General features: G+C 42.9%; 1 long non-coding RNA gene across 1 annotated transcript; it reads right to left on the bottom strand.

Moving 5' to 3' along the window:
• Nucleotides 1–2,020: 2,020 nt before the first annotated feature.
• On the bottom strand, nt 2,021–58,605 carry LOC139182721 (uncharacterized). The gene is made up of 6 exons (XR_011566254.1): nt 58,493–58,605; nt 38,895–39,010; nt 31,696–31,808; nt 26,317–26,397; nt 22,360–22,582; nt 2,021–4,419 (listed from the first exon to the last, which is right to left on the bottom strand). It is a non-coding gene; the product is annotated as an uncharacterized lncRNA (long non-coding RNA).
• Nucleotides 58,606–72,089: the final 13,484 nt, after the last annotated feature.

A 72,089-nucleotide genomic window follows, 5' to 3' on the forward strand; every position in this document is an offset into this window, starting at 1 on the left:
TCCCATGACTGCAGGAACTGATTTCCTCACAGCTATTTAATTACCACTGTGTCATCTTAGGAGAAGGCAATGGCAACCCACTCCAGTATTCTTGCCTGGAAAATCCCATGGACGGAGGAGCCTGGTGGGCTGTAGTCCATGGGGTCGCTAGGAGTCGGACACGACTGAGTGACTTCACTTTCACTTTTCACTTTCATGCATTGGAGAAGGAAATGGCAACCCACTCCAGTGTTCTTGCCTGGAGAATCCCAGGGACGGGGGAGCCTGGTGGGCTGCTGTCTCTGGGGTTGAACAGAGTCAGACATGACTGAAGCGACTTAGCAGCAGCAGCAGCAGCAGCAGTGTCACCTTAGTTTCCCCAAGACAGTTATGCTGGAGGAGGCCAAAGCCACAACAATTTGGATGAACCACAGACTGAAATGAGTGTATAGTAGGTAGGCAAACATTAGCAGGAAAACCATCACATGGTATCAAATGTACAGTAATTACTAGTCTTATAATTGTTAGTCTTCTTATTCCTCTTCCCCTGATCTTTGAAACCTCTTTCAACCTGAACCCCTTCTGATATGACCTCCAGAACTTTGTCCTGAGCTCAAAACACCATGATACTTTCTGTCACATATCATGTAACCAGTTCAATCTGGCAACAACAGTTACCCAAAGACCTTTACTGATAGAATTTTTCTCTGGATTCTAGATTCTTGACTGGTCTTTAGTTTAGCTTCTGGTAATATTAATACCTTTGTTGTCAAAACTCTTTGATGGGGACTAACACTGTCAGACTTTATTTTTTGGGGCTCCAAAATCACTGCAGATGGTGACTGCAGCCATGAAATTAAAAGATGCTTACTCCTTGGAAGGAAAGTTATGACAAACCTAGATAGCATATTCAAAAGCAGAGACATTACTTTGCCAACAAAGGTTCGTCTAGTCAAGGCTATGGTTTTTCCTGTGGTCATGTATGGATGTGAGAGTTGGACTGTGAAGAAGGCTGAGCGCTGAAGAATTGATGCTTTTGAACTGTGGTGTTGGAGAAGACTCCTGAGAGTCCCTTGGACTGCAAGGAGATCCAACCAGTCCATTAGAAAGGAGATCAGCCCTGGGTGTTCTTTGAAAGGAATGATGCTAAAGCTGAAGCTCCAGTACTTTGGCCACCTCATGCAAAGAGCTGACTAATTGGAAAAGACTCTGATGCTGGGAGGGATTGGGGGCAGGAGGAGAAGGGGACGACAGAGGATGAGATGGCTGGATGGCATCACTGACTCGATGGACGTGAGTCTGAGTGAACCCCGGGAGTTGGTGATGGACAGGGAGGCCTGGCATGCTGCGATTCACGGGGTCGCAAAGAGTCGGACACGACTGAACAACTGAATTGAACTGAACTGAACACTGTCCCATCAGGGGAAACCAGGCAAAACTGTGTTAAGCAGCATCTCCCATCTTGGATGAAAATTTTTACGTAGCCCAGGTAAGAGATTCTTCTGGAAAACTATGTAAAATTCAATCTTAAACTTTAATTATTAAAAAAAAATGTGCCTCAATTGTGCAGTAGTATTTCTTAATGCAAGACAGATGCAAGATAGAAATCATCTGAGAATGTAAACCTTCTTCCCTTTACCACTAACAGGTATTATTCTATACCTAGGAATTGTTATACACATACATCAGATCAGATCAGATCAGATCAGTCGCTCAGTCGTATCCGACTCTTTGCGACCCCATGAATCGCAGCACGCCAGGCCTCCCTGTCCATCACCAACTCCCGGGGTTCACTCAGACTCACGTCCATCGAGTCAGTGATGCCATCCAGCCATCTCATCCTCTGTCGTCCCCTTCTCCTCCTGCCCCCAATCCCTCCCAGCATCAGAGTCTTTTCCAATGAGTCAACTCTTCGAATCAGGTGGCCAAAGTACTGGAGCTTCAGCTTTAGCATCATTCCTTCCAAAGAACACCCAGGGCTGATCTCCTTTCTAATGGACTGGTTGGATCTCCTTGCAGTCCAAGGGACTCTCAAGAGTCTTCTCCAACACCACAGTTCAAAAGCATCAATTCTTCGGTGCTCAGCCTTCTTCACAGTCCAACTCTCACATCCATACATGACCACAGGAAAAACCATAGCCTTGACTAGATGGACCTTTGTTGGCAAAGTAATGTCTCTGCTTTTGAATATGCTATCTAGGTTGGCCATAACTTTGCTTCCACGGAGGAAGCATCTTTTAATTTCATGGCTGCAGTCACCATCTGCACTGATTTTGGAGCCCCCAAAAATAAAGTCTGACACTGTTTCCACTGTTTCCCCATCTATTTCCCATGAAGTGGTGGGACCAGATGCCATGATCTTATTTTTCTGAATGTTGAGCTTTAAGCCAACTTTTTCACTCTCCACTTTCACTTTCATCAAGAGGCTTTTTAGTTCCTCTTCACTTTCTGCTATAAGGGTGGTGTCATCTGCATATCTGAGGTTATTGGTATTTCTCCCGGAAATCTTGATTCCAGCTTGTGCTTCTTCCAGCCCAGCGTTGCTCATGATGTACTCCACATATAAGTTAAATAAACAGGGTGACAATATACAGCCTTGACGTACTCCTTTTCCTATTTGGAACCAGTCTGTTGTTCCATGTCCAGTTCTAACTGTTGCTTCCTGACCTGCATACAAATTTCTCAAGAGGCAGATCAGGTGTTCTGGTATTCCCATCTCTTTCAGAATTTTCCACAGTTTATTGTGATCCACACAGTCAAAGGCTTTGGCATAGTCAATAAAGCAGAAATAGATGTTTTTCTGGAACTCTCTTGCTTTTTCCATGATCCAGCGGATGTTGGCAATTTGATCTCTGGTTCCTCTACCTTTTCTAATAGATTTAATTTTTAAGAGAGGGGCAAGAACTATAAGTGATCACTTTTTGATTCTTTGACTTGAAAAGAGATTTGGTCAGCGTATCCCTTTTTCTTCCTTTATTCCTTCTTTGTTTTATCTACAGAATAGTTTATTCTTATTGTAGCTGGCTTCCTGTATTAGAGAATCTTTATCTCTGACAACTGACTGACTATACTAATGGCCACTCCATGATGTCAAGGTGGCCTACTAAGTGAGAGGAAGTTTAACTGCAAATATGCACTTTCAGAACACCCTTGAGACTCCATAGGAAGCTGGGGCATTGGAAAAAGACTGGTGACATGCTCATCAACCCATTTTTTCTCTGCGGAGACCCAGCTAAACAACACTGCCAGTGTCTTTGCATCTGGGTGGGGCCATTGTGACTATTATCTCTTTATTTTCATTTTTGGCTGTGCTGGGTCTTCGTTGCTGCATGCGGCTTTCTCTAGTTATCGTGAGTGAGGGCTACTCTTTATTGTGGTGCACAGGCTTCTATTGCTGTGGCTTCTCTTGTTGCAGAGCGTGGGCTGTAGGCACATGGGCTTTTTTTTAGAGGTTGCTGCACGTGGGCTCAGTAGTTTCAGCTCAGTCTCTAGAGCCCAGGCTCAGCAGGTGTGGCACATGGGCTTATTTGCTCTGAGGTATGTGGATCTTCCCAGATGAGATCAAACCCATGTTCCCTGCATTGGCAGGTGGATTCTTATCTACTGTTCCACCAGGAAGTCTGTGGTGGGGCCATGTGATTAGTTCTCACTAATGGAATGTGAATAAATGTGGAAGAATTAGTGAAGAACCTGAGCTGGCTCAAGGAGTCATTTTTGGATAGGTGACCAACTCATCCTGGTTTGCCTGAGGCTTTTCTGGTTTTAGTACAGAGCATTCGTGTCCTGTGAAGCCCTCAAGTTCTGAGAAAACTAGAATGATTAGCCATCCTACTCTTGGAAGATAATCATTAACTACTGGTCTTAGCAGGAGGAAAAACAAGACTTTTAAAATCAAGATAATTTGGGGTTGTTTGTTCTCAGATTAGCTTACCATGACTAATACAAGAAATGTTTATGCTTCTTATCCTTTAGAACATCATTTCTGTGGTCTTTTCTCCTGCCTTCACTTTCTTTACAAAATATCAGTAAAGCTTGGAACTGATTTTAATTATTTCTGTTTTCTGGACCATATTCACTCACATGAAAAATTGTGCAGTGCTTAAATCACTTGATATATTAGCTATCTATCGCTTCAAAACAAATTACTCCAAAACTTGGCCGGCTTAAAACAACCCATATATCATCTCATGGTTTTTGCAAGTCAGGAATCTGGGCATGCCTTACCTGGGTCCTCTAGCTCAGGGTCTCTCATAAAGTTGCAAACAAGGTGTCTCCAGGGTTGCTGTCCTTTCCAGGTCCAACTGGAGCAGGGTGCCCTTCCCAGCTCACCCACATGGTTGATGGTAGAATTTGATTCCTTTTATAGGATGTTGGACTGCAGACCTCAGTTTGTCCATGGTTGTTGACTGGAGGCCACACTTATTTCCTTGATCTATAAACCTGCTCAAAGAAAAAATGGGCTGGTCAGCAAGGAGGCAATTGCCCTGCGGAGGGGATGCAGAAGGATAATATGATGAAAGAACAGCAAGAAGCCATATTGGCTTGAGTACATGTACAAAGTGGCTGCAGGTGTTAGGGAATGGGGTCAGAAACAGAGGTAGAATCCAGATTCAGAACTTGCAGTGCAAAGACTTCCTTGACTTTAATTCATTTGAGGGTTTTGAACAGGGTCATTTGATTTACTTGAAGAAGATCAACCTGGCTCATGGCAGTTATTAATTGGAGTTTAAGAAAATCTTTTCTGTTTTCACATTGGTCTCTTGAACTTAGTTTATATGCACTGCTTGAGAAGATGAACCTCTCTAGTGTTCTGAAAAAGCAATAAGTTTATGAACCCATGTCAGACCCCAGACTGTGGTAGATCCCATGAGTTAGTGGATGTCACCTGTGTGTGCTCTTTTGGGGCCCACCTGCACAGACTCATGATCTGCCTCATCATTTGAATTTCTTCCTAGGAGACATCTAACCACTTCTTGAGCTTCCCTGCCATAGGTTCACTGCCCAGTCTGGAGCTCTGCATGATTCCTCAGTACCTTCATCAGTTACTCTCAGTACATTTCACTACAAAACATTGCCAATAAAGTAGTAGCTTGTACATAAGTGGACTCTGCCAGTCAGAGAGTATGATATGTCCTCTACTTGTCTCTTGAAGGCAGAGCTATGGACCCATATGTATATATTTAAATGTTTTTGTCTAGCTTTTTATGATTGGTAAGTTTATACTTACTTGGCTGAGCCATGGTGCCCAGCCATGTAGTCAAACATTATTCTAGATGTTTCTATGAGGGTGTTTTTGGATGAGATTAACATTTAAATTGGTGGACTTTGAGTAATGTAGATTGTCCTCCATAATGTGAGTGGGCTGCACCCAATCAGGTGAAGCCCTGAATGAACAAAAGACTACTCTTCCAAGCAAAAAGAGAATTCTGCCAGCAGATGGCCTTGGGACTGGATCTGAGGACTGGCTCTTCCTGGGTCCCTAACCTGTTGGCCCATCCTGTAGATTTTCACCTTGCCTGTCACCATAATTGTATGAGTCAATTTCTAAAAATAGATCTGTTTCCACACACACACATATTTTATTGATTCTGTTTTTCTGGAGAACTCTAATACGCTTCCTTAACAGATGCCAGCTACCTTATGTAAGAGGCTTGCAGAGCATTTCCCAAGCATGAGCAGAGAATAGGTGCTATATTTTTCAGATGCTTATTTGTAGACAGGCACTGTGCCAGCCCTGAGAAGGGCATGAAACTGAATATGACCCATCCTGTTCCCTGAGACTGACACCCTCACAGGGAGTTCTTATCCTATGGTAGAAGGTGCACCTGCTTTAATGGGTCAGTGTTGGGATGAAGCACATGGACTTTGCCACCAGGACCATCTGGGTGTGAGTCCCTGCTCTGCCACTAACAGATCATAAACGTTTCACTCCTCTGAGCCTCTGTTTCTTCCTTTGTTATGTGGAGTTAATAGTCCATAGCATAATGATGAGGCTGCTGAAATAGTAAAAGAGCTAATGTATGTAAAGTATTTGGCAAACAGTATATACTCAACAGATACTCATGTAATTATGAAAACCTTATTGTGTACTTGTGAATAGCTTCAGCAAATTACTTAACCCCTGAAATACTCATTTTGCTCACCTGTAAAATGGCCATAATGATAATGTTATTTTTGCTCTATTAAATTTTATATTAGTAGAGTATATATTGTTCTCCTCTGCTACATATTTTGATGCTCTCTGTCCATTAAAAATGGTGTCTGACAGCACACACAAAAATAAAGATTTTTTAAGGTTAATTTTATCTCCATGATTGCTTATGCAATATTCACTTACTCATTCATTAATTTAAGTATATGAATATTGAGTGTTACTTATGCCAGGAACCATGTTAGGGACTCTGGGTGCATAACTTATAATGTTCTCTGCAGCTTCTAGTGTACTGTCACCCGCTTTTGGCTTTGGCTGAAAACAGAGCACCTTAGAATATACTCAGAGATAAAGGATAACATCCTCGTCCCCACAGAGCTCACTGATTTGTTAAAAATTATCAGAGAGAATCCTGTTTGAACTCAAAGTGGTGGCATTTAGGGCACCTAATGGCACTGTCCTCTCTGCAGACACTCCTGAGGCTGTGTCTTAGTGCAGCGGGAGCCCCTCCCATTCTCAGTAGTTAAGAGCTTCTTTGCCGCCCCAAGGCTGTCCTTTAGGGCGAGATAAGCACTGCAATGAAAGTAATGGAGTTAGCTAATTTACGGCAGTCTTCTTGGCTAAAATAAGCTATTTAATTTCCTGCTCTTGGAAGTGGATCTTCTTAGGGGAGATAATGACTCAAACAGCCTATCAGGGTATAGTCAGAGTTATCTGAATGCCCCAAATGAGGCTGTAGCAAATTTTCAACCAGACACTGGCTTCCAAGACCTTGAGAAATTCTGTCTTGGTAGAAGTTGGCTTTTATCCTGCCTGAGACATTTTAAAACAATTTGGCTGTAGGATAAAACCCTTATTTAATTCATGAGCATGTAAAACATCTCTAGCTCAAAAGTATCCGTTAAGTCCACCCTTCCCAAATATAATTACAAATGGAAATAGAAACTATAAAAAGTTCTAAGTGGAAAATTTCAGGCCAGGGGATCTAATTTCTCTAGACATGGCGGTTAACACCTCCAGATTGTCCACTGGCAGCATTAACTTCTCTAAGGATCTGATGTTCTTTTATGCTGAAGTGCACAAGCCATGGAGTTTGTACTTGTTTGGGGAGCAGCCCAAGCCCATACCTGGGTACGAGAGGGTCAAACATTGATCCTGAGTGCTCACTGTCTCCTCTGTACCCCACCCTCTAAGGCAAACAGTTTTTTTTGCCTGCCCTATCCGTGAGCTTTGTTAGAGCCAGGAGAGGTAAAAAAGGAGAGATGTTGGTGATTTGTGCCTGACATGGCCAAAACATATTTGCCAAAGGGAAGAAGGAATAGACACTGAAGGAAAGGGAAAAGGAAGAGTAGGGAGATGGAAGTTGCAGTTTCTTAACCTAATCTCAGAGATGACATCCTATTGCTTTTGCGGTTTGCTATTCTTTAGAAGTGAGCACCAAGTCCAGCCCATACTCAAGGGGAGAGGATTACACAAGGGTATGAATACCTGGAGAGAGGGATCACTATGACCCATCTCAGGAAACTGTTCACCATGCTTGATGCCTCCAGTGAGGTTTGGGTTTTGTAGATTTTCCTGAGTAGTTGATAAGGAACTGATTCTCCCTGGGATGTGAATGGAAAGAAGCCTGGCTTTGGGTCCTCTGAACAGTTTTGAATTATTACTATCCTCTCTCAAGGGCTTCCCACATGGTGCTAGTGGTAAAGAATCCACCTGCCAATGCGGGAAATGAGAGTTTGATCCCTGGATCAGAAAGATCCCCTAGAGTAGGAAATGGCAATTTACTCCAGTGTTCTTGCCTGGAAAAGTTCCAAAGACAGAGGAGCCTGGGAGGCTACAGTTTGTGGGGTTGTGAAGAGTTGGACATTACTGGTCCCATCACTTCATGGCAAATAGAAGGGGGAAAAGTGGAAACAGTGACAGATTTAATTCTCCTGGGCTCCAAAACTGACTGTGAATGGTGACTATAGTCATGAAATTAAAAGACTTTTGCTCCTTGGAAGGAAAGCTATGCCAAACCTAGACAGCATATTAAAAAGCAGAGACACCACTTTGCCAACAAAGATCCATTTAGGTCAAAGTTATGGTTTTTCCAGTTCAGTTCAGTTCAGTTGCTTAGTCGTGTCCGACTCTTTGTGACCCCATGAACTGCAGCATGCCAGGCCTACCTATCCATCACCAACTCTTGGAGTCCACCCAAACCCATGTCCATTGAGTCAGTGATGCCATCCAACCATCTCATCCTCTGTCGTCCCTTTCTCCTTCTGCCCTCAATCTTTCCCAGCATCAGGGTCGTTTCAAATGAGTCAGCTCTTCACATCAGGTGGCCAATGTATTGGAGTTTCAGCTTCAAAATCAGTCCTTCCAATGAACACTCAGGACTGATCTCCTTTAGGATGGACTGGCTGGATCTCTTTGCAGTCCAAGGGACTCTCAAGAGTCTTCTCCAATACCACAGTTCAAAAGCAACAATTCTTCTAAGCTCAGCTTTCTTTTATAGTCCAATTCTCAATTCCATACATGATCACTGGAAAAACCATAGCCTTGACTAGACGGACCTTTGTTGACAAAATAATGTCTCTGCTTTTTAATATGCTGTCTGCTGCTGCTGCTAAGTCGCTTCAGTCGTGTCTGACTCTGTGCGACCCCATAGATGGCAGCCTGCCAGGCTCCCCAGTCCCTGGGATTCTCCAGGCAAGAACACTGGAGTGGGTTGCCATTTCCTTCTCCAATGCATGAAAGTGAAAAGTGAAGGTGAAGTTGCTCAGTCGTGTCCGACTCTTAGCGACCTGATGGACTTCAGCCCACCAGGCTCCTCCGTCCATGGGATTTTCCAGGCAGGAGTACTGGAGTGGGGTGCCATTGCCTTCTCCGAATATGCTGTCTAGGTTGGTCAAAACTTTCCTTCCAAAGGGTAAGCATCTTTTAATTTCATGGGTGAAATCACCATCTGAAGTGATTTTGGAACCCCCCAAAGTAAAGTCAGTCACTGTTTCCACTGTTTCCCCATCTATTTGCCATGAAGTGATGGGACCGATCCCATGATCTTAGTTTTCTGAATGTTGAGTTTTAAGCCAACTTTTTCACTCTCCTCTTTCACTTTCATCAAGAGGCTCTTTAGTTCTTCTTCTCTTTCTGCCAGAAGGGTGGTGTCATCTGCATATCTGAGGTTATTGGTGTTTCTCCTGGCAATCTTGATTCCAGCTTGTGCTTCCTCCAGCCCAGCATTTCTCATGATGTACTCTGCATAGAAGTTAAATAAGCAGGGTGACAATATAGAGCCTTGACGTACTCCTTTTCCTATAGGAACCAGTCTATTGTTCCATGTCCAATTCTAACTGTTGCTTCCTGCATACAGGTTTCTCAAGAGGCAAGTCAGGTGGTCTGGTATTCCCATCTCTTTCAGAATTTTCCACAGTTTATCATGATCCACACAGTCAAAGGCTTTGGCATAGTCAATAAAGCAGAAATAGATGTTTTTCTGGAACTCTCTTGCTTTTTCCATGATCCAGCGGATGTTGGCAATTTGATCTGTGGTTCCTCTGCCTTTTCTAAAACCAGCTTGAACATCTGGAAGTTCACGGTTCATGTATTGCTGAAGCCTGGCTTGGAGAACTAGCATTACTTTGCTAGTATGTGAGATGAGTGCAATTATGCGGTAGTTTGAGCATTCTTTGGTATTGCCTTTCTTTGGGATTGGAATGAAAACTGACCTTTTCCATTCTTGTGGCCACTGCTGAGTTTTCCAAATGTGCTGGCACATTGAGTGCAGCACTTTCACAGCATCATCTTTCAGGATTTGGAATAGCTCAACTGGAATTCCATCACCTCCACTAGCTTTGTTCGTGGTTTTTCCAATAGTCATGTACAGATGTGAGTGCTGGACCATAAAAAAGGCTGAGCAACAAAGAATTGATGCTTTTGAATTGTGGTGCCAGAGAAGACTCTTGAGAGTCTCTTGGGCAGCAAGGAGATCAAACCAGTCAATGCTAAAGGAAATCAACCTGAATATTTTATTGGAAGTAAATATTCAGCTGAGGCTGAAGCTCCAGTACTTTAGCTACCTGATGCAAAAAGCCAACTCATTGGAAAAAACCTTGATGCTGGGAAAGACTGAAGGCAGGAGGAGAAAGGGCGATAGAGGATGGGATGGTTGGATGGCATCACTGACTCAATGGACATGAGTTTGAGCAAACTCCGGCAGATAGTGAAGGACAGGGAAGCCTGGTGTGCTGCAGTCCATGGGGTTGCAAAGAGTGGGACAGGACTTAGTGACTGAACAACTCTCTTAACTTCTGTTTTTGGAATGCAAGCTATATCATTGTCATCACTTTCTATAATTTTCACAACTTGAAGGAAGGAAGAGAGCCAACATTATGAAGGCAGACTGTAGTATACAGTATGTGGTATACTACAACATGTGAGCATACTGTAGCATGTAGATATATACTACGGCATGTAGGTATTTTATATGGGCTTCCCTGGTGGCTCAGTGGTAAAGAATCTGCCTGTAACGCAGGAGACATGAGTTTGATCCCTGCGTTGGGAAGATCTTCTGGAAGAGGGCATGGCAACCCACCCCAGTATTCTTGCCTGAAAAATCCCATAGGCAGAGGAGGCTGGTGGGCTACATTCTATGCAATGGCAAAAGAGTTGGATAGGACTGAAGCAATTAAGCATGGCATGACATCATCAGCCCCATTTTCCAAATGAGGAAACTAAGACTCTGAAGTAAAGCAATCTTGCTTAGTGTCACTCAGTTAATAAGAGACAGAGCTAGGATTCTAACCCTAGACTGTCTTCCTCAAAGCCCATGTCCCTGCCACTTCGCTAAGCAGCAACAGCTTTGATTTCAGGAAAATCTTCCTTAGATAGAGCAGTAGATAAAAGTTGCCTACCAGATTCTGCAAATTTTCTGAACTAAGTAAAAACTCAAACATTTCTGCTATTCCTTGACAATGGGTTCTCTGCTCCGACATAGGGCTGAACTATAAACAAATAGAAAATGCAGGAAACAAATTACTTGCCGTTTGGCAGTGCAGCTGACTGGTTGAGCAATTCAACTTTGGAATTCGACAGACCTGAGGCGTTCAAATGCAGGTTCTGCCTCTTTTCACCTGTGCCATCACGGCAAGTTGCCTAATCTCTCTAACATTATTTCCCTAACTGTCAAATGGAATACTGTGAAGATGAGATGGTCTCAATGTACATAAGACTCAGGGCCCAGCACAGAGAAAGGCTTGAATACCTTCTGAATATTTCTCCCCTGGCTCCTTCAGTATTCCAAATCCCATTCAGTTAATGCGTGCTTGTTATTGTCAATCTCTTCTGGGCAAAATCAAATCCTGGGCACACAGTATATTTGCCAATGGAAGTTAATTCTTGGTGCGTATAAAGACTGCTATTGTAAATTTTGTGCAAAGTGGAGCTCATCCAGGTGCCTCACAGAAATTGTCACTCAATGCTCTGTTTCTCCAGGAAACCTAGAAGAGAAGCAGTGCCTTCTGCTGGTGGGGGCTTCTACAGAGGTCCACACAGATGGAATCGCAGACAAGTGTTTGATCCAAATTAAATAGTCCAATAGTTCACTACTCTTCTCGGGCTAGGGGGTGAAGGAGAGGCCAAGAGTCATGTCCCTCACATGGAAACATGAAGCTAGAGGTCAGGAGGCTACTCTCTCAGCCCAATATCAGGTGTTTGCCCTCTATGCACTTGGCTATGATATAATGCACAATTTCCTCATTCTTAACCTGTCTCTTGTCTTACCCTGCTCTTCAGCCGAGGTACATGATGGCTCCAGGCAAAAGGGAGAAATGCTTACAGACCTTGATGTGACCAGAAAGTGAAAGTGAAAGCCGCTCAGTCGTGTCCAACTCTTTGCGACCTCATGGACTCTAGCCTGCCAGGCTCCTCTGTCCATGGAATTCTCCAGGCTGGGAATATTGGAGTAGGTACCCATTCCCTTCTCCAGGGGATCTTGCCAACCCAGGGATCAAACCCAGGTTTCTCACCTTGCAGGAGGATTCTTTACTGTCTGAGCTACCAGGGAAGCCCAAGAATGCTGGAGTAGATAGTCTTGATGTGACAAGAACGCAGAGTCAGATCTCTAGTTAGAATGTCTCCCCATTGTTCTACTGGCTTAAATAAGATCCTTGCTTCATCCTGCCTGTGTTATCTTGTCTTCTGGTTCACTACATGGAGACAAAGTGTAACTCTTTGTCTTAGAATATTCACATTGTACCATCTCCCCAGCTGACTTGTAGAATGAATGTGATTTCAAACCTCTCTGTTCTTTTGATGCTGGACATAGGAAAGAAACCCCAAGAGTTGACAGTCAGTATGTGACAGATGCTTACTGCTGACAGGGAGAAGACAGACACAGCCACGATAAGGTGGAGATCACTGTGGCTGGCAAATGCCTCCCATTTCTCTTAATAATGCTCTCCCTACTCCTGTCATAGGATATGGATTGTTAAGTGTCGGGAAGGAGCTGAAGATGGGAATGGATCATGATATATGATATGGGATGATATGTGATGAAAAGAAAAAAAGAGTTTCCTCTTTTTTTAATTAAAATTTAAAAAATTTAATTTAAATTAATTTTTTCAGCCACACCATGCAGCTTGCAGGATCTCAGTTCCTGGATCAGGAATTGAACCCAGGTCACTGCAGTGGAGGTCTTCACTGGGAGCTCAGCTCTCAGAATCCCCCTGCAATGCAGGAGATCCCAGTTCAATTCCTGGGTCAGCAAGATTTCCTGGAGGAGGGACGGCTACCCACTCCAGTATTCTTGGGCTTCCCTGGTGGCTCATCTGGTAAAGAATCTGCCTGCAAAGCAGGAGACCTGGGTTCAATCCCTGGGTAGGGAAGATCCCCTGGAGGAGGGCATGGCAATCCACTCCAGTATTCCTGCCTGGAGAATCCCCATGAACAGAGGAGCCTGGTGGGCTACAGTCTATGGGGTCACAAAGAGTCTGATGCAACTGAGTGACTAAGCACAGCTCAGCACTGCAGTGAAAGCGCCGAGTTCTGACCACTGGACCACCAGGGAATTCCTCCAATTAAAAATATTTTAAAATCCTGTTAAGAATGTCTGGGAGCTTAGGCTTTACATACCTTGCCTCAGTTACCCTGAACTCTAGCCAGAAATAAGGCCTCAATAACATTTCCTATGATTTGGTGTGTTTCCTCTGATTTGGTAACTCTTAGTCTTATTTTAAGTTACCTAAGGGACCCCAAAGTGCCATGCCTGCTTCATAATGCTAACCTCATACCCACCTTTGACAGCTGGCTTCCCGTCATCTGTGTGGGCTTCCATGCATGCAGCTCACCCACCACTGTGAGACTTGATGCCTCTCCCATTATTCATGCTGCATTTTTCGTGAGAGCCTTCCTTTGGCTAAAGAAGTATGACTCAGTTCTTCCCCCCAAACTGCTCTGTTAGTCTGTAATCTGGTTACTGTCAGGCTATTTCACTACTTCCCTGACTGTTCTTTGTCATCCTTTTTGGTTTTTATTGCTCTATCTGGATCTTAACATTTTTGTTCCTTAGTAGCTATACTTTTTCTTTTCATTCATTTTCTCCCTAGGCCAAAAAGCTAACTCACCCCCAGAGTTTAAACTGCTATCATGTGATGAAGCTTACAAGTCTGTGTCTCCAGGCAGAACTTTCTCTGGAGTGCCATAGCCAATGTCCATCAAAAATTTTCCTTGAATGTCCCAAACCTCCTGAAACTCAACCTGTCTAAAGCTAAATTAATTCCCTACTCTAGCCCACCAAACTCCTCTCTTGATTTTTCTATTTACTAGGAGACATCATCACTCCTGCAGATTCCAAAGTCAAACCCCCTAACCCCAAGTTCATCCTTGATTCTCGCTCCTTCTCATCCCACATCCAATACGTCCTAAAGGTTTTACCTCCTAAATGTCTCTTTCACGTGTCCCTTCCCACCTTGCCTTTCAATTACAGCCCTAGCCTCATTTTTTTTGACCTGGACTATTATTTTTACTAGTTTTCTAGTCTCTTCACCTCCATCTGATGCCTTCTAGTCCCATTCCTTAGCTCAAAATACTCTCTATAAAATGAAAACCTGATCAGGACACTTTTCTTTTCACACAGCTGTTGCAATAAAATCTAACTTCTTTTCATGGTATAGGAGCCCACTGTGCTCTGGCTCCTGCCTCCCTGCCCCTCACTCCCCTCCCATGGGGTCCTTCACCCTGTGCACTGGCATATCTCATACATCATGTGATTTAATACATAACAACCTTAGCAATTGCTGTTCCTTTTGCATAAATGCCCTCTACTTCTTATATACATTGGGCAAATGCCTGTTCATTACTAAAAACTCAGCTTGGATGTTACCCCAGTAAATCCTTCACTAAAACCTCCCCCAAAGTCACTACTGACCCCTCAATACCATGCCACATCCGATACGCACTTTTACGCAGACCTACATGACGCCTATTTGTTTATGTGCTTAGCTCCCTCCCCAGACTGTGAGATGCTGCATCCTTAGCAATCATCACAGAGTCTTATAAGAGGTATACACTTTTAATAAAAGCTTGTTTTCATCAACTTAATGTGCATATTTCCTTATGTTTTCCCTATTGGATCTTTCACATATAAAATAACGTAGTTTGAAAATTTTCTTTTTTCTAACCTTTATGAAGGCTTTCTCATATGAAAAGAGAAAAGAATATTTATACCAATGACTCATTACATCATTTGAAATAACAAATATCTGAATAGATCTTTAGAAAGGTGAATTTCCAACAAAAGGAAAGCATGGTAAAATTTGCTGTCACATTTCAGGTTACATGGAATCCAGTTATCAGTGATATATTTGCCTAGAGTTTTCAGTCTGTGGCTTCGATGATGCCCTGGAGGGAAGCCCAGAGCCTCGAGTCCTGCCTGGCACACCTCAGACTCTTGGCAAATCTTTCTTAAATGAATGAACCTCTCTGGCCCTTTGCTTCCTCTACAGTGAAGGGAAGGATGAGACTAGACTGCATCTGAGCTTTCTTTCTGCTCTCATGTTTTATGATTCTGATTTAATTACAAACACAGAGTAACTCAGAAGGAATGATACAACTGCCTGTCATCAGAGAGATGGCTCTATCCATGAATGGACATTCTCTAATGGGGCTTCTATCTTTAAAAACTCTGTGTCATTATTACTTTTGCTTATAAAGGTAAATGCATGCTCATTAGATACCCTTAGTAGTTTGGTATATAATATTTCAGATGACTTCTTATGCATGTACAGGCATTTCTCATTTTATTGCACTTTGCTTTACTGTGCTTCAAAGATACTGTGTGTTTTACAAATGGAAGACTTCTGGAAACCTCATGTTGTCAGATGATGGTGTTTTTTAACAATGAAATATTTTTAAAAATTAAGGGAGACTTAATTTTAAAATAAAATTAAATATTTTAAAATTAATTAAAAATTAATATACATTGTTTTCTTACATTTTATATGCTCACACAAAAATTTGTGTGACTTGCTTTATTGCAATATTCACTTTATTGTGGTGGTCTGTAACTGAATTTGCAATATCTCTGAGGTATGCCTGTACATAAGTAATATCAGACTTTTTTGGGGGCCATTGATCACTTTTTAAAAAAAAAAAACTAATCAAAACATCATGAACATCTTTCAGAGACAATTTTCGTTATGGAAAAAGAAATTGTTTGGTGATTGATGTCAGTGGCTTCTGTTAAAAATATAAACAATACTCTCTCTTTCTATCATATTCTTGACCAGAAAGCTGAGGGAGGGAGAGTCCCTAACCTGTTTAAAATACAAATTCCATTTCACATGTCATATAATTCCTGGAAATCCCTTGGAAGTTGTGCTCACTTTTATGCCTTTGAAGCCCTTGAACGCCTTCTTTAGCACCTTTTGACTGCTGTCATTGAACAGAAACACTGGGCTTTTGGCACCTATGGGAAATGCCATGAGGGGTGCCAGGAAGCCCACATTCCTAAGACTTGCAAGTTTCATCTTCGCTGGTAGTTCTGTCGTCCTTTCTCCCTGCCCTGCTGCTTTGAGGCTATAGCTCTTCCAGGGGCAGCCTAACTAAGTAGCCTGAATCCCTCCTCCTCTCTTCACCCCTCCCCCTCCCCTGCCACCCCTGCGACGTCTCACTTTGGGTGCTGCTTAATATGCAGCCAGCATCCACTCAATATAATGCGCCTTTACCTGCCAATGTGCTTTGAGGGATATTGTTAGCATTAAATTTGCCATTTACATTTTCATGTCTGACATAATTGAGGAATGAATGCTCTTATGAAAATTAAACTTGTGGTTCTCCCGGGCTGCTGTAACCCTGTTAAAATGTAATGTGATTTTTGATGCTTCTTCTTGAGGTTTTTATTAAATAGAATATCAGGATGACTAATTCCCCAGGCCTAAATGCAGGCTGGGAAGCAGCATTATTGATAGGGCCGTGTCCAAATGGTCCTCTGTGCTCAGCCTCTAATGGCCTAATAATGCATTATACTTGAATCAGAAATACTTTGAGTTGCAGTGCTTATTGCCATTATTGAAAACACCTGGATGCTCCATTCATCAAGGTTACATCCAAAGGGGCCCATTTGTTTATTAGGCTGTCAGTAAACATCTCTATTTGGTCTGGGTTCAGCCACATTTGGCCACTCTGGAGAGAGAATTCAGGTCCAGCTTGGGGATCTCTTGCTGTTTCTCCTGATTAGTTTTCTTGTTAAGAGAAAAGCAAGCTAATGAAAAGTTGGGAGTGGCTTTATAAAGAACACGTTTTACCTCACATAATCTGCCGTGACAGTAGCAGAGATGGGGATGCCGGCTTCTGCGGGGGCCCCTGGCGGCTCCGTCTTTCAGCAGCTGCCAGATGGCCACCCTGCCTCCCCGGTCCTCTCACCCGGTGCCGACACCCACCAGCTCCGATTCTGCAGCCCTGCAGAAGGAAGGCCACATCTCCCGTGTCTGCCGTCTCCCACAGAAAAAAAACAAATTCCTCTCTTTTTGGGTATCCAGAGAGTGACATTTCCCTTTCACAGACGTCTCCTGACTTACACCCGCCATCAGGAGGACTTGGCAGCAATATTGGGATTAAACCGGAAATGCTTCAGGATGCCTTTTTAAAAGGCATGTTTCAAAAAAAAAAAATTATAAAATACAAGAAGCATTCCCTCTGCATGAAAAAGAAATACATTTATGACCTTTCTGTTCAGGACAATGACTTTTTGTGAAGTAAAAGGACACCTCTGTAACCCCATCCAGGTCCAGATCTAAAACTCTGCCAGCACCCAGGAGTCCTCCCCCAGTGTTCCACCCAGATTTCCTCTACTGCTGCGGTAGCCACCTTGCAGCCTTATCTTCCAACTCATGAGTCCACCATGATATTCGAGTCTGTAGACCACCCAGGACCAGCCACCAGATCCATCCAACTTTTCCTTTCAAAGACATCTGTGAACAGGCTCCTGGCCTTTGCTTTCCAGTCCTGACTAGAATGTCTCAGGGAAGGGACAGACAATGCAAATTGCATAGTGAGGGTAGAAAAAATCCACCCAGTAAGAAAAGCCAGAGATTGAAATGGAAAAACTTTTCCCCATGGTTGTCCTGCTCTGCTGGGGGGCTGGTCTTGGTATCCATTCAAGCACTGGGTTGGCTTGTGATTCTGATCAAAATGCAAACATTTACACACCCCTAAAATTACATCTTCTGTCTCTTCCTGTTCCTGAAGCAGGAAGGGGTGGATTTGCATCAGTTAAAAATTACATACTCAATGAGTATTTCATTATTGCCACCCCCAAAATGGAAAAACGTCTATCAAAGATGGTCATGTGCTTGTTTTAAAAAAGCATGTGTCCCTCAGCTTTTACTGCCTCTTTGGGGACTGCTCTATGATCTTTTCAAGCTTCTCTCACTACAGCGGTCTGACAAGGCCTGAGCTGTAAGCCCTGAAGGCTATGGGGCAGGATGGGGCAGGCAGGGCTCAGCTTTCCTGGTCTGTGGGCCCACCTGAAGGAAAGGTCATTCTCCTCAGAGGGACTGTCTGGTGGCTAATATCGCAGGCGTGTGAACTGACACTAGTGACCTCTGTTAGCAGTGTTTGTTTCTGAAGTCTCTGGGGCCAAGAGGAGAGTTGGATAGGAAAATCTGTTCTCTCCTGCAAGTAGGAATTACCTGAGCAATGATTCTTTTCCCTGAAGCACTGAGAAGATTTCCTGTGTTCACAGTTCTACTGCTGAGGGAGGCATCTGGCTGGGATGAGGCAAAGGCTTTTATACCTGCTGCTTTCAACCCCCTTCTTGCTTTTGTAAAAAAAACAAACAGAAATCTCAATTAAATAGAGTTGGGAGACTAACAGGGGAGCTCTGACACCCTGCCTCATAGCTGCATGCATGCACGCATGCTAAGTTGCTTCAGTCGTGTCTGACTCTGTGCAATCCCATGGACGGCAGCACACCAGGCCCCCCTGTCCACAGGATTCTCCAGGCAAGAACACTGGAGTGGGTTGCCATTTCCTTCTCCAACCCAACAGAAAGAAGAAACATTCCTCTTTCCAGGCAAGAACTCAGACAATGAAAAGCCATGGACTCTCTGCGTAATGTAGCCCTCCCAACCTTTGTTTCCCCCTCTATAAAAGAGTTCTCCTTTCCTTGCTGGGTAGGGATTTGGATGGTTGTAAACCCCAAACTGCAATTCTCTGCTGATCTTGAATAAACCCATCTTTGGTGGAGAAATATCTGGGCTATAAAGTGCTTAATAAATGCAGGCTCTTAATCAGCATCTTGACTGTGTGGATCAAAACAAACTGGAAAATTCTTAAAGATATGGGAATACCAGACCACCATACCTGCCTTCTGAGCAATCTGTAATGCAGGTCAAGAAGCAACAGTTAGAACCGGACATGGAAAAACAGACTGGTTCCAAATTGGGAAAGGAGTATGTCAAGGCTGTATATTGTCACCCTGCTTATTTAACTTATATGCAGAGCACGTTGTGCAAAACACTGGGCTGGATGAAGCACAAGTCAGAATCAAGATTGCAGGGAGAAATATCAATAACCTCAGATATACCCATGACACCACCCTTATGGCAGTAAGTTAAGAGGAACTAAAGAGCCTCTTGATGAAAGTGAAAGAGGAGAGTGAAACAGTTGGCTTAAAGCTCAGCATTCAGAAAACTAAGACCATGGGATCCGGTCCCATCACTTCATGGCAAATAGATGGGGAAATAATGGAAACAGTGACAGACTTTATTTTCTAGGGCTCCAAAATCACTGCAGATGGTGACTGCAGCCATGCAATTAAAAGACACTTGCTTCTTGGAAGAAAAGCTATAACCAGCATAGACAGCATATTAAAAAGCAGAGACATTACTTTGCCAACAAGTTCCATCTAGTCAAACCTATGGTTTTTCCAGTAGTCATGTATGGATGTGAGAGTTGGACCATAAGGAAAGCTGAGCACTGAAGAATTGATGTTTTTGAACTGTGATGTTGGAGAAGACTCTTGAGAGTCCCTTGGAGTGCAAGAAGATCAAACCAGTCAATCCTAAAGGCCATCAGTCCTGAATATTCATTGGAAGGACTGATACTGAAGCTGAAGCTCCAATACTTTGGCCACCTGATGTGAATAACTGACTCATTGGAAAAGACCCTGATGCTGGGGAAGATTGAAGGCAGGAGGAGAAGGGGATGACAGAGGATGAGATGGTTGGATGGCATCACTGACTTGATAGACATGAGATTGAATAAGCTCTGGGAGTTGGTGATGGGCAGGGAAGCCTGGTGTGCTGCAGTCCATGGGGTCACAAAGAGTTGACATGACTGAGTGGCTGAACTGAATGAGCATCTTACTTAATTTGATCATTGACCAGAAGCAGGGACCTTACCCTTGTTCTCTGCTGTTACTCTTAGACTTTACAGAGCATCTGGTGCTCAGGAAATATATATTGAATGAATGAAAGGTTTTTTTTTTTGGGTGGTGGGGATATGTTTGCTTTTTGGGAGAGAATGAGAAGGTTTATTGTAATACCTTTTCTCTGAACAGATTGAACTGCCACTGACTACCTCACCCCTTCTTATTCAGCCAAGATAATTGTTTGAAGAATCCAGGGATCTGCCGTGTTCTTCTGTATCTTCCTGTTCTCAGACCTACCCTAGGAACTATGATGTTCTAAGTCGGAGGATGAGAAGGGTGCAGAGGGAACTGCGACTTTGATGACAGGTGAATGCAGTTTGAGACCCAGCTCTGCTCCTCACTAGCTAAGACCATAGCAATGTGACTTGACAAGCAGAGCCTCAATTTTACATCTTTTCTAAAAAAATTATAATTTTATTTATTTTTGGCTGTGTTGGGTCTTTGTTGTTGCATGGACTTTTCTCCAGTTGCGTGGACTTTTTTCCAGTTATGGAGAGTGGGGGCTACTCTCTAATTGCGATGCGTGGGCTTCTCTTGCTGTGAAGCACGGGTTCTAGGTGCTTGGGCTTCAGTAGTTGCAGCACATGGGCTCAGTAGTTGTGGCTCCAGGGCTCTAGAGCATGGGCTCAACAGTTGTGGTGCAGGGGCTTAGTTGCTCTGTGGCATGTGAGATCTTCCTGGATCGGGAATGACCTGTGTCTTCTGCATTGACAGGTGGATTCTTTATCACTGAGCCATCAGGGAAGTGCCTCGATTTTCCATCTTAAAATGAAATCAAGCTTTCCTTGGTCTTATAAAGCTTCAAAATCCAGTCTGTGTGGGTATTCAATAAATGACATTGCCTTCCCTGCACAGATGGTTAAATCAAAGCCTAGAATACTAAAGTGAAAGTCACTCAGTCTATGGACTCTTTGCAACCCCATAGACTATACAGTCCATGGCATTCTCCAGGCCAGAATACTGGAGTGGGTAGCCTTTCCCTTCTCCAGGGGATCTTCCCAGCCCAGGGATCAAACCCAGGTCTCCTACATTGCAGCCAGATTCTTTATCTACTGAGCCACAAGAGAGGCCCAAGAATACTGGAGTGGGTAGCCTATCCCTTCTCCAGGGGATCTTCCCGGCCCAGGAATTGAATTACACTCTGAAAATCATTAGAATAAGGGCTGAAATGCCAGGGACATGTGCACTCAGTCAAAAGGAGAATAACAAAGTAAAAATAGGGTATCTTAAATCTTCAGGATGCAAACTTCTAAACCCACATCCAAGAGAACAGAATTCAGCAAATGCTTTGTAAAAGAAAACACAGGTTTATGATATGGAGAGCTGACAGAATTGATTGGAAATAAATTCATCTTCAAACACATCCACTTATTTAGGAAGTATGAGGGCCATCCTATGAAATGGATTGACAGTAAGATATTCTAATTATTCATTCTGTTTCTAGCATTTGACAGTGAGCATGGGGATTCCAGTGCAGAGGAAACCATTTCTGCTTAATGACCCTGGCTGCAGTGAAGATGAAATAGATGTGGCTTCCTCCCTCCATCCCTTATCCTGGCCTCATCAGAATCACAGCTTCTTAAGGTCAGAGATGCCAAAGGTAGCTTTTCTTCAAGAAACTTGAAAGCCCACAGGACATGTGTCTTCTCTGACCTTAATTGGTTGCCATGTGTGAGGAATACCTAGTGTGATGGGATTAGCCCACCCAGGTGATATCACCTGGGCCACATACTAGAGTCATCTGGGGAGACTGCCTGAGTTCCACCTCTTCTCAGAGCCTCCTCTGAGGGAGGCTGTGTCTCTATTTTTCTTTTTTGACCTCGCTGGATAGCATGCATGTGGGATCTCAGACTAGGGATCCAATCCATGTCCCCTGAAGTGGAAACGACAAGTCTTAACCACTGGACCACCAGGGAAGTCTCAGATTTTTGCAGTTTGATTTGTCATTTACCCAAGATTTGCATGGAGAAGAAATAGGGAGACCACAAGCCATAGGATGAGGACCACCATCCCTAGTTTTTTTAAATCATGGTAAAATTCATGTAATATAAAATAACCATTTAAAAATATACAATTGAGTGGCTTGTAGCATATTCACAATGTTGCGAAACTGTCACCAATAGATAGTTCCAAAACTTTTTCATGACCTTAAAGAGAAACCCCATATCCATTAAGCAGTCACTCTCTACTCAACCATCTGCCCAGTCCCTGGCAGTCAGCAATCTTTCTGTCCCTGGATCTACCTCTTCTGTTCTATTTCATATACATGGAATCATTAATATGTGACTTTTTGAGTCTTGCATCTTTCCCTCACCATAATATTTCCCAGGTTTATCCATGTTGCAGCATGTGTCTGGATCGCGCTCCTTTTTGTGGCTGAGTGGTATTCCATGGTATGGCCATATCACATTTTGTTCATTCGTTCATCAGCTGTGCATTGGATTGCTTCCTTTTGATCATTTTGAGTAGTGCTGCTATGAACTTTTCAGTGAAAGTTTTTGTTTGAATATCTGTTTTCAATTTTTTCGGATGTATACCTAGGAGTGAAATTGCAGAGTAACTTTATGTTAAACTGAGAAACTGCCAAACTGTTTTTCATAGTAGCTTCACCCTTTTTCACTCCTACCAGCACAGTGTAACGTTTCCAATTTCTCCACATTCGTCCCAACACTTTTTATTGTCCGGTATGTTTGATTATGGCCACTGTAGCAGATGCGAAGTGGGATCTAATTGTGGTTTTTGTTTGCATTTCCCTAAGACTAATGACACTGAGCACATCTCTCAGTTCTTAACAGTCAACCTCATGGGTTTTCTTCCTTCCAGGAACTGGTTTGGGACCCACAGGGAAGGGAGGGAAACAGACATTAAACATTCTGTTTGAAAAGGAATTTAAATACATTTTAAAAAGAACACTGTAAGCCACAATAAAGATGGCAAAGTAGATATCTGAAAAGAGATACACGTTCAAAAAGAAAACAACTCACAGTATTGGCTTAGAAGGACTATAAGAAAGATGAAATTGAGGATCAATTTGAGTTGAGACTTGTGACTTTTAAAATGTCCAACCCAAATTCCATTGGCCCAGGACTTGTTGACCCCCTGCAGAATCTCCTGGAAACCTCTGGGAATCCTTTAGAGGTGAGGAGCCACTTTACAGGCTCAAAATCAGACACTGCTTTGGCAGGTGAGGCAAGGCTTTCAAGTTACTAATGTTGAACCAAATACAAGAAGTTGCCTGGGGATTTCATGAGACTTAATCTTGCTGTATTTTCAAGTCACTTCCCAGGACAGTATTAAAAATGCTGTTAAAGTGGATGTGCAAGGCTTATCTATCAAGTCAAGCAGACATTCCTAGGAGGGTGGGATCTATGTTGTCCAAGGTAGCATTTCAAATCCCGTGACTGGTGTGCTATCTAGAAGGAGGTGGTAAAACTTGCTAAATACTCAGAGGCAAAAGTTCCTCACAGATAAGGCATGGCGGTGGGACACGTTGAAAGGGGAGAACATCGGAGTCCCTGTGATTAGAGGCAACAGGCATCCCCTGAAACTTTCTATCCTCTCTTCCTCCCTTTTCCTCTCCTGTTTCTTTCCATTGCCACTTTCAGAAATGTTATGAAGAATAGATTTTTGGTGCCAAGTAAGTGTTAAAAGTGAGGCAAATCTAACTGATTGTTTATAGCTTTTAAATGAGATCTTGGAAAGCAGTAGGGCAGAGTCCAAGAGCAGGGGCTTTTTTGGTAGAACATAGTTCAGAAACATTTGGAAAAGATCCTGAGAACAAGGTTATCAAAATATCATTTTTACTTTTTTGAGGAGTAATACATTCATATGGTTCAAACTTCAACAATGAAAACACTGAAATCTTCCCTCCCTGTCAGTCTCTTCAGTTCCCGCTCTTCTGACCAGTCACCACTATTGTTCATGTCCGGTATAGCTCTCCAATACTGTTTAAAAATGCACACACAAGCCTGCTACTTCCTATTTCACAAGTGGTTGATTATTACTCCATGTTCTGCACTTTGCTTTTTTTTTTTTTTTTTTAAAGCTTTTTATCTTGTACTGGGGTATAGCTGAGTAACAGTGTTGTGATTCAAGTGAATAGTGAAGGGACTTAGCCATACATATATATGTCTCATTTTCTCCCAAACTCCCTTCCCATCCAGACTGCTACACAGCATTGAGCTATACACGTGCTATACAGTAGGTCCTTGTTGGTTACCCATTTTAAATATAGCATCCCATGCTATACATGTCCATCCCAAACTCCCTAACCACTGCTTTCACCCATCCTTCCCCTCGGCAGCCGTAAGTTCCTTCCTGTGCACTTTGCTTTTTAACTAAACAATATAATCTCTTTAGTGTTTAGACGCAGTTTCTGTCTTACCTACCCTTGTTGTTAAAATATCACCTCTACTTGGACACTTTTTTGCTCTTTCCAGCTGACTTCTTGTCAGATCTGATTAGATTGTCACAACTTTTATCTAATAACACAGCTGTTTGCTGTGCTTGCATCATTGTTATTATTATTATCTGCAATCTGCCATCTATTGGCAGGAATCTTTTCAAGCTACTTGTCTATATCCCAAGGGCTGCTGCTGCTGCTGCTGCTGCTTAAGTCGCTTCAGTCGTGTCCGACTCTGTGCGACCCCATAGACGGCAGCTGGGATTCTCCAGGCAAGAACACTGGAGTGGGTTGCCATTTCCTTCTCCAATATTCCAAGGGCTAGTTTAGTTAAATCTGAATCCCAAAGTCATATGCTGATGTGACTGTACCCGTGAACGGAGCGGGGCATGAGACATGGGAAGCAAGTGAAGGAGAGTGAAGCTGTCTGTCCTGGGAGCTCATCTGTCATCAGGAATTCTCAGGCTACATGACTGTGCCTGGCTGACCTCTGGACCCCTGAGGAGTCAGCGTTAGCTTGCTTGTTAAATGTTACTAACACAACGTCTTCCTAATTTTTTTTGATGAAAAATAAACATAAATGAAATCTTTAATATTTTCTCCCGATATCACCCTCACAGATCATCTTTAGCACACCCTGGCATGCCTCCTCTACTTTGGAGACCACTGCTTGAGACAAAAAAGTCTGATTTCTTTGGCTGTAACCATATGTGTGCACGTGTGTGTGTACATACATACTTACAACCTAAAAATTACAGTATTGGTACATATTCATTAAAGAAAAAAGCAGAAAACATAAAATCAGCCCTGAACCCATAATCTAGTGATAACCACACTTTATTTTTTGGTTTATATTTTCCTAGACTTCATCTTAAAGATGTGTGTATGGTTTTTTCCTTACAAAAATGGGGTCATACAGAACACACTGCTTGTTCCTAATCTTACATACACCCTTCTCTGTTTGCTCAGGATGAACCCCTTCGAGTGAAATTGCTAAGCAAAGGGCAGGCACTTTGTGAAGATGTGTGATGCATATTTCCAGTTGCTCTACAGAGAAGCTGTACCACTGTACACCAGCAAAAAATGGGAGGGCCTTTCCTTGTGAATCCTCACTAATACTGCCACCTTAAAAAAACCTCAAAACAGATCCAAACACTGTAAATATAGTGGTCCAGCGTATTTCATTTAATTGAAGTGCTATAGCACCTCAGCAATCTTTTCATGGGTTTATGGCCGTTTCATGCTTATCCTTTTGTGGATTGCCTTTTCATGTTATTTGCTTATTTTTCCATTGGAATGTTCTTCTTTCTTTGGTTAATTTAAAGAGATCAATTTGATTATCAATTAACTTGAATTAATCTGTTATTTTTGTTCCCTGGTTAATTTAGGCTGTGTGGCACAGATTATGTCCTTTCCTCTCATTTTGATTGCTTGGACCTGTCCAAGAGGGTGGAGAACAGAGCTGACCTGTGCTTCTTTGGCCAGGCTGGTTGTATCTGGCTTGTTCTCAGGTTCCTGAGATAAATCATGATATACCAAAATGAAAGTTGCATAGGGGTGGTGGGAATCAGGAATTGGAAAATGTATAATGTTAAGAAATTTTTGATAGAAAACCAGTTCCTCAATAGAAAACTCCTTTCACCAAAACCTTAATGTTCAAGATTATAAAAAGTAGGCTAATTTATTAAATGTTATTACTTCCTTGTAATAGACACTGTAATTACAGCTGTAATTTTCTGCCATATGTCAACACAGCTTTGGAGTCACATAGACTTCAGTTGGTGTGACTCGGGACAGATAGGTCTGGGTTGGAGTCTACATTCCAGTGGCTGGAGCCACTTCCCAGCTGTGTGACCTGAAATGAGTTACCTGCTCTCTCCATTACTCCGTTTCTTCCTCTGGAAAGTGGGGGTTGACCATCATAGCTAACTCACAGGAGTACTGCAGCAACTGAAAGAGAAAATGAACACTAAATATTTTATAAAAGGCCGTGCACATAGTGAACACTCAATTACCATTTCTATTATCTATTATTATTACTATATTTTATTATTATTATTCTTATCAGCCTGAGATTTGTTGCAAAAACTACATCCTGAGCTCCAGACAATTAATTCATAAACCCTCTTTGGGAATACAGTCCATTTGTTGGTTTAAGTCCTCAGTGAAAACAGGTGACTACAAACTCTGGTAAAATGGCCAATAAAATACTGCCAACACTAGGTGGGGCCAGTGCCTAGCGGATCTGTGCTTGGACTAAGTGCCAGGGGCTGAATCTGTACTGCAAAGGTGCAGCTGTTACTGGGAAAACACGGATGAAGAGAGCAGCAGTGGTCTTAGCCTGCTGTCTGCTTTGACATGCCTGCACACATCCCTTGCACACTCCCCTAGCCCATACCCCTTCAACCCCCCCCAGACACCCTATAGCCCCATGCCTGCACACCTCAAAGTCTTTTATATGACTCCCTCTCCCCAAACTCTCCTCCCACTCATGGCCCCACATGCCCCTTTATGCCCTTGGCACACTTCTGACAACATTCTCACCCCACTCCTCCCAAGCCCTTCTTGAGAGGAGGCGCTCGTGTCCTGCTGCCCTGTCACTGCAGTGTCATCCTGGGCAGTCCTGAAAACAGGCCCTCTAAACCCAGACCTCTTGATTTTTCAGGTTTTTAAATTGTAGCTGTGGATTTCTCCTGTTTTCCCATGTGGCTCAGCTCCCCAGAAAGTGGGTGACCCAAGGGCATACCCTGGGCTTCTGAACGTGTTAGTCGTTCAGTCATGTCTGACTCTTTGTGACCCCGTAGACTATAGCCTGCCAGGCTCCCCTGTCCATGGGATTTCCCAGGCAAGAATACTGGAGTGGATTGACATTCCCTACTCCAGAGGATCTTCCCGACCCAGGGATCAAACCCAAGACTCCTGCATGCAGGATTCTGAGCCACCAAGACCTAACACCCTTTACCTCTGTGACTGTGACTTTGAGCAGGCTTCGTGAACCCCAAGTTGTTTGTCAGCCCTAAAAGTCTAATGGTGGAAGGAATAACTGCCCCACACTGCATGAGGGGACTGGGATTGGCTCAGCCCAGCCCAGGCTCCCTGCTGGGAAATAAGATAACTCAAGCTCCCTCTGTGATCTAATCCTCCCAAGGAGGAGTAAGGAGAATGTTCATTACTAGAGCACTGGCTTCTCAGCTTGTCAGCTCCAAACTCATTGGAGAACACTGATTAGGTGGTGCACATCAAAGTTATCTAGGAAGATTTTAAAAATGTCAATGCCTGGGCACTGCAGATGTGTTAAAGTATCATCTCTGAGGTGGGGTCCAGACATCACAGTGTTTAATATACCCCAGGTGATCCTAGTGAGTGTCCAGCACACAAAAGTGTAGAGTCACTTTCCTGTTTCCTTTAAATAGTATGTATTTAATGTTACAGGTCTCTCTGCTTTCCATGTCCCCTGGAAAGGGCTCTCTCTCGTTACTTTGGTAGCTCCACCTTGTTTATTTAATACACTGAGTTGATCGAACTTGTTGGAGTGCACCCACATCTTTGTAATATCAAGCAATTTAGGTTATTTAAAACCTTGTTACTTAAAGTCTGATTCCCAGATCAGCAATATTAGCATCACTTGAGAGCTTTTAGAAATGCTGCCCCAGCCTTACCACCTAAATCAGCACCGGTGTTTTACCAAGACCCCAGATGGCTCTCATGCATATCAAATTTTGAGAGGCACTGGTTTAAAAGAGGATTTTTTTCTCTCTCACTCTTTTTCTAAATGAAAAATTTCAAACATAAAGTGGAGCTGAAAGCCTTTCCCAGTGGACATCCCAAAGCAGTTCTTTTGTCATAGCCCAACCTCAGTAATACACGGAGTTCTGAGTAGCCTCTCTGGAGTGGGCGCGTGTCCCGCTTCTCCAGAAAGTCCTTACTGGGGACTGGAAGTGGAGTAGGACAACTCTTGTGCATCCACATTTTCATTATCCATGCAACACAGTTTCAACACTGTTGGCAGTCTGTGTGATTCTCCTGTTAGCAATTTTAGTCCCACTGATGAGTCTGTTTTTCATCTTTGAATCTCCAGCTATCTGATGATGCCTGGCACATAGCAGATACTCAAAAGAGCTTTCTTGAAAGAACTCTCCATCCCTCACCATGAACAATGTGGTAAGAGTAATTAATTCAAGGAGCAGAGAGGTTAATTGAGTCACCTGATAACAGTTAATATAAATCTGGTGAGCTGGAGAGAAATGAAAATTGACTAAGCCAATTCAATTTTGTCTTCTTTGTGAGCTGTCTTTATCTTCATTTTCGAAGGGCAACTGGCAGGGAGCTCTCTTCCTAGAGAGTGCAGTTGCCATCGAACTTCAAAGACAAGTGGCTGCCTTGTGCTTTGAAATGTTTCCCTTTTCCAGAGCTGGTCTCATGCGTGCATTTGATGGGTGTCATATTAAGGAAGCATGAGGAATTATTTAAGAATCTTGTCAAGGATACTTCTCCACAGTCCACCTCTTTCTGCTCTCCTCCTGTTCAGTATAGGGGAGACGAATGCACCACAGGTGTTCTGAAAGTACCATGGTTCTCTTCTGCCCCCAGCCATGAAGACATGCTCCCTGCTTGGTGCAACCCTTTTCATCCTCTAAAGGCCATTGTAGGTGTCACCTTCTGCAAAAATCATCCTCTAATCCTCGCTCCCTCAAGCCCAGTCTGCCACCCCTCCACCTTTCCTCCAACCTTCCCAGTCTGTGGGGAAGCCCCTGCTGTCTACACCCAGTTGTGTAGGAGCTTCTTGAAGTCAGGGAAGATGATTTTTCTCACTCAGAGTTCAGAAAAAAGCAAATGTGGTCCTACCATCAGCCCGTCTTTCTTAAGTGTCCTGACCTTCCTCTCACCTGTCTGAATCCCAGGCACCTTGGAACTCTACAGAGTATCCTTGTAGGGAGGCTTCCATTACCCCAGACAGTGTCTGAGTGCTCCTCTTTCCCTTTCTCAAGCCCATTTTCCACCCTTGCTGTTTCCTTGAACTTCTGTTCATTTCATACAAACTCGTTCACAAAAAAGCAAGGACTCCTAGTCAAGGTCCATTGCAAAGGATTTCTGACTGAGACACAGGCCTGCTTGGTCTGATTCCTGGCCAGGTTCTGTGTAAGTGGAGAGCCAGCAATACTCACTCAAGTTTTTAATCTCCTTATATTTCCTCATTTCCCTCCTTCCTAGTCCAACAGGTAGCTTTCTCCATGCTCATCGTCTCAGGGAGATTTTTGGCAGGGAGGGAAGCAGAAATAACCAGAAATTCTTTTTGACCTCTGTGTTCTGAAATTCTCTGTTGAGGGACCTTCGAGGCTTTGCAGTAGGATTGAAAGGCAGTGGTGAGGGGATTTGTGGAAGAAATACAATGGGAGTAGGATTTCCCCAGGCTAGAAGAAGTTTTCTGTGGCCTTGGTGGTGGTGGGTCAGGAGGCAGAACAAGAGAGATGGCGGGAGGAGCATGAGGCTGTATGAGCTGAAGGGACAGTTGCTCGCAACCCAGGCAGCTGTCCTTGGGCTCCAGCAGAACCCCCAGAGAGAAGCACCGATCTAAAGGCCCACTGGGAGCAGGGAGATAGTGTACATGAGTAGAGGGCCCTGCAGCACTCCTCTTAGCCTGATGATTCCATCCGTCTCTCATGGGTGCCATAGTCGCTGCTGCTATACACCACCCAGATCCCCCGTCAGAGTAAAGGGCCAGTTCCCCAGCTGCCAGGACCTGCCCTCGGCTGAAGACACCTACCTGGTCCACGGTCATGCTCCTTTATCTGGGGCAGCCACAGCAATGACTAGGTGGTTCAGGAGTTTAAAGGCCTGGCTCCTCTCACCACAACAAAAGTGCTGCTGCCTCCCAGCTTCTCGTGAGGCCGGCTGAGGCCACTACTGAGATTTCGTGGGAGCCCAGCTTCTCCCTCTGCTCAGTTTTGCACCCTTCTCTCCCTTACCAGGTCTGGATCCAACAGCACTTCTTGCTAAACTTCCTGCATTAATCTCTGTCTCAGTGTTGGAAACTTGCTCTATGATAGATACAGAAAATGATTTTTCTCCTATGTGAAAAACAAAAGTGTGGGGGAATGATGTAGGGGTGGTGGATGGCAGTTGAATCTGTGGGGCATCTTAGGAACTCAAGACAGGGTTGGGCTGGGGGACTCAGTCCTTTCTGAAGTAGGCAGCTGCTGCTCAGCCCTAGCTGGTCAGTGCTAAGAACATGTGGGTCCAGTGCTTCTACATCTTTTAGGAGAAGCTAGTAATAGCTCGGAGAAGGCAATGGCACCCCACTCCAGTACTCTTGCCTGGAAAATCCCATGGATGGAGGAGCCTGGTAGGCTGTATCCATGGGGTCGCAAGAGTTGGACACGACTGAAGCGACTTAGCAACAGCAGCAGCAGTAATAGCTCAGCTGGTAAAGAATCTGCCTGCAATGCAGGAGACCTGGGTTCGATTCCTAGGTTAGGAGGATCCCCTGGAGAAGGAAATGGCAACCCACTCCTGTATTCTTGCCTGAAGAATCACATGGACACAGGAACCTGGCAGGCTACAGTCCACGGGCTCACAAGAGTCAGACATGACTTAGCGACTTAAGTATTACTACTAGTAATAGAAATTTATATTTTTTAAAAATATGAAATGTTCTGATTAAAAAAAATCAGTGTGTGGACTAGAAAACAAACAAACCAACCCCAAACTTGTCCAGGCCACAATGGGATAATAGGCTTTTACTTTATGCCCTTGGGTCTAGGAAGATAGGGAGGCAGTAGTCTGACTGTTGGGCAGTGGTTAAGGAACAACTGGACACCTGTTTTGGTGAGATTCCTATAGTACAAGCCCAACTGGGAGGAAGTTAGAAGACCGAAGTTCAATTTCTGGCTCAGGAAGATCCCCTGGAAAAGGGATAGGCTACCCACTCCAGTATTCTTGGGCTTCCCTGGTGGCTCAGATGGTAAAGAATGTTGGAGACCTGGGTTTGATCCCTGGGGTTGGGAAGATCCCCTGGAGAAGGGAATGGCTACCCACTCCAGTATTCTTGCCTGGGGAATTCCATGGACAGAGGATCCTGAAGGGCTACAGTCCATGGGGTTGCAAAGAATTGGACACAGCTGAAGAACTTTCACTTTTCACTAGAAACATCCAGAAAGACTGATGCTCAGTGTTTAATTGGTAGGAAGGGGGCTGTGAGTCAGAAACCAAAGGAAGAGAGGAATTAAAGAAAGCACAATACTTGCTCACCTGAGTTTGTGATTCAAAATTCCCACCACATAAATTGATGATACTGGAGATATCCAAAAGCTGAAAGCTTCTCCAATTATGGGGACTCCATTCCAACAGGGCTAAGTCACTATCTATAAAATACCAGAATTTATCAAATCTGATTAATACCATTCTGTCAAACATATATCTAAGATTTTTGTCTAATAACGCAAAGAGCAGAAGTCTAGATGAGTTTAAAATAATAACCCTGTAGGAGAATCTGATTGAATGTGTCCTTGCGTGGCACCAAGATCTGGGACATGAAAACTCCAAGTTCATGTTGATGGCATTAAAGAAATGGAAATAAATGGTTTTTTCCTTCCTCCACTGCAATTCAGTACAGACTCTAGATATTTTTGTAAATGATTAAAAACCAGTCTTAGTCCAACCCTCTGGCTTCAGACCCCCAGAAAGGTTATTCTTGAAAATCTGTGTCATGTTCAATTGACACATTTGTGTCAGGCTGTCATGTACAAAAGGGTCTCCTCACTCCCAACTTCTCCATCAAGGGGAATGTGGAGTAGGATAATGCTGTCATGGGTCCATCCAAGAGTGCCAATTATGGACTAGGTCAGTCCTAATTCACCCTTGTACTTCAGTGTCTACACAGTGCTCAGCATAGGAAAGGGTCCTCATGAACAGAACCCCCCACTGTCACTGAGACTAGGACCCCAGCTTAGAGTCCTCCCTGATTTCCTCTTTCTTCCTCATCCCTGCCTCCTTTCACTCAGGGATTCCTCCTGCAGGTTCCTTGGATCTCCTTGCCCCAGTCTGCTGTTCTGGTTGAGGGTCATCTCACTTTGCATCTGAACTGCTTCATAATACTCATCCCACTGCAGCTTATGCCCCCACTTGCTGCCAGCAGGATCTTTCTAGAGCACAAAACAGATTTCATTACTTTCATGCTTAGGAATCTACATGACACTTCATTATTTTCAGGCTGAAGTCCAAACTTCTCAGCCAAGCACTCAGTGTTTTCCACACCCAGCTTCACTTCCTGCCACTCACCACCTGCTTCTCCCCACCCTCATGTTCCGGGTCACCCTGGACTCCCAGCTTGGAGCTTGGAACAGGACCATCCTCCGAGATGGTAAGGAGCCAGGGCTCTGTTGTCAGACAGATCAGGTGGTAAGGTGTACTAACCCAAGCAGGTCAATTCTCTTCCTTAAACATCCTAATTCCTTGCTAGTAAACCAGAATTGACACATGCCAATCCCCTACCTCAGTACCACTCTCCAATTCTACCTGCTGTCCAGGTTTGCTGTGAGGATAAAATGAGATTGTGCAAAAACCTTAGCAAAGTGTGTGCAAACTGTGGTCAATGGTGCATGAACCCTGGCTGGGCAGAAGTCTAGAAGTGGGTACCTAAGAGGCTAGCAGTGACTGCCCTGTTTGGTGGCACTCTGGGGGACTTTTTTACTTTCTTCATCATACCTTATGTTAGAATATGTTATGATTTTCCTGCAGCACATGGGTTTTATCAAGACACAGTTGGAAATTATTTCCTCTTTAGAGCTTCTCTAGTAGCTCAGTTGGTAAAGAATCCGCCTGCCACGCAGGAGACCCCAGTTCGATTCCTGGGTCAGGAAGATCCCCTGGAGAAGGGATAGGCTACCCATTTCAGTATTCTTGGGCTTCCCTTGTGGCTCAGCTGGTAAAGAATCCGCCTGCAATGAGGGAGACCTGGGTTCGATCCCTGGGTTGGGAAGATACCCTGGAGAAGGGAAAGGCTACCCACTCTAGCATTCTGACCTGGAGAATTCCATGGAGTGTATAGTCCATGGGGTTGCAAAGAGTCGGACATGACTGAGTGACTTTTACTCACAGAGCTCCCCTAATTTGCCTGGAAAGAGTCTCCAGTGCGTTATACTTCCATCAATACTCTGTACTTGTCCATGACATAGTTGGCATGGCTGGTGATGGCTCATTTGCCAGCCTTCTTTCCAACTGAATCCATGTTTCTGTGGATCTCTGTTTCCCTAGGACTCTGCCCAGCACTTGGCATTGAGAGTGTGGTGGCCTGTCTGTGCTGGTTCCTTTGACATGAACGAGGCCTGTTTCACTAAGAATCACCTGGGCACTGCATCTCTGATATTCTATTTAATGTTTATAAGATTTTAGAAAATACGTGTTTTCAAGAGATACATATTCTCCCACTGAAAATCACTGAAAGTCAAGCTGTTCACTGTTGAGATGATGTATGCGGGCAGATCAGCAGTAAAGAATGCACAGGCAGCTGGGCCTCTGTGAGCCCTGGGAAGCAGCCTTTCACTCCCTCTCAGCTCCCTGGCTCCCTGGGGACTGCTTGTTCAACTGACTGAATAAGGATTTTCTGAGTCTTTAAACATGAAGTGCCGCTCGCTCAGACCTAGGCAGGTCAGGACTCCTGCTTCTCTCATAGCTCCAACTGTCCCCTTGCTTCCTGAGAGGAGCCCCTCCAAGTGCAACTCCCCAAGGGCTCAGGACCAGCCTGGTGGGCTCATTTGAGAGCAGAGTTCAGGCCTGTATGTGAGGAGGCCTGGGAGACCCAGGTCCCTCATCTGGGTGCAAGAAAAATGATTCTTTCCAAGCGGGACATTTTTGGTTTTATTCCTTACTTTAGGTGGACACTTTAAAATTATACATGTGTCCATTTCCTTACTTTGGAAAATAAGAGTATAGATAGAGTATAGTGAATGAAATTTAATCCCTTTAAAATTTCACTTTGGGTTATCTTAAGATTCAGTGAGATTTCTGAAATGAAAAATCCTACATACATATGTATTAATTGAATACATATCAAGGTATAACACAGAAAAGCATGTTTAATTCAATTAAGGTATAACAGAATAAATTTAAATACTATAAATTTAATTAATGTATAACATAGTTAAGTAAATCAAGTACACCAATTGTAGCATACAACTTGATAATTTTAACATCAGTAATCACATGTCTTACTTCCCTCAGGGCTCAATGGTAAAGAATCCACCTACAATGCAGGAGACTCAGGAGACTCCGTTTCCATCCCTGGGTTGGGCAGATCCCTTGGAAAAGAAAATGACACCCACTCCAGTATTCTTGCCTGGGAAATCCCACGGACAGAGATGCCTGGCAGGATACAGCCCATGGGTTTGCAAAGAGTCGAACACGACTTACAGACTTAAAAACAACAATTGTGTGTCCTACTACCACCAAGGTGGAAACATAGGACATCCCAGGAGTCCAGAAAATTTCCTCATGCCCCTTCCCAATCTGTACTTCAGCCCCAAAGTAACCACTAGGATAACTTCCATTTACAGATGGGATGAAATATTTAGAGTGGAATATTTTTTCTCCAGAGATTCTCTTGTCTTCTGCAGTTGTTTTGTTTTATAGCTAAAGCCACATCTTGCAGGTTTTATGGACTTTGTCATTAAGAAGCATGTTGCTTTTTACAACTGCAGAAATAAGTAGTATTTTGAGGTTTTGGAATTTGAGGATTCTTTCAGATTTCACTTAATTATTTCTGAGTTACTGTTGATCTGGTTTCTGGGGAATACTAACATTCAAGGCTTTTATGTAGATAATTCAGCTAGATAACCCAAGTTAAAAATAATAGAAGTAAGCTGTTTTCCACAATAGTCTCTAATATTAAAAACCATGTATTTATTCCTTAAAGGATGTAAAATAACTTTAAAGGAAAATAAAATAGACAATAGCGGAAACAAAAAACTAGATGTAAAAGAAGAAAAAAAAAAAAAAGCAAGGCAAAGAGTGAGCCAAGAGAATTCAGAATGATAAGCATAATTTTGGAGTTCTTAATGTTTGGATTTTCAGATTATAAAGCTGCTTTCATTAGCATTTCTAATTGTAAACTATCAATCATCAAAATAATTGAAGCTTGTCTTATGTACAGACTGCTTAGATAGTATGTTCTTGTAGAAATAGGCTGAATTTTCTTCATAAAAATTTTCAGATGGAAAGTGTTCATAAGGGCATGAATCCAAGTGAATTGTTGGAAAAGACAAATTGATTTCTACTTTGGGCATAACTGTCCTGCCTAACAAAATGCAGCAGGCTTCTCTTTATTCCTTGCTGGCAAATTCTATTCTAAGTATGGGAACATCTCTTAATTAGAACTTTTCAAAGGATGATCTTTGAGATTTTCCCTACTTGGAAATATTGCTCCCACTGCTGTTGGTTGGTGGGACCAGGTATCTCAAGGATGAGAGGGCATGCATTTTATTTTACCAGGCTGCACCTACCAGATTTGCTAGCTAGGTCTGCTGCACCCACCATTGTGTCTGGTAGGTAGGTAACAGGCCAGGAAACACTGTTGTATGTCGGATGAAGGAATGGCCCTCATTCCTTGCACACAAAAGGAGCTGGGAATGATCTGTCCCAGCACATGACTCTCCTCCCTTGCCTGCCCTGAGAGGTCTGATAAAAGCGTTTCCATCAGCCTGAACACATCTGTGCACATCTGTTACTAAGTGCATTAACATGCTTCTCATTTTGCTTTTATCACAAAATGTGGTCCATCAGGCAGAGTTCTTATGACATAAGTGCTATTACCTTCACTTTTGGGAAGAAAAGTCTATTTTTCAAAATACTAAAGACACATCTAGGAAACCACTGTGAGGCTTTAGTTGCTATAATGAAGAGCCCTCAAATGTTTTGTGCAAAATGTCCTGTAAACCACTGGGCACATCTCATTGTCAGGGTGAAACTAATCCTACAGTTACATTGTTGTTGATATGGAGTCACTGAAAATGGGCCCACTTTTCTGTATTCTTTAATGAACATTCAGCCTTACAGAGGAAACATTTACTTCATATCCCCTCCCTCCCCAACACACACGTTTGATCAAGATCGCGTCTCTCTACTCATTCCCATAAGACAAAAATAAAAGGTCTGCCTGTAAAAACCATGCTGTGAAATGTCCATCTGAAGTAAAGAGAGGGTAGAACAATTTTCCCTAGGTGCTTCATTGCATCCCCCAGTCCCTCTGTCCATAGGCTCCTAGCTGCTCTCCTTGTGCAGTAACACAAGTATCCTGTAGGTGGCTCTGCCTCCCCATTATCTCCTACGAAAAAGTGGCCACAAATCTTCAAGCTCCAGTACTAGTTCTATTGGAGCTTCAGCCAGGGGCTCTGAAGTGTATACCCAAACCTTACTGGCCTGGATATTGGTGCATGCTGCTCATGCAGAAGAGAAAGCCATTAGACACTTAAATGATGGGGCTCTTGGAAAATTCACTGGTGGGCAGCCCTGGTGTAGTCTCAGCAGAGCTGCAGGCATCACTTCAGTCTGGTGACGGGAATGGTTCTAAGTGTCAGACCAGTATTTCCCAACATGTATTTTTTAAGACGCAAATCTGGCAAGATTCTCAGTGAAAAAACAAGGCACTGTAGTTAAATAATTTGGGTAAGGCTGTATGCTGTTCTCTTTGAGTGTCATAAATCATCTTAGTATTTTAAAAACTTTGAAAAGTTCTGCAAGAAAAATATCTGTTTAACTTTGCTTAACTTGGGATTTTATGAACTCAAGACCTACTAATATCAAGGAACATCGTGTTCTGTGGAATGCATCCTGTGGAATGACTGATATCTATAATGATTCTGAGGGAGAGGACAAGAAGCTGGGGCCTCTGCACTTTTTTGGGGTGGAAGGAGGGTGCAGCAAAGGCTCTCACCTTCGGCAACTCTGCCAAGTGACCAAGTATCATAAAAGGGGGACATGTGTGTGGACTTTCAACACATATTATGGAAAGTGCCCAATCCTTCAATTAGGAAAGGGGGAATCCCATTTATTGGGTGTTTCATGTGTGCCAGGCACTGGACTAGATTCTTTTTATGCACAGTGAATGTATTCTTCCCAGCATCTCCTGAGTATATAGAATCTCTACTTTACAGGAGAGAAGACTGATGGGCAGGGAAGCAGGGTCACCTGCTGGAATTTGCATGTAAGCAAGTGGCAGAGCCAAGACTGAAACCAGCTGGCCTCAAATGCCCTTACTTTGTATTTTATTCTTTAAGACACTACACCAGGGAATTATTGAAAGTGTTTTAGTGAGGAGGTAATTTGGATTGACTTAACTTCAACAATACATGAAGATGTAGAGGAAAGAGTGGATATAATGTAGAAGACCTGGGTAAAAATCCCAGGATTACCACTTCTTGGCTGGGTGGCCCTTGGACACAAGTTACTTAACCTCTCTGGGCTCCAATTACCTCTTTCCTAAAATAAAGATTATTGATGGAGAATTAAGTTAGAACTAAGGGTATGGACTAAGTATAATACATATGTACTAAGCTCCAAATATCTGTCTAGTCCCATAGCCGTCCCCACCAGTTACAGGCAGGCAATGGTTGCTCACATTCTGTCTGGGGCTCTGAAGCATTGGGCCTGAAGGGCCAGTAACAGAGCAATAGAACTCAGGTTGTAACTTCTACACCTCTGTAGGGTGTCAGAGTCTTGGATGTTAGCCAGGACCAGGTCAGAGAATAGACCCGAAGCAAGGTCCCAGTTATCAGAGTTAGAGCTAAATTTAGGATGCAACTGTGAAAATGAATACTCAACAGGCTCTGGAAAGTAGGGAGGTGAGTAATTATCTGGCAGATTTGATTAATGTAGACAGGCCATGATGATAATTTGTCCAGTTTTCAGCCAAATAACCCTACCATCTCCCCAATATTTTTCTTCTCTGAACCATCTAGGTTCTTAGCCCTGGGATCCTTTTCATATGCTTTACCCTTAGTCGTATAGGGTTTTCTTTTGTGGGAATTATTAAATGTTTGCATGACTCTGTGCTTCCCTTAGACCTAAGACTACAAACTGGTGACTCTGAGATGCCATTCAGACCTCAGAAAGTTCCATTTGGTCAGATTTAAAAAATTGAGCTTTCATTAGAAATTTTGGAGATTTCACACAAAATTTAGATTTATCTATCATATGATTTACCAGTTCCACTCCTGAATATGTACCTGAAGAAAGTGAAAACACTAATTCAAAAAGCTACATGTACTCCAATGTTCCTCACAGTATTATTTACAATTGCCAAAAGTGTCCATCAACAGAAACTCATCCTATTATTTTCCTATAATCCTCACTCCCTTTCTCCTCCTTTCATTTTGTCTTCATTAAAGGTTTTTGTTGTTGCTGTTTTGAATAGTTTACCACTGGAAAGTCAATGCAAATGAAATAATCTCACTCACTGGGAGGATGTGACAAAAAACTCCAGGCTGACTATGGTAGCTGGTATGGGTCACTGGGAGAGGTCCATGTCAGTCAAAGCTGGTCCTATTGGACTTGAGGGGAAGATGGGTATGATCTGGAAAACAGAATACCAGAGACAATAACTGTAAACACTCCTAGGAGACCCAGACAACTGTAATTTTCTAGAGCTTTAGGTATTTTCTCATACAAGGTGGGGAGAATTTATTCATGGCTTGGTAACTCAGCCACATGATTGACTCCTTTAGCCAAGTGGTCCTCATGCTTTCATGGGCATCAGGCGTATCTGCAGAGCTTTATTAAAACACAGACTGCTGGGTGCTACTACCAGAGTATCTGATTTAGTAGGTTCTTTAGATGTCGTGGTCTAAGAATCTGTATTTCAGGTAATGCTAAAGTCAGCCTGGGACCACACTTTGAGAACCACTACGTTAGGGAGCTTAGTTTTCAGCTGAGAAGGAATGAAACGTGGGAGGGAAAAGTTAATAGGGAGGATTATGGATATTCCTGGTGCAGTAGCAGGTGGAGGGGCAGGGAAGGTGGGCAAGGATGGAATCAGCTCAACTTGGACTCCAATGTCACTTTTGGTACCTTTGCTGTGGTTTGGGGGTGAGTAACTTAATTTCCTTATTTTTAAATGCAAAACTTTTGTGAGGATTAGAAAATGTGTGTGTGTAACTCCTGGCACCGTCCTCACTTAAAGGTGTCTTCCGTTTTGCTATGTTACCCTGATAGGGAGTTTTAGGGACAGCATGAGCATGTGACGGCCTGAGGGCAGGGGCAGCCAGATGGGGAAAGGAAGCATTGGAAGGAGCCGGGGAGAGGGGAGCATAAACCTATCCACAGTTTTGCATGGGCCTGGCTTTGTTCCAAGCTCAGTAGGTTTTGAAGCCCCAGAAAAGCTGGCAGTTGGACTCTTAAAGATGTCCATCTAACCACAAATGAGTTCCACTTGCTCTAAATCATCTTTAACGCTTCAGCTGGCCAGAGCACACCATGAGTCATTCATGGGCGTGCTGAAATCTGGAGACTTCCCTACAGGCCCCAGAGGTATAACCCTCAGACCCAAGGTGCTCTCAGCTGATTGAACATGATGGGAGCTGTGTTACAGTATGTCGCCCGGCCCCTATCATTCACCCGGTCACCATCTTCTCAGTCACCACTGGTCAGTGTCACTGTCATGAATTAGCACTTCTCATTGACTTGGACATCAAGGAGTGAATCTAAGGTCCTTTCCCTGGCCTGGTTTCCAAAGGAAAGCTGAACACCAGCCTCAGGCCTGTGCTGACACAGAGTCTGGTGAAATATGTTTTCATCAGGGCCACACAACAGGCTTCCGGGGTTTAGGGAGCCACCACACCGACAGTGCCATATTCTGTTCTGCTGCCATAGTGAGAAGGGGACGTGCTGACGGATCACGGATGATGCTGGTGAGTGACACGGCTGTGTACACATCACCAGAAAGTTCTTAAAAGCAGAAATGCTCGCAGGTATTAGATCCCTGTCACTGTATTAAGACTCACTTATTTTCAGCATTTTCTCTAAGGAAAAAAAAATGTGGATGGTAACAACAGTAATGCACAGCATCCAACCATTTAGATTGTGAAGTGACAAAGCCAAGGTCAGCTTTACTAGTGAAGGAAAATGAACGGTTTCCCTGTAGGGTGCATCCTCAGCCCTAGATGCCTCCTTATGATGTTTTTAACCTGTTTATGGCAGAGAACAAAGAAGGCAATGGCACCCCACTCCAGTACTCTTGCCTGGAAAATCCCATGGATGGAGGAGCCTGGTGGGCTACAGTCCATGGGGTTGCTAAAGGTCGGACACGACTGAGCGACTTCACTTTCATGCATTGGAGAAGGAAATGGCAACCCACTCCAGTGTTCTTGCCTGGAGAATCCCAGGGATGGGAGAGCGTGGTGGGCTGCCGTCTATGGGGTCGCACAGAGTCGGACATGACTGAAGCGACTTAGCAGCAGCAGCAGCAGCATGGCAGAGAATCCTGGTAAACAGGCCCTGGAGCAACAGGGCTGAGGAGGCTCACCTGGGAGTCTGTTGAGGAATCTTCTGGTTTCAGTATTTGTGATGGGGCCATTATTGCAGTGTTCTTACAGAAAGCTGAAAGGAAGCCGTTTGGGAAACTGTTCTCTACATTGCCCAGACTGTGTTTTGTAGAAGGCAGCTCCTCAAGATGCTATAAGAAGCATCACGCAAAAGTGATTTGAAAAGCTTGGGAAATGTTTCCCTCTAGACCTGCTCCATCTGTGGTCAGCAGACTTGGTGCACAAAGTCAAGTCGGGAAAGAGAAACACTTTCAAGCTCCATTTTTAAACAGGAAAATGATATTTTAAATCAGTTAGTACAAAATTTGGAACTGTGCTTAGGTGCTCTTTCATCATCCTCCTCTCTGGGGTGGGGAAAGGGGCCTTTTGTTCTTTTTCCTGGGGTTAGTGACTTTCTTGCTCCTTTGGTCTGTTTTGTTCCCTATGCTTGTCTGCATTTGGAGTCCCACAGGGCCCCTCCCAGAGGCAGCCTCTCTTTAAGCCTTGACCCTGGGACAGTTACCTAGCCTTGGTTGGAGGTGACCCAGGGGAGGAGGCAGAACTGGCCAGAATATGGCCAGGGGACCCTTTCTAGGATACACTATGAGTAAGGGAATCAATCGTGTTTAGTTTAATTTTCCTGCTCCTGAAGTTTCAGCAAGGCATAGATCACAAAACTGGATGACCATCATGTGCTTGTCTCTCTCTATGTGCATGCATGCTAAGTTGCTTCAGTTCTGGTTGACTCTGCAACCCTTTTGGACTTGAACCCACCAGACTCCTCTGTCCATGGAATTCTCCAGGCAAGAATACTGGAGTGAGTTGCCATGCCCTCCTCCAGGGGATCTTCCTGACCCAGGGATCAAACCAACATCTCTTATGTCTCCCGCATTAGCAGGAGTGTTCTTTACCACTAGTACCACCTAGGGAAGCCCCTTATCTCTGTCTATCAAATTATAAATTCCTTGAGAGACTTGCCTTGTGCCTGCTATATGCTATGCATGTTTTATGCATACTTGAAAAATAATATATGTTCTCTAAATGTTCAGTTCAGTTCAGTCACTCAGTCATGTCTGACTCTGCAACCCCATGAACCGCAGGACGCCAGGCCTCCCTGTTCATCACCAACTCCCGGAGTCCACCCAAACCCATGTCCATTGAGTTGGTGATACCATCCGACCATCTCATCCTCTGTCATCCCCTTTTCCTCCTGCCCTCAATCTTTCCCAGCATGAGGGTCTTTTCCAGTGTGTCAGCTCTTCCCATCAGGTGGCCAAAATATTGGAGTTTTAGCTTCAGCACCAGTCCTTCCAATGAACACCCAAGACTGATCTCCTTTAGGATGAACTGGTTGGATCTCCTTGCAGTTCAAGGGACTCTCAAGAGTCTTCTCCAACACCACAGTTCAAAAGCATCAATTCTTCGGTGCTCAGCTTTCTTTGTAGTCCAACTCTCATATCCATACATGACTACTGGAAAAACCATTGCCTTGACTAGGCAGATCTTTGTTGACAAAGTAATGTCTCTGCTTTTTAATATGCTATCTAGGTTGGTCATAACTTTCCTTCCAAGGAGTAAGCATCTTTTAATTTCATGGCTGAAATCACCATCTGCAGTGATTTTGGAGCCCCAAAAGTAAAGTCAGCCACTGTTTCCCCATCTATTTGCATGAAATGATGGGACCAGATGCCATGGAGTTTTCTGAATGTTGAGCTTTAAGCCAACTTTTTCACTCTCCACTTTCACTTTCATCAAGAGGCTCTTTAGTTCCCCTTCACTTTCTGCCATAAGGGTGGTGTCATCTGCATATCTGAGGTTATTTATATTTCTCCTGGCAATCTTGATTCCAGCTTGTGCTTCTTCCAGCCCAGCATTTCTCATGATGTACTCTGCATAGAAGTTAAATAAACAGGGTGAGAATATACAGCTTTAACATACTCCTTTTCCTATTTGGAACCAGTCTGTTGTTCCATGTCCAGTTCTAACTGTTGCTTCCTGACCTGCAACAAGTTTCTCAAGAGGCAGGTCAGGTGGTCTGGTATTCCCATCTCCTTAAGAATTTTCCACAGTTTATTGTGATCCACACAGTCAAAGGCTTTGGCGTAGTCAATAAAGCAGAAATAGATGTTTATCTGGAACTCTCTTGCTTTTTTGATGATCCAGCGGATGTTGGCAATTTGATCTCTGGTTCCTCTGCCTTTTCTAAAACCAGCTTGAACATCTGGAAGTTCATGGTTCACATATTTCTAAATGTTAGACATAGTTAATATACATTCAAGTTGTTCATTAAGATGTTCAAATCTTCTATTTATTTGAGATTTTTTCTTTTGTCTGCATGTTTTGTTTCTGTGACAACTGTCCTAAAATCTTTTACTATGATAGTGGACTTGATATTTTCTTTCTATAGTTGTTAATTTTTACTTTGTATGACCCGAGGCTATGTTATTACAACTATACAGTTCAGGATTATAACAGCTTTTTAACAGAATAGTTCCTTTATCATTATGTAATGGCCACTTTTATGCCTGATGATGGCTTTTGCCTAAAGGTGCCATTGATTTTTTCATTGCACGACCCACCTGCTTCCCAGATGCATCTTCTCCTTCAGGACGGGCAGCATCTAGGCGTGCCAGTTCATGCCTTATGAAACTCTACTCTCCCTTGGCCACTGATGTTACATTCTCCTGGTTTTCTTTGTAAGCTTTTTTATCAGAAAAATATCAATGGCAACAATGAAAACATCAAATACTATAATTTAAAACCAGACCAAACTGTTTCTCCCTAGAGAAGGAAATGGCAACCCACTCCAGCAGTCTTGCCTGAAAAATCCCATGGACAGAGGAGCCAGGTGGGCTACAGTCCACAAGGTCACAAAGAGCTGGACACAACTGAGCACACATACTCAAGCTGGAATCAAGATTGCAGGAGAAATATCAATAACCTCAGATATGCAGATGACACCACCCTTATGGCAGAAAGTGAAGAGGAACTAAAAAGCCTCTTGATGAAAGTGAAAGAGGAGAGTGAAAAAGTTGGCTTCAAGCTCAACATCCAGAAAACTAAGATCATGGCATCTGGTCCCATCACTTCATGGCAAATAGATGGGGAAACAGTGGAAACAGTGTCAGACTATTTTTTGGGCTCCAAAATCACTGCAGATGGTGACTGCAGCCATGAAATTAAAAGATGCTTACTCCTTGGAAGATAAGTTATGACCAACCTAGATAACATATTCAAAAGCAGAGACATTACTTTGCCAACAAAGTTCTCTCTTGTTAAGGGTATGGTTTTTCCACTGGTCATGTATGGATGTGAGAGTTGGACTGTGAAGAAAACTGAGCACCAAAGAATTGGTACTTTTTGAACTGTGGTGTTGGAGAAGACTCTAGAGAGTCCCTTGGACTGCAAGGAGATCCAACCAGTCCATTAGAAAGGAGATCAGTCCTGGGTGTTCTTTGGAAGGAATGGTGCTAAAGCTGAAACTCCAGTACTTTGGCCACCTCATGCGAAGAGTTGACTCATTGGAAAAGACTCTGATGCTGGGAGGGATTGGGGGCAGGAGGAGAAGGGGACGACAGAGGATGAGATGGCTGGATGGCATCACTGACTCGATGGACGTGAGTCTGAATGAACTCTGGGAGTTGGTGATGGACAGGGAGGCCTGGCGTGCTGCGATTCATGGGGTTGCAAAGAGTCGGACATGACTGAGCGACTGAACTGAACTGAACTGAAGCACACATACAAACTGTTTATTTCCTTTGAAAATTAGCTCTCTGAATAAAATACACCCCCTCACTGTTCTTCAGCCTACACCTCCTGCTCATCTTTCAGTTCTCAGTGTAGGCATCCCCTCCTCCAGGAAGCTATCCATAGATTCTCCCTGCCACCTCCCTTATACCACACATACTTTTTAGGAGGCTCTCCTGTGTCCTTTCTAGCTTTGTGTGCAGCTCACCACCTCAGATGCTTTACATTCTGAACGCATGTAGTCATTTGTCTTGTGAAGGTACCACATCAACTTCTCTATTCCACCATACTTCTGGTTTGGCATGAAGCTGGTATTCCATAAAGGCAGTCAAACTCAATAGATAGCTTTTCCTGGACCCACTTCAGGTACTTTTCAAACTTCAGTTTTCTCCTGAGTTTCCTCCTTCAAACTCCTCACACATCCTTGGCTTCAACTCATACCTCTAGACTGATGACTTCCCATGTCCATGCCTTGAATCCTGTCCTCCCCAACCTGAGCTCTATAGCATGTCTTTGAAGCTGGACAAAATCTCACTTGCCCATCAGCAGCCAAATGCACACTTGCAAACCACACAATCCTCACCATTCAGTAACCTTTCTTTTGTACAGGGTCTTTTTTCCTGAAGTCCTTCCCATATTTGAAGTCTTTCATCCTCATCTTTAGCAGCCCCCCTTCTTAACCTGTGCCTAATATGCAATGAGCTCTGTTGAGCTCTCATTTAAACCTTATTTTTGTCTGATCTTATTTCTCTGCTCATACTGCCCTGACCTCAATCTAGGCATTCATCCCTCATGTCTGGAATATGCTGCACCTTGACCTGAACCCCTCTCTCTAGGCTGTCTTCACAGGCCCCTTTTCCAGCTATACCCCATCCTCACCTCTCGGTTCTTTTTTACTTCTGCCTGGTGATGTACTCTGCCGAGTCAGGCTGGTTTTCTCACCAATCAGAACCCTCTTTCCCTCCTCTGGGTTTCTTTCCTCTACCTGGATTTCCTTGTCAATCTCTCCATTACCTGCCACATCTGATGGGTGTTGGCACTGAACAACAATAATAGACACCAACATGGCAGGATGGGGTATAGGCCAATCAGAACAGATGTCATCCGCATACAAAGGGCACTACTTAGCATCAGCTCTGTGACTCATAGACAAAATCTACTTGGTCTTCAAGGTCCTGGTGTGATCTTATCAGTGACATGGATCCACCCTGGCTGCCTGGGCTTTGCCTTTCTCTCTCCTCATCTGAGTCACACTCATACATAAAATTAGAGAGAGGTCTTTGTCATATGCTAGAGCTTTGTGTGAGCTTTCTTTATTTCTTTAAATAGACTAGGAACTCCCTGGGGACAGAGATCATGCTTGATGTCAGTGGGTCTTCAAGTGTGGTACCTGCAAACAGCAGGGTCAAAGTCACCTGGGGACTTGGAAATGCAAATTCTTGGGCCCTAATCTGGACATACTGCATTAGAAATTCTGGGAGTAGGGTCAAGGGATTTTTATTTTTTTAATTGAAGGATAATTGCTTTACAAAATTTTGTTGTTTTCTGTCAAACCTCAACATGAATTAGCCGTAGGTATACATATATCCCCTCCCTTTTGAACCTCCCTCCCATCTCCCTCCCCATCCTACCCCTCTAGATTGATACAGAACTCCTGTTTGAGTTTCCTGAGACATACAGCCAATTCCCGTTGGCTCTCTATTTTACATATGGTAATGTAAGTTTCCATGTTACTCTTTCCATACATCTCACCCTCTCATCCCCTCTCCCCATGTCCATAAGTCTATTCTCTATGTCTGTTTCTCCATTGCTGCCCTATAAATAAATTCTTCAGTACCATTTTTCTAGATTTCGTATATATGCATTAGAATATATATTTCTCTTTCTCTTTCTGACTTACTTCACTCTGTATAATAGGTTCTAGGTTCATCCACCTCATCAGAACTGACTCAAATGCATTCCTTTTATGGCTGAGTAATATTCCATTACAATATGCAGAGTACATCATGAGAAACTCTAGGCTGGAGGAAGCACAAGCTGGAATCAAGATTGCCGGGAGAAATATCAATAACCTCAGATATGCAGATGATACCACCCTTATGACAGAGGGTGAAGAAGAATTAAATAGCCTCTTGATGAAAGTGAAAGAGGAGAGTGAAAAATTTGGCTTAAAGCTCAACATTCAGAAAACTAAGATCATGGCATCTTGGTCTCATCACTTCATGGCAAATAGATGGGGAAACAGTGGAAATAGTGGCTGACTTTATTTTTTTGGGCTCCAAAATCACTGCAGATGGTGATTGCAGCCATAAAATTAAAAGACGCTTACTCCTTGGAAGGAAAGTTATGACCAACCTAGACAGCATACTAAAAAGTAGCGACATTATTTTGCCAACAAAGGTCCGTCTAGTCAAGGCTATGGTTTTTCCAGTGGTCATGTATGAATGTGAGAGTTGGACTATAAAGAAAGCTGAGCACCGAAGAATTGATGCTTTTGAACTGTGGTGTTGGAGAAGACTCTTGAGAGTCCCTTGGACTTCAAGGAGATCCAACCAGTCCATCCTAAAGGAGATCAGTCCTGGGTGTTCATTGGAAGGACTGATGTTGAAGCTGAAACTCCAATATTTTGGCCACCTGATGCGAAGAGCTGACTCATTTGAAAAGACCCTGATGCTAGGAAAGATTGAGGGCAGGAGGAGAAGGGGATGACAGAGGATGAGATGGTTGGATGGCATCACCACCTTGATGGACATGGGTTTGGGTAGACTCTGGGAGGTGGTGACAGACAGGGAGGCCTGGCGTGCTGTGATTCATGGGGTCGCAAATAGTCAGACACGACTGAGCGACTGAACTGAACTGAATATTCCATTATATATATGTACCACACCTTCTTTATCCATTCATCTGTCCATGGACAGCTAGGTTGCTTCCAAGTTCTAGCTATTGTAAATAGTGCTGCAATGAACAGTGGGATATATGTGTCTTTTTCAATTTTGGTTTCCTCAGGATATATGCCTAGGAGTGGGATTGCTGGTTCATATGGTGGTTTTATTCCTAGTTTTTTAAGGAATCTCCATACCATCTTCCATAGTGGCTGTATCAGTTTACATTCCCACCAACAGGGCAAGAGCATTCCCTTTTCTCCACACCCTTTCCAGCACTTATTGTTTGTAGACTTTTTAATGATGGCCATTCTGACTGGTGTGAGGTTATATCTCATGGTAATTTTGATTTTCATTTCTCTAATAATGAGTGATATTGAGCATTTTTTCATATGTTTGTAAGCCATCTGTATGTCTTCTTTGGAGAATTGTCTGCTTAGGTCTTTTTTCCACTTTTTGATTGGGTTGTTTGTTTTTCTGGCATTGAGTTGTATGAGCTGTTTGTATATTTTGGAAATTAATCCTTTATCAGTTATTTCGTTTGCTATTATTTTCTCCCATTCTAAGTGTTGTCTTTTCACCTTGCTTATAGTTTCTTATGCTGTGCAAAAGCTTTTAAGTTTAATCAGTTTACTTGTTTACTTTTGTATTCATTTCCGTTACTCTAGGAGGTGTGTCATAGAGGATCTTGCTTTAATTTATGTTATTGAGTGTTCTGCCTTGTTTTCCTCAAAGAGTTTTATAGTTTCTGGCCTTACATTTAGGTCTTTAATACATTTGGAGCTTATCTTTGTGTATGGTTTTAGGAAGTGTTCTAATTTAATTCTTTTACATGTAACTGTCCAGTTTTCCCAACACCATTTATTGAAGAGACTGTCTTTGCCCCATTGTATATTCGTGCCTCCTTCATCAAAAATAAGGTACCCATAGGTGCATGGCTTTATTTCTTGACTTTTCTATCTTGTTCCATTGGTCTATATTTCTGTTTTTGTGCCAGTACCATACTGTCTTGATAACTGTAGCTTTGTAGTATAATCTGAAGTCAGGAAGGTTGATTCCTCCAGCTCCATTCTTCTTTCTCAAGATTGCTTTGGCTATTTGCGGTCTTTTGTGTTTCCATATGAATTGTGAAATTTTTTGTTCTAGTTCTGTGAAAAATGACATTGGTAATTTGATAGGGATCACATTGAATCTGTAGATTGCATTTGGTAGTATAGCCATTTTCACAATATTGATTCTTTCTACCCAGGAACATGGAATATCTCTCCACCTGTTTATGTCATCTTTGATTTCTTTCATTAGCATCTTATAATTTTCTGTGTACAGTTCTTTTGTCTCCTAAGGTAAGTTTATTCCTAGATATTTAATTTTTTTTTTGTTGCAATGGTGAATGAAATTGATTCCTTAATTTCTTTCTGATTTTTCATTGTTAGTATATAGAAATGCCAGTGAGTTCTGTGTATTGATTTTGTATCTGCAACTTTGATAAATTCACTGATTAGCTCTAGTAATTTTCTAGTACTATCTTTAGGGTTTTATATGTACAGTATCATGTCATCTGCAAACAATGAGAGCTTTATCTCTTCTTTTCTGATCTGGATTCCTTTTATTTTTTTTTTCTTCTCTGATTTCTTGTAGCTAGGACTTCCAGAACTATGTTGAATAATAGTGGTAAAAGTGTACACCCTTATATTGTTTCTGATTTTAGGGAGATTACTTTCAGTTTTTCACCATTAAGAATGTTTGCTGTAGGCTTATTATACATGGCCTTTACTATGTTGAGGTAGGTTCTTTCTATGCCCATTTTTTGAAGAGTTTTAATCGTAAATGGGTGCTAGGTTTTGTCAAAGGCTTTTTCGGCATCTATTGAGATTATCCTATGGTTTTTATCTTTCAATTTGTTAATATAGTATACCACATTGATTGATTTGTGTATATTGAAGAATCCTTGCATTCCTGGAATAAACCCAGCTTGATCATGGTGTTTGAACTTTTTGATGTGTTGCTGAATTCTGTTTGCCAAAATTTTGTTGAGGATTTTTGCATCTATGTTCATCAGTGATATCAGCCTGTAGTTTTCTTTTTTTGTGTCAACTTTGTCTGGTTTTGGTATCAGGGTGATGGCAGCCTTGTAGAATGAGTCTGGAAGTGTTCCTTCTCTCTGCAATCTTTTGAAAGAGTTTTAGAAGGATAGGCATTAGCTCTTCTCTAAATGTTTGATAGAATTCTCCTGTGAAGGCATCTGGTCCTGGGCTTTTGTTTTTTGGGAGATTTTTGATCACAGCTTCAATTTCAGTGCTTGTAATTGGGTTGTTCATAATTTCTATATCTCCCTGGTTCAGTCTTGGTAGATCAAACTTTTCTAAGAATCTGTCCATTTCTTCCAAGTTATCTATTTTATTGCCATATAGTTGTTCATAATAGTCTGTTATAATCCTTTGTATTTCTGCATTGTCTGTTGTAACCTCTCCTTTTTCATTTCTAATTTTGCTGATTTGATTCTTCTCTCTTTTGTTCTTGATGACTATGGCAAAAGGCTTGTCAATTTTGTTTATCTTCTCAAAGAGCCAGGTTTTAGTTTTATTAGAGTTTACTCTTGTTTCTTTCATTTCTTTTTCATTTATTTCTGCTCAGATCTTTATGATTTCTTTCCTTCTATTAATTTTTTGGGTTTTTTTTTTTTTGTTCTTCTTTTCCCACTTGTTTTAGGTATAAAGTTAGGTTGTCTATCAGATGTTTTTCTTGTTTCTTTCACTGCATTCCATAGGTTTTGAGTTGTCGTGTTTTCATTGTCATTTGTTTCATTAATTTTTTATATCCCTTTTTATTTCTTCAGTAACCTGTTGGTTACTTAGAAACGTGTTTAATCTCCATGTGTTTGTGTTTCTTACAGTTTTTTTCCCCTGTAATTGATATCTAGTCTCATAGTGCTGTGGTCAGAGAAGATGCTTGATATGATTTCAATTTTCTTAAATTTACTGAGGTTTTATTTGTGACCCAAGATGTGGTCTATCTTGGAGAATGTTCCATGTGTACTTGAGAAGAAGGTGTATTTTTCTGCATTTGGATGGAATGTCCTGAAGATATCAGTGAAATCCATCTCATCTAATGCATCATTTAAGACTTGTGTTTCCTTACTAATTTTCTGTTTTGATGATCTGTCCTTTGGTGTGAGTGGGGTGTTAAGGTCTCCTATTATTATTGTGTTACTGTCAATTTCTCCTTTTATGTCTGTTAGTGTTTGTCTTATGTATAGAGGTGCTCCTATGTTGGGTGCATAGATATTTACAGTTTTTATGTCTTCCTCTTGGATTGATCCCTTGATCATTATGTAGTATCCTTTCTTATCTCTTGTAATCCTCTTTGTTTTAAGGTCTATTTTGTCTGATATGAAGATTGCTACTCCAGCATTCTTTTGCTTCTCATTTGCAGGGAATATATTTTTCCATCCTCTCACTTTCAGTCTATATGTGGCTTTAGGTCTGAAGTGGGTTTCTTGTAGACATCATATATATGGGTCTTGTTTTTGTATCCATTCAGCCAGTCTGTGTCTTTTGGTTGGAGTATTTAATCCATTTACGTTTAAAGTAGTTACTGATATATACATTCCTATTGCCATTTTCTTAATTGTTTGGGGTTGATTTTGTAGATCTTTTTTCTTCTCTTGTATTTCTCGACTATATAAGTCCCTTTAACATTCGCTGTAAAGCTGGTTTGGTGGTACTGAATTCTCTTAAATTTGCTTGTCTGAAAGGCTTTTTATTTCTCCATCAATTTTGAATGAGATCCTTGCTGGGTACTGTAATCTTTACTACAACTTAATCTTGGTTGCAGATTTTCCCCTTTCAGTACTGTAAATATATCCTGCCATTCCCTTCTGGCCTGAAGAGTTTCTGCTGAAAGATCAGCTGTTAAGCATATGGGGTTTCCCTTGTATGTTACTTGTTTCTCCCTTGCTGCTTTTAATATTCTTTCTTTGGTTTAGTCTTTGTTAGTTTGATTAATATATGTCTTGCCATATTTTTCCTTGGGCTTATCCTGTATGGGACTCTTTGTGCCTCTTGGACTTGATTGACTATTTCCTTTTCCATGTTGGGGAAATTTTCAACTATCATCTCTTCAAAAATTTTCTCATACCCTTTTTTTTTCTCTTCTTCTTCTGGGACCCCTATAATTCTAATGTTGGTGCATTTGATATTGTCTCAGAGGTCTCTTGAGACTATCCTCAGTTCTTTTTATTCTTTTTACTTTATTCTTCTCTCCAGAACTTATTTCTACCATTTTATCTTCCAACTCACTGATTCATTCTTCTGTTTCAGATAGTCTGCTATTGATTCCTTCTAGAGTATTTTTAATTTCAGTAATTGTGTAATTTGTCTCTGTATGTTTACTCTTTAGTTCTTCTAGGTCTTTGTTAATTGATTCTTGCATTTTCACCATTTTGTTTTCAAGGTTTTTGATCACCTTTACTATCATTATTCTGAATTCTTTTTCAGGTAGTTTGCCTATTTCCTCTTCATTTATTTGGACTTCTGTGTTTCTAACTTGTTCCTTCATTTGTGTAGTGTTTTTCTGCCTTTTTATTATTATTATTTTTTAACTTATTGTGTTTGAGGTGTCCTTTTCCCAGGTTTCAAGGTTGAATTCTTTCTTCCTTTTGGTTTCTGCCCTCCTAAGGTTGGTCCAGTGGTTTGTGTAAGCTTCATATAGGGTGAGATGTGTGCTGAGTTTTTGTTTGATTTTCCTCTGATGGGCAGGGCTAAGTGAGGTGGTAACCCTGTCTGCTGATTATTGGGTTTGTATTTTTGTTTTGTTTGTTGTTTAGATGAGGCATCCTGCACAGGGTGCTACTGATGGTTGGGTGATGCAGGGTCTTGTATTCAAGTGGTTTCCTTTGTGTGAGTTCTCACTATTTGATACTCCCTAGGGTTATTTCTCTGGTAGTCTAGGGTCTTGGAGTCAGTGCTCCCACTCCAAAGGTTCAGGGTTTGATCTTTTTTTTACCGCAGGCTCTGCAGGGAGCATGAGGTAACTTTTGCCCTGAAGCTCCAGCAAATAATATCAAGTATTGGGACAGGTTGTCATTTAGCAAGTTCTGTCCAGTGTTTGAGGCTCTGAAACTTTAAGAGACATATCGAGAACTTGTCTGCAGCAAGGTCCTGCATCTCACCATGTGCGTCAGAGAGTGGGCAGGATATGGAGGCCTTCTTCACTCCAGAGCAGAGATTAAGGGATCATGTTTTAATCACCCTCCTGATGATTCTGATACATGCTAAATGTGGGAACCACTTTGCTAAGTAATGTGGCATGACTGAGTGAAAGTCTTCATGGTAGGATTTCAATAAAGACTTCTCTTGCTAATTAAATACTTATCTGTCTTTGCACCCTGAATGGTACATGGCATTAATTTTGTGTAGCACAGATACTGGCTTAGAGGGTAAAGTGTCCACCTGCAATGCAGGAGACCTGGGTTCGATCCCTGGGTCGGGAAGATCCCCTGGAGAAGGAAATGGCAACCCATTCCAGTACTTTTGCCTGGAGAATCCCATGGACAGAGGAGCCTGGTGGGCTACAGTCCACAGGGTCGCAAAGAGTCGGACATGACTGAGCAACTTCACTTTCTCTACTTGGTGTATGACAGACTGGGGGTTAGGGACATTTATGCTACTGATGACTAACAGTAATATTTATGGAGTGTATGATGTGAGCTCTGTTCCAGAGGAAGAGTTAAACAAAATATCATTATTCATTGACTGAAATTTTAATATCTTTGGAATTAGGATGTATTTTATAACCAATAGAATGTCATAGTTTAATGATGTGTCCTAATAATCAATAGTGTTTTAGATGCAATAAAATTCAGCAGGAAGTGTGTGTGGTCCTTATTATTTTTGATAAAATTTAGTGTGTATGACTGTGCGTGTGAATGTGTTTATATACTGCCTTTTCCATTTACGTGTAACAAACATAACTGTTTAACACTGAACTCTGGGTTCACAGGGGCAAAAATGTTGTGAAACATTCTGAGCCTTTAATATTCTCTTTGAACATATAAGAGGCACTTTTGGAAGAGAATGACGAGTAATAATTTACATTCACCATTTCCCAAAGGGATAACACAGATCCAGCTTCCTCAACTTCATTGTCTACTCCTCAGGAATTTCAAAATACACAAAGAAAAATGTGAAGTTGGTTTCATCTTTCCAAGCAGTAGCTTGAATCTTACCATACTTAGTCAATACTTGGAAAAATAACAAGTTTATTTGGCTAGGATTTAATATAACAGCTCTAATGATCTATTATATATTTGCCATTTTGGTTATTTCTTGTTTGAGGCAAGCACATAATTGTGCATAGTGTGTTTGTAAAAGCAGAAAGGAGAAAGGATTCATTTGAAGCTTGGCTATCCCCACTGCACAACAGGCCCCCACAGAGAAAGAAGGGCATGGCTTTCTGAGTGGCAGTCTTAGTTTTGGCAAAGATGTTATTAGGAATAGCACATTCAAATTTTCTAGTATTTTCTGACCAAGGTTAGAAATAAGACTTATTCTGAAATGTGGTTTGGGGTTGGAATTTGTTGTTGTTTAGTCACTAAGTTGTGTCCAACTCTTTGGGACCCCATAGACTATAGCCGACCAGATTCCTCTGTCCATGGGATTTCCCAGGCAAGAATACTAGAGTGGCATTACTATTTCCTTCTTCCTGCCTAGGGATCAAATCCGCATCTCCTGCATTGGCAGGTGGATTCTTTACCACTAAGCCATCGGCGAAGCCCTTGGGTTGGAATGCTTAACTCCAAACACATTATTCTCCTCTGTAAATACTATCAATCAATAGTTGCCTTGCCTGATGACTGACATACAAACCATAGCACTCGAGACTCTGCACAACAAGACCCTTATCTTCTATTATGTTATATCTCCCCTTCACTGACCTTATTTCTCCACCAAGCTTGACAAACGGATCTCTCGGCTACGCCCCACCTTTTCCAGCCTCTATGGTTTGCAAGAAAATCCCAAATATGCTATTAAAATTCTATCTATCCTTGGATGACCTTATCTCAGGTATCATCTCTCTCAGGGAGCCTTCCCCTGTTTTCTCCAACCAACCCAATCTGCCTATCCTGTGATCCTAAGATTTTTTTTTTTTTGCCTGATATTTATATTTTACCACTTTCTTATTAAATTTCCCATAATAGCACAGTGCATCTTGAAGTATGGTCAATGACATTAATATTAGAGAACTCCTGAAGCCTGTTCCAATGCTATTGAACCAGGATCTGCAGCATGGGACTCAGGAATATGCATATTTAATAAAGTTTCTAGTGATTCTACTGAATTTTGAGGATTGCTGGTGTGGTGGAAAAGGCTCCCCTACATTTTTTATAAGTTATAGAAAATTTCATACATATTCAAAAACAGAATGGATAAAAGAATGTATCTTCATGAGCTTAACATTCAAGTTTAGCAATGATGAAAACAGGGCTAACCCTGTTTCACCTACACTCTCCTCCACTTTTCCTAGCCCTTTAGATTATTTTGAGAAAATATCAGTTATTATATAATTTCATCTATAAATGTTTCTTCCCTGATGCTGGAAAAGATTGAGGGCAGAAGCAGAAGAGGGCACCAGAGGATGCGATGGCTGGATGGCATCACTAATGCAATGGACATGAATTTGGGCAAACTCCTGGAGATGGTGAGGGACAGGAAGGCCTGGTGTGCTGCAGTCATGGGGTTGCAAAGAGTCGGACATGACTGGGTGACTGAACAACAACAATGAAATCTAAAAGATAAGAACCATTTTACTTTAAATCATAATCACAACAGCATTACCACTCCTAAAACCCCCCTAATTCCTTGGTGTGGTAGGCAGGACATTAGTCTCCTACCCTATTCCCCTTAAGAGGTCCTCAGCCTAATCTTGGGAAAATGAAAACATAGCAAATGGGGCTTTGCAGATGTAATTAAGGTTAGAAGCCTTAAGACAGAGAGACTCTTCTGGATTATTTGGGTAGGCACAATCTGATCACATGAGCTCTTAACAAGCAGACAGTTGTCTTCACCTGGAAGAGGAGGAGAAAAGTAGAAGAAAGATGCAACGGGAAGGAAATTTCGAGAGATTCTGACTGTGGAAAGAGTTTAACAAGTTGTTGCTGGCTCTGGGATGGAGGGATCATGAGCAAGGACCAGAAAGAGGCCTCTAAGAACTAAGAAATTTTTTTTCTGGCTAAGGGATAACAGGAAATGGAGATCTTAGTCCTACAGCATAAGAAACTTGATTCAGTCAACAACCTCAATAGTTTGAAACCAGATTCTTCCCCATAGCCTTCATAAAGGCCCAGCTGATGTCTTGATTTTGGCCTTGTGAGACTCTAAGCCAGCCACCCCAACTATGCTGTACTTAGATTTTGACCTGAAGAATTGTGAAATAAAAAGTGGGAGCTAGTTTAAGCTGCCAAATTTGTGGTAATTTGTTATGGTGGTGATAGGAAACTAATATACTTGGTATCATTGAATATCTAGTTGGTATTCACTTTTACTTTACTGTTAAGAAAGCATTTTTATATAGTTGATTTGTTTGAATTGGTATCTAAGCAAGGTTCATACATTTCATTTGGTTACTCTGCATCTTAGTCCTCTTTTAGTCCATAAGTCCCCCCTATCTCTTTTCCTCTCTATCAATTTATTTGTGTAAGAAACCAGGTTGTTTTGAACTGAACAATTTCTCATAGTTTGGGCTTTTACAAGCTCATGGTATAGTTTAACAGGTTCCTCTATCCCCTGTTTTTCCCCTGCAAGCTGATGGTAGTTTTAATGACTTGGTCAGATTCAGGCCTGGTTTTTCTAACAGGTTATGTGTACACCTTCGTGCTGTATCACACTGGGATCCCTCTTAGGGATATAATTCCCCCTTAGGTTTTTTTACCTAATCAATTTATGAGTTATTGATGATTATTACCTAGAATTATTGGATTGGCCCAAAAGTTCATTCCAATTTTTTTTTTATTATTTTTTTTTTTTCAATTTTAATTAAAAAAAATTATACATGTGTTCCCCATCCTGAACCCTCCTCCCTCCTCCCTCCCCATACCATCCCTCTGGGTCGTCCCAGTGCACCAGCCCCAAGCATCCAGCATCGTGCATTGAACCTGGACTGGCATCTCGTTTCATACATGACATTTCACATGTTTCAATGCCATTCTCCCAAATCTTCCCACCCTCTCCCTCTCCCACAGAGTCCATAAGCCTGTTCTATACATCAGTGTCTCTTTTGCTGTCTCGTATACAGGGTTATCATTACCATCTTTCTAAATTCCATATATATGCGTTAGTATACTGTATTGGTGTTTGTCCTTCTGGCTTACTTCACTCTGTATAATAGGCTCCAGTTTCATCCACCTCATTAGAACTGATTCAAATGTATTCTTTTTAATGGCTGAGTAATACTCCATTGTGTATATGTACCACAGCTTTCTTATCCATTCATCTGCTGATGCACATCTAGGTTGTTTCCATGTCCTGGCTATTATAAACAGTGCTGCGATGAACATTGGGGTACACGTGTCTCTTTCCCTTCTGGTTTCCTCAGTGTGTATGCCCAGCAGTGGGATTGCTGGATCATAAGGCAGTTCTATTTCCAGTTTTTTAAGAGAACAGTGTGGAGATTCCTTAAAAAACTGGAAATCATTCCAATTTTTTTGTGTGTGGTAGTCTCTCAGTCGTGTCTGACTCTTTGTGACCCCATGGACTGTAGCCCACCAGGCTCCTCTGTCCATGGGATTTCCCAGGCAATAATACTGGAGTGGGCTGCCATTTCCTTCTCCAGGGGATTTTCCCAACCCAGGAATCAAACCCAGGTCTCCCGCATTGTGGGCAGACTCTTTACCGTTTGAGCCACCAGGGAAGCCCAATTTTTTTTTTTTTTTTTGGTAAGATGTTATAGAAAAATTCAAATGAACTTTTTGGCCAACCCAATATTTCTGCATTAGTGGTTGCAGAGTGGTGATTTTCTAAATAAATTTCTAAATTTATCATTCCTCTTTCACTTATTAGTTAGAATCTTCCAAAACACCGAACTATTCAGTTAATCCAAGATACAGCTGAGGCAGGGAAGTCAGGATAACTGTTTGATTCTGCAAAGGCTTTGAAGACCAGTCTGGTACTAATCCTACATATGCTGTGTACTAGTTAATTTGCCTTGTGCAAAGTATTGTACCTCTCTGTGCCTCAAGTTCATTATTATAAAAGTGAGATGGCATAGCAGACTTATTACAATCTTTTAAAAATTAACTTATGTAAAGGCACCATGCCTGCTACAGAGTAGTGCTCATCAAGTATCTGTAATCACAGTTAAGTCCTCCTACGATGGTCCTAGGATTGGGCCCTATGCGGATCTCTGACAATGCATTCTGACAATGAATCTTCAGCTTGCTCGCTGAGCCTGCTCTGGAAAACTACATCTGCCTCTTTCAGGGTTTGGGATGGGATGGGGATTGCTCCTGGTATGTTTGTAACTCCAAGCCTTCCCTTCCTCCCTGGGCTTCCCAAGGCCGTTTCACAGCCCCTTGGAGCTACAGCTGTGACTGCAGTTGGATGGGCTCACTCCAGCTTGTCGGGGGCAGCCCCAAGGCTTCTTGTAGATGTTTCCCCAGAGTTTACAGTTTGTGGTCAAGTTCATATTTCACTGCAGACATTTTCAGCAGGGAGCATGGGGAGCAGTGCAGGTGGTGGGGTTAGGAGAGGGTGGTCTGATTCTCCTTCCAGCTTGGCTATTAGCTGGCTGTGTGGCAAGCCACTGGAACAAGGTCCCAAACCAAGACGGGTCTCCGAGGCCCCTTCCAGTTTGAACCTGTCTTCACTGGAGTGCTAAAAGCACAGAAAGCAGGTCCAGAGGGATTTTGCCTACCTCTGTGACTTCCCACAGGCTCTCCGACGTCAGGACTCCCAAACAAGAATTGTCCTCCCTCCAGCCTGGCTGGGCTGAGTGACCGTCTCTCTAACTGGCTGTGACCCTCTCAGGCCTGTTCTGCATAATCAGAATAAATTGGAAGCTAAAATATTTGTCCAGGCAATTCTGATCAAAAACTCCCCTAGCTTTGATCTCTCAGTCAAAACAAGGTATTCTCCCTCAATTCTGACGACATTAACCTTGAGTACTTATTTTGCTGGGAAGGCAGGCTTCTCAGGGCTCATTAAGGTCCTTTCTCAGCCACTCAGCCCTGACCAGGCCCAGGGCTTTGTGCTTTGCCTCTGTAAAGTAAATAGTTATTGGCAAGTGTGGAGTTTGGTCTGGAAACTCATACTTCAGTGGTGACAAGGGCTACCTGACTTTTGCCTGCATGTTCAGGAACTAGGTTGAGCACCCCCAGAGAGGGACAGCTGGAGGGTGGGGGCACCAAAGGGAGGGGCAAGCACCTGAGAGGTAACACTCTTTGGGAGAGATTATGGGGATCAAGCAATCTTTCTTTCCATTTTTCTGCAAAGAGAATTGTTCAGACGTTTTGGCAGGTAGCTCTGTTAGGTAAATGATTGGTCTCTGCTGGTTGTATTAACCACAGGAAGCCTACCTTCCTCCCTGCCCTTTCCCTCAGGTTGAGTGGGGAATGCTTAAAACCTGTGATTGTAAAATTGGGGGCATGGGCAGAAGCTAAGTAATCTTTCCTGCTTCTACCACAGGGCAGAGAAAGAACATTGAAGACCAATACACTGATTTTTATTATGAGTGTTATTTTTTAGATAACCTCATTAGCTGTCTGAGGACATCTACTGTATTTTGTCAGCCAAGAATTCTTTCATTTGGACTGGCTACAGGGTCCTGTGGTGCATGGAACTGCTAATTACTGCAACTACCTCCACCCACCCTTATTTCAGCCAAGAGGGTGGGTACATGGCACAGGCAGGCCAACGGAAGTTATCCCATCTTCTGGGGTGGTGACTGGTCCTGAGATGGAAGCTAACCCCATCCAGGCCTATCAGAGCACTTTAGGGGTGGTGGGTTTCTGAGGCTCTCAGTTCCATGGGCTGCTGAGATGGTCTGATCTAAGTTCCAGTTACCTGCAGCCACGCTCCTTTCTCCATAACTTCCCCAATATGAAGGCGCCATCTGCTGTAGGAGAGATCAGTACTCAGTGAGAGGCTGAACCAAAAATATAGAAAAGTGTCACTAGTCTAACTTTACCGGTGAACTTTCCCTGTTAGATGAGTTGAGTTTCTTGGGTTTGCATCACGTGCAACCAAAAGAGTTTTGGCTCAGACAGGGATTACAAATCCAGACCAGGATTTAAATTTCAGTCTGCCACTTACTTACTAGCTGTGTGAACTCTGGCAACTTGCTTAACTTCTCTGATCCTGTTTCCTTATCTATAAATGGGGAAAATGATATAGATCTCAGAGGATTATTATTAATATAAAGATTGAATGAGATAATATATATTAGGTGCTCAGTTCGACAGGTGACAGGCACTCAACAAATATTTATTAAGTACATAAAATAGTATTTGTTGAATTAATCTAAGGAATGTTTTAATTCTTAGATAAACTTTTGCTTTTCAAAGTAGGTTATAGGTATTGTTGGAAGTGCACAGTGGTAGGCCAGGGGCACCAGCAATCTCAGAATAAACATACAGCCCTTCTTAGATCAGCAATTAATTCAATATATTTTTATATTAAAAGAATATGGATGTGTTATGGAATAGAATATAAGTCACATGATTCTTTGGGATAAAAGAGAAGAATTCAGAGGAACTCCTTGCATGTACAATGGACACTGTCCTCTCCCATTAAGTGTGCTCTCAAGACAGGCGACACCACACACAGAAGAGGGGAGCATAGGCTGGGGTGCGGAGGTGGTGGCTCAGCCTGCCTCGGGCTCCCTGTGCCTCTGTGGGGCCTGGGCAAGCCATTTGAACTTCTCTCCCGCCTTTTTTTCCTCATCCAAAAATGAGTTTGCTCGTCCTAAAAAGTTTCTTTAAGAGTCTAACATTCCATCTTTGCCATGTGAATTAAATGAATTCCATGTCAAGCAGAAATGTTGAAAAAGGGATTGAGTGGATTAATTTATTAGTTATAGGGCTTATCTAGTTTAATTTCAGGTCCAATTCTATGATTCTATTCTGAACCTTAACCATGGACAGTGCCATAATTCATGACTGGCATGGATATTGTCTAAACTTAGGCACACATAAGTGCACCTAAATTTTTATAGTAGTAGTTGAAAAGTAATTGTTCAGTGTTAACTTTACTACAAATCAAATCTATAATAATACTACCATAAGGCATATATATCATAACACTATCATAGAATCAATAATCACATAATGATTTTAATATTTTAATACTGATCATATGGGTTTAAAGCTGAAAGAAAGTTAGCTAGGTATAAACCCAAGTGCGGTATCCCTAGAAGGAGAAGATGAAGGTTTTCTTTTTTTAAATACACAGGTCAACACAATGCTTTGCTTTGCCTCATAGAGTGGGAAGGAGAGAAGGGCACTGGGACAGAGACATTTGTTTGCCAAATTCCCCTGGTTCCTGGACCTGGTGCCTATGAGGCTCTCTGTGTGGTCCTTCCTCCATCCTCTTCAGTAGGACAGACCCTGTTGGGATCGATGGAAAGGAGGGTACCAGGCCTCTGTGGCGTGGTAGGATGGATGGGAGGACCAGAGCACCAAGACCGTGTGGGATGCTCAGGGGGAGCAGCTTGGGTGGAGCAGGAGGCTTCCCCCACGTTGTCATGTAAGTGTGTGGGGTGGACTTAGGAGGCATCCAAGATGACTCTGTCATTACAAAGATTGTCTTTGGTAACTTGGGAAATGGTTTAGTTCAGGATGAACATGATTTTTCTTTTCTCCTAATTAATTTATTTTCTACCAAAGAAATTGACTGTGTCCCTTTAAGCAGCACCAACCCCAGAGCAAGGTGGCCCTGGAGGGAACCATGGGATCAATTTTTTAGCTGGGGCCTGTGCAGCTTGGCTGTAGGGCTTAAGGCTTTTAACTTGCTTATACATAGAGTGGCTTGAGCTCTATACATCACCAAATCAATGCAAATCAGTTTACTTGAAGCTGGTTCAATTTTAAAAGAATTTCATTAACCAGCAATAAAAGGCCTAGTTTAATATAATTACTATAGGATCCCAAGCTCATCAGGAAGGATTCCTTTTCTATAATGATCTTAACATTTATATTATGGCATTTTCTAAGAAAAAAAAAGGAAATGAAAAAGCGTACTAGAGGAAGATGCTGAAAATAATATTTTCATTCCTATGAAATTCAGTGTTGGAACTACCATTTAACCAACTTTCCGCCCCAAATGGCAAGGACCTCAGGGAGGAAACATATTTATGCAAACATTTGTATGTGGGTGTCTACAGGCACACACCCCTGGACACATGTTTGATGCATTATCTAATTCGCACAGAACTATAACCATTCAAAGACAGAAGAGACCTTAGTGGCATTTAATACAATTGCTTAATTTTACAGAAGAAACTGATGCTCAGAGACCATAAATGGTGATCAAAGGTCAGCCATCTGGTTAGCAGTGATGAGGGCCTGGAAATTAGGTCTTTGCTCTCCTGACTGGTGTCAAAACCCAAAATCCCCTGTCCCCCTCTTAGCAGAAGAGGAGAGGCATGGTGGGAAATCACCTCCCTGTAAGTGCTTTTATTAAAAAAGAAGGAAATCCTGCAATTTGCAACTACATGGTTGAAGTTTGAAGTGGAATAAGCCAATCACAGAAGGACAAATACTGCATGATTCTGCTTATTGGGAGGTATCTAAAGTCATCAAATTCATAGAATCAAAGAGAGGAATGGTGATTGCCAGGAGGGGGAAACAAGGAGTTGATAATCAACTGGCATAAAGTTTCACTGAGGCAAGAAGAATAAGTTCTAGAGATCAGCTTGCAACACTACATGGAGCTACTGTAGGTAGCTGAACTTTGTACCTTAAAGTTTTGTTAAGAGGACAGACCTCACATTAAGTATCCTTACCATAATACAAAACCACCAGGTCATCTAGCTGAGTGCAGTGTGGACACTGAATGATTACTGTTGGATCACCCCACTCGGACCTGAACTCCTCAAGGGCAAGGAAGTGGTATCTCATTCACCTTTGCATCCCAAATTTCTCTCTTGAGACTGGAATACAGAGGACGCTCAGTAGTGCCTTCTGAAGGTGGGAATGAATGGATAAAGAGGACTGGTGATCTGTAAAGCAAATGCTCATAACGTGTACTTGGGAAGTGCACGGGGCTGGTTGGTCTCTAGTCACCCTGTCCAGGCCTCACCTTCATTCTCCTCTGCCCTGCTCAATACCCTCAGGTGCTGACCCCTTCTGAGGGCTACATTCCTCAGGCTCCCCTCACCCTCTGGCCTCTGGTTGGGCTTGGCAGATGGGAGGCATCAGCGGGAGAAAGGAAGGTGATGGAGAGTGAGGTTGGGGTGTTTCTCCCCTTCCTTCCATGCTTCACTGCCTTGTTCTGTGGTTCTGTGACTGCGGACTTCAACTCCGGCCTGGGAGGCCCTCCAAAGCAGCTATCAGTATGGCTATCTCGTTCCTTGCCCCTAAAGACCTGGGATATTGACTTCCTGCCATTGCTCGTGCCTGACTGCCTCAGAATCCATTTGGGGTCCCTTTGACCTGCCCATATGTCTTCAGTTGAAATAGTCTCTAAGTGGAATTGCATTTGCTGCCAGGGCCTTTGCCTCACAATCCTGAAAGTAGTTCTTTTAAGGGTGTCCACAGACATCAGTAGCTTATTAAATACTAGTTTGTAACAGGCTTTTAAAAACAGAAAACAACCATCCAAAGGATGAATTGGTTCCTTCTGAATTATCCTGAAATTTTAGTCATTGTGTTTTACAGTTCAGAGGAAGAAGGGAGAAGAAGCCTGCAGGGTGCACAGCACAGCAGTACTGAGACAGCAACATGCCCATTTTACAGATGAGGAACATGAAGCTTTAAAGAGCCACCTGTCCCATCCAGGGTTGGCTCCCAGCCTCTGGCAGAGATCAAGGCTGCATTGTGTCTGCTACAAATAGTTTGTGAGCAGAAGGAGAACCTAACAGGAGTTCTTTACCAGAAAGGCCAGTTGGGCCAGCAAAGGGCAGATTTGGGGCTTCAGTGGTAGAGTCCATTTTTCCTGAACTATACAGGAAAGTAACATTCTTCTCTGGTGAGGGCTGCTTAAATTCTTCAGGTGAGAACAAATTTTCCCTAAGGCTACAACCAAGAGCTACGGTATCTCACGGCTTCTCTTTTCTGAAGAGAAGCCCACTGGAATGGTCTTGGAATGCCAGCAGCATTCATAAGTGCAGGGAGAAAGATGCCAGTGGTGGCGAGGTCAGCCTTGCGCCATGGTGGAAGCTGCAGAAAACAGGGTCTGATTTAGAGCAGATGTGAGAGGCTGCGAGGGGCCGTCTGTCCTCAGCTCGTTCAGCCCTTCTGTTGTGTCTGCCTCTGTTTGCTGCCTCAGCCCCCAGTGGCCTGGGCTAGCGCCACTCTATTTTTAGTTCACATTTCACCTTTCTGTCTAGGAGGTGCTTTTCCCAGCGTAGGAAAACACACTGCAGCCACGGGATCAAGTGCTGACCTCCTCACCTCAGCAAGCCCCTGTGACCTTGGTGGGGGGAGCGTCTCCCACTTGGGGCTCAGGGGGACTCCTTCTGGGGGTCTTGGAGGAAAGCTGTCATGGTCCATGAATTCTTTAAGACTGCTTAGTGGAAGTCGTTGCCAAGAGACCTTGGGACACTATCTTGGCAGCAAAGGAATACACAGGGCAAGGGAGGGGCCCCTGGATTGTATAAGTGATGGCCCAGACTTGTGGAAAAAGGCATTCGAGGTTCTCCTTCCCCTCATGCAGGATCTACACTGGGGCTTTACAAAATGCAGCTCTCCCCATCTTCTTCATTCTTGAGGTCAGTCAGGAGAAGGGGAGAAAAACTATGTATCAAATTTCTATTATTTATTGTTACTGTTGGAAACAATATTTACATGCTAATTAGGGAACATTTTGAACATGTAGACAAAAATTCAACCAACTGGGATTGAACCTGGGTCTCCTGCATTGTAGGCAGACACTTTACCATCTGAGCCACCAGGCAAGTCCACCATGTAGAGATAGTTGCTATTAACATATTAATATATCTACTTCTAATCCTTTTGAGTTACATATATTTTTTATAGTTATAATCAGATAGTAAATACAAAATTGCATGCAGTAGTTGTTAAAAGTCTGTTTTTATTTTGAGGTTATAAAAGTAAAGATATATTGTGTATAAAACTTAGAAAATGTATTAAAAGTGAAAAAGAAAAGAAAGATTTCCAATATCTTATCACTCATGAATAATCACTGCTAATTTATTGGCATCTGTCCTGACAGCTTTTTTTTCTATGCATTTTTAAATATAATCAAGATCATATTGCCTATTTGATTTTCAAGCACTTTCAATAAAGAGAATCCACTGATTCTAGAAGGAAGATGGTATGAAGAGAAATTTGATGATAGATACCTGCTCCAGATATTTATCCATTAGAAAGCCCAATGATTCAGTTAATTAAACAACTTCTAAAGATGCAAAATGACTTCAGTTCTTGGGCAATAAGCATCGATTATCTATTGTGTTATGCAAAGCTGCTTTTAAGCATTCATTTGAGCAGTTCTCCCGACAAAGTGTTCCAACAGTGTAAAATGTTTTAGTGTTGTTAGCGAGTGATGGAACAGAATGACACCCGTGGTCACTGAATACAGTAAGTGTCCTTCTGAACAAAGTGAGGGATGTGGTGTCACAAATACAATCCCTGTTGATGAAAAGATGTACCTTTAGCTGGACCAAAGACTTGAGGGCTATGCACATAATTTATAGTAGAAACTCTATGTTTTCTTTTAGCCACTCAGCTTAGCACCAAGGGATGGGCTGTGATTTAAGTGCTAGAAGATTCTCAGTTAAGCCCTATAAACTGACCTATGCAGGGAAGTCTAGGGACAGCCAAGCTAGCAGGAAGACTAGGCCAATGTGAGAAAATGCACTCCAGGGCTTTTCCTCCCCAGGCACAGGTCTCCTTGGAAGGCCTGGATCTCTTGCAGTCTGTGGTTAAAGTGTGTAACACCACATTTCAACCCCAAAGCCTGCTGTGTAAGCAATCTGATGTCTGTACCCAGACGCCAAGGAGGTAGGGAGTACGGTTTTCACACTAATGCTGGCTGGTGCTGGGAGCCTAAACTCCAGAACACAAAGCAATAGTGCAGTGTGGCACAGAAGAAAGCCAGAGGTGCCCACAACTGCGCTTATCTTTTATCCAGAGGTTGCACCCTGAAAGCTGCTGGCTGCCATGTGGGAAGATGTATGAGGTCAAGGTAAGAAAAAGCTTCTTTGGACTTCAGGGGATGGGCAGAAATTTAGACCTATATAGCTAAGTAACTATAAAATTTTCAAGGTTTTGTATTCACTTTACATTTTTTTTTTTTTTGTCTCCAGGAGGGATGAAATTGCATAGGCCAGTCTACACAGCAATGAAGATCATCTACTTGAAACTCACTTGGCCATCTTCCTACTTAATGGGAGAAACCCCTCATCCAAGTATGGACAGCTTTGGGTTTCCTGGGAAAATGGGCTCCCCTTGTGAAGGGTGTTGGCAGCAGTGTTTAATATTGTAAATAGTAGGATCTGACAGTTGATTTTACTACAGAGTTACTGGCACTTGGGAAATCATAGACTTTATTTGACTAAAAGTTTTTTTAGAATTCAGCATACTATGATAAAAGCTGATTAATTTACTTCATCCAATACATGCATTAATAATTTGTGACACTGTTAATAAGGTTTAAAAAAACAGTATCCTATTTACAACACATCACAAGACACTACCTTCTAGGATACCTTGCTATTGGAAACAATACCACTAAATATGAGACATAAATGCTTAAGGAAACAGACTCATGATAGAGGCCAAAGCTAAATGGAAGCATCAAGAGACCAGAATATAGTGGTCCTGCCCCTGCCTCAGGTTCCTGCAGAAGACAAAATATTCAGGTTGCTAGGTTGCAGATTCCAAGTTGATGTACAGGGCCTCCTGCTGAGGTGTGCTATGTCACAGCAAATGCCATTCCAGCTGGTGACCTCCTTAGGTCTGGCTCAAGCCTGTTAACCAAATCCCAGAGGAAGCGAACAAAGGAAGAAACATGACCATTAAGAGTGTAGAGACTTTCAGTTCTAATTCCTGCGGCTCTGTCTGTGACTTACTGGGTGGACTTTATGAATCTCAGTTTGCTCTGTTGTAAAGCCGAGACATTCAATCAAGTCCTTGAAGGAGCCTTGTGTGAGCTGGTGTTTGGGCAAGTGGAAAGCAGGTCATGAAGGCTGGTCAGCTCCCTTATTTCAGTCCTTGTTCCTAAACCGGAGTGAACACAGGATTTCCCCCAGTCTTCAGAGGACTTCACTAGCCCAGTTGCAGGCAGTCGACTGGAGGTGGTGTGGACAGGCTTTGGCATTTGCAATGTCAATGCACAAGACTGGTTCTAAAATGAAGATCTAGATCTTTGTATTCCATTCTCCTTCCTTGCAGAGGGAGGGCCTAGGCTTGTGGAGGGCTCACTGGGCTACAGCCAGGGCCAGGAGGGTCTCACCCACAATGTAGTGCACACATTGAGGACAGAGGAAGAAGTTGGGGTGGCCAGCTCCAAACCTAGATCATTCATTTAGGGAGAAAAGATCAGGAGAAGCAAGGGCCAAGGATAGAATTAAATGGGCCAAGAGTTGAGGGGCACTACATAGGGGAATGACTAGAGGGGTCCTTAGGAGAAAGTGCTCAGAACAGTTTTTTTTAAACAGCACTTTTTAATGCATTCTTATATCACACAGAAAATTATGGGAGTTGAAACTGTCCAGTGATGAAATCCAGAGACATGGACACTTTTGCCATCTGCGTTTTCAGCACTTACTTAATACCAGAGTCAGAATTCTCCAGTTTTAAAATGCACATGTCCTGATTACTCAGGCTTTACAAGCTAGCAAGTACAGAGGTGGTTGCATTAAGCTGGCCCTTGAAGGCTACAAGCCACAACCAACTTATCTGCAAGCATTCCAGTCTTCAGAAGAATTCTCCTTCCTGGCTTCTGTTATTTCTTGCAAGTTTCCAGGGATGCTTGCATGTGTCTAAGAATCAACTCTGGTCACTGCTTGTTAGCAAGGCCAGTAAACAAACAGTCTTTTAGATATCTCAGACGCGGCCCCTGAGCTGGCCTCTAGCCTGCTGCCCAAGCTGCCCACAGGCAGGTTGCTAGAGACCCTCTGCACCACGGTGCTGGAAGCTGGGACTCTCTAAACCTCCATGTGGAGAACAGCTGGCCACCCCCAGGGCTGCTGCTGCTGGGAGGCTCTCACTCCATTTGTTTCCAAGCTGATGCTCTTGGAACCCAAGCTGCTCTCCTGGAAGTGAGAACACTGCCCGCTTCATCCCCATCTTCATGTTAGAATCAGCCAGCAGCAGAACACGGCTGCTTGAGCCTCAAGTGAGACGGCCCTTTCAATTCCCTTGCAGCTCTCTGTCCCCAGGACTCACACCTGCTGCATGAGGGACCTGGTCAGCACAGGATCTGGTGGTGTTCTGTATCCAGAATCACCCGACTCCTCATGCAGGGGTCCGCAGCTCGGGCTGGGCCACAGCATTAGATTCCTATGTCCCTTGCAGAGGATTTGTGCTCCAGGGATTGTGTGGCCCCTGCCACGATCTGTTTTCTGCTGGGGCCACCTCAGTCTGTCAGACATGTCCATAGGCGTTTATACCAGAATTCTGTCAGGATTTAAATTTGCGGTATTATTATTTTTTAAATATTTTGCCAGGAGGTGCTCAATACCTGTGAAAGCCAGAGATGTAACTGATCTGTGGGATGAGCAGGTATATCACCTGACATTTGTGTGGGAAGTCAGGACCCCACGAGGCCTGGACATGGGGACACTGATGGAACTGTTATAACATGGGTCACCAGCACCAGAGGAGGAAACTGGATTGGGTTTGAAAAGAATCCTAACTTAGAGGACTGCTGTGTCCAAATTCCAGCCCTCTCACTTACTGGCTGTGTGACCTTGGGAAAGTCACTGTGCCTTTCTATGCCTCAGTTTCTTCAATCTACAAATGAGGGATGGTAACAGTGTCTACTTTATGGGGTTATTGTGATGATTAAATGGCTCAATATATGTAGAACACTGGGCCTGGCATATTACACACATTTTTGCTATTATTGCTGAATCTTGAGGTCATCAAACACATCTAAACTCATTAAATACGAAGTCACCTTGGCTGGGTAGAGTCAACATCTCAGTGAGTATCTCACAGAGAACCCCAGGATTTTCTGGCTATTCAAAGACGGAGCAGGTAGGCAGCAGGACCCACGGCAATCCTGGTATGGACTTAGGGCCAGGATCCTAACCACACCGGAAGTGCCACCCTTTGGACCGTCTTTTCACCACCTGAGTGGCTTGGACTCACAGAAACTTCTCCCACAAGGAGACTAAGATGCCAAGTCCTGGTGGGAAAAATACAAACTGTCCAAAGGGCATTCGGAGCATTTGCCCTTCTGACTTGTAATTATTTTTTCTGCTATTTGTACAGCTGAATCAGAGGTTCCAGGAGAGTGAGGCAATTCCAGGGGGACTCGGGGGAAGGGAGAGAGTTAGAGGGAGAGAGACAAAGAGAATTGGGGAGAATGTTTTTGCTGGGAGCAATCAATTGATTCAACCGTTTTGGCACAGAAATTTCAATTTACTGGATATCTTGTATGGACTTTCCAGTACCTTTATAAAAGAATGTCTTGTCCATCGTGTTTTGGCATTTTTACTCCCGGATTTAGCCAAAACCTGAGAGTTTGAAGACCTCAGAACGACATTAAGGAGCTCAAAAGCACTGAGGCTGTGACTGCAAGCTTTGGATGTAAGTGTGCTTCAGCTTTTTTAAAAATTAAAGGTATTAGATGGTTCTGGAAAACTAATGGAGGCCAAGTTTGTTCATATGAGCTGAGGTTGGGCTTAAAGATTTCATATTGGCCTTTTGTGCTTGAAAATGTGTGGAAGTCCTCCTGGAGGTTAAAGAGCAACTTATTTTCTTCATTTCTTCTTTGACTAAGGTTTCCTGTGCTATTGCTCTGAGGATTTTTTTTTATTATAAAAAAATTTTGCATGGCAGTTTCATATCTCATTCCATGTTTTAGTACTATATTAGTGGACATTTCTCATTTTCTAGTATTTTATGGTAGGAGAGTTTGTGTTTTAAGCGGTAATTAGCATCGCTAATTATTTTCAAGTACTTGTCACCCCTAATATTTATTATCTACTATGTTTCCAATCTTTTTTTTTTTTTTTTAACAATTTATGTGAGTCATGTTATTGAAAAGAACATTGCATGGTTAATTCTGTTCCCCTAGTTTCACTCTGAGTGCCAAAGAATTGATGCTTTTGAACTGTGGTGTTGGAGAAGACTCCTGAGAGTTCTTTTGACTGAAAGGAGATCCAACCAGTCCATCCTAAGGGAAATCAGTCCTGAATATTCATTGAAAGGACTGATGCTGAAGCTGAAACTCCAATAGTTTGGCTACCTGATGAGAAGAACTGACTCATTGGAAAAGACCCTGATGCTGGGAAAGACTGAGGGCAGGAGCAGAAGGGAACGATAGAGGATGAGATGGCTGGATGGCATCACCGACTCAATGGACAGGAGTTTGAGTAAACTCTGGGAGTTGGTGATGGACAGGGAGGCATGGCTTGCTGCAGTCCATGGGGTTGGAAAGAGTCAGACACGACTGAGTGACTGAACTGAACTAAGATATCAGTACTTTTCCCCTAAGTATGTTAGCATGTGTACAGATAGATTTTTTTTTTTAATGAAAGGCAGATCATTTAATTCTCCCACTTATAAACCCCAGGGCTTTCATAACCCTTGGAATAAAATCCCAACCCTTGCCATAGTGGACAGGATCCTGTGGGATCCAGCTCCTCCAGCCCAATTCTTCATTCTCATTCCCTTGGTCACTTAGCTCCAGCCATAGCAGCCACCCTTCTGCTCCTCAAACAAAGCAGGAACCCCCCTGCCTCAGAGTCTTTGCCCTTGCCGCCCTTGCCATGTCTTCTCCTTAGAGAAGTAGGACACAGTGGTAGTGGTGGTTTAGTCGCTAAGTCGTGCCTGACTCTTGCGACCTCATGGGTTGTAGCCCGCCAGGCTTCTCTGTCCACGAGATACTCCAGGCAAGAATACTGGAGTGGGTTGCCATTTCCTTCTCCAGGTACATAATAAATATTCGTTGAATAAATTGATGGATTATGGAAGAAAAAAATGGAAGGAAGGAGGAAAAGAAAAGGAGAAGGCAGAGAAGGCTGGGAGGAAGGGAAAGAAGGGAAAAGGCCAAAGAAAGGAAGGATAGATTTTCTGCTGGTGAGTTGTGTGTTCTTTCTGGGAGTTGCCCTGCTTTATATCAATAAAAGGAAGAGGGTCTTTATCTGTGTGTGGCTCCTTGCTGAAGATTTTCCCCGGAATTGAGACCCTAATGGAATGTACAAAATGGTGCTGTGAGTGCTGGGAGCGAGGCAGGCTGGCATTACTCTGTGTATCCTGTTGTCCTCGTGCGATACACCTCCACCAAAGCCTGATCTTTCAGCTTTCCTTCTGAAGAGATCTGCAGGGGCAGCTGGGGAAGTTCCACAGTAGAGGAGACAGTTTCAGTTTGGAGTCTTGAATTTCTCCTCCTTTGATTCACATGGTAGGAAAACATTGCCTCTGAAAAACTCTGGACCGTCAGAAATGATATTTAAAATGCCATATTATCCAAGGACTCCCCAGGCCTTTCTCTTCTACAAGTTTTTATGGATTTTCAATAATTGTATTGAATCCAAATCTTCCTAGTCCCTTTGCTGTGCTATGTACAGGTCCTCCAGACCCATTAAAAGTCTTGCCCAGTTTGTTCTGTGAGTCTTAGGACAGTGCCCAACCAGCCAAACAAGTGTGTTCTCGGGGTGACAAATTGTTGCTGTAATTGTATTTTAATGGGGTAGGGAGGGTATGGAGAGAATTTGATACTGTAGTAAAAGCATCCAATGGGTCATCAATGCAAAAACAAACATGGTTGGATATGCTGATGCGTTCGTTTTGTATTGTGGAGCTTGATTTACACAGGGTGGGGTGGGGGGTCCTCATAATACCACCATTCACAGCAGAGACCTCCAAAGATCTTAATCTAGCCTTGACCCTGGGGCTGCCCAAGGGGAGTTCATCCTCTTCTCTGGTCCTCTGTGTCCGGTGCCCTGGTGACGCCTGGGGCCCACAAGGCCACTGAGAGTGGGGCCATGCCTCTGCCACTGCGGAAGGATGCTGGCCTTTGTATACAGGGTTGTTTCCTTGGGTTTAAGAAGCTGATCCCAAGGTGCCATATCTGAGCTGCATGCCCAGGGTCCTCCTCGGGTTCTGTGTTGATGTGAGAGGAACGCCCTGCTACCCCATTTGGAGCCAAGCTCTGCT

The sequence above is a fragment of the Bos indicus genome, chromosome 4, assembly GCF_029378745.1.
Source record: "Bos indicus isolate NIAB-ARS_2022 breed Sahiwal x Tharparkar chromosome 4, NIAB-ARS_B.indTharparkar_mat_pri_1.0, whole genome shotgun sequence".
NCBI classification, from domain to species: domain Eukaryota; kingdom Metazoa; phylum Chordata; class Mammalia; order Artiodactyla; family Bovidae; genus Bos; species Bos indicus.